Genomic DNA, 72,089 nt, shown 5'->3' with positions numbered 1-72,089 from the left:
ATACTACAAGTACTTATGTCTGTGTGTATATAGTATATATTACATATTATAAAGAAATACATATTTCATTACTCTCAAATAAATCTTATTCTGTCAGCTTCCTTTATTTACCCTTCCCTACTTCTTGCTTGATTTCCCTAGAGAGTCTCTTCTGCAGAAGTCCTCAGTAGTCAGGTTTTTCTTCATCTTGGCTGTCTCGGTGAGGAGTTCCTTCTGATCTAGCCATCACTACTCCAGTTCCTCCACAGAAATGTGCCTTGGTGTGTGCAAGCAGTTTGCTGTTGGCAATCTTATACATGTTTGTGATGAATTTTATTTGTCTTAATTTCCAATTATCCTCTTTCATCCCATTCTGTCTGTCTCCAAACCCCTTACTATTCCAAGAAGTTCCCTTCTACCTTTGTCTATTTTTTTGTGTGACTCGTGAGTTTAATTGTGGTTGCTTATATGAGCATAAATGGGAGTTATTAATTGGAGCAGAGAAAATTAATCACCACAAAAAATGGCATTGCTCCTTAAGAAACTATTAATTGCCAATAGTCCTTGATAGGGCCATCTTGACACCTCCTCCATCCACAATAAAATAGCTACAGGCCCAATCTTGGGCTGGTCTTATGTGGATAGCTACAACTGCGGTGAATTCATGTGTGTTACATCCCTTACATTCTCCTATGATGGCCTGTGATGTCCCACTTGAGCTATAGCTGTCCCATTTTCACTCTTCTTGGCATGCTGACTAGTTATGAGTACATTAACTGTTGCCTGCTGCAATAAAAAGCCCCTCTGACAAGGCAAATCACAGTGCTAACAGAAGGAAGTAAACATGAGTATTTAGGAGGCAACTTGAAAATATAACCATTTAGCAAAATAGTAACAGTAGGTTTCCCTAAGGCCTATGACTTTCCAAGCTAAGGCTCTTGATCAGGTTTTAAATACTAGGCATGATTTCCTTCCTTTGAATAGGGCTCAAATCCAGTCAGAAAGCAGTGAGTTACCTAATAGTCATGCTACTACTGCTCCAGTGGGCACATGTGAAGGATATTTCTAGGCAACAGTCCTGTAGAAGTCAGTATGCTGTAAATTCTTCTTTAATTATTTAATTTATGTGTGCCTGCATGAGTTTATATGCACATGCAGTGCCCATGGAGGCCAGACGGCACCAAATTTCCTGGGACCGGAGTTACAGCTGGTTGTGAAATGCCCTGATGTGAGTGCTAGGAACCTCCATGGTAAGCCTTAACTTCTAGATTAGGCATGGTAAGAGATTAACAATCACAAATAATAATAAACATTAAGTGTTGGGGAAATGGCTCAGCAAGTAAAGGTGCTTGCCACCAAGCCTGATGACCTGAGTTCAATTCCCAGGATCCCAAGATAGAATCAACTACTGAAAGTTGTCCTTGGACCATCACACATGCACTATGGCACACACACACACACACACACACACACACACACACTGTAATAAACAATCTAAAAGGAATAGCTATAATAATGTATGATAACAAAAATTATAAATTTCTGACTTGTTTCTGGAATTTATTATTTAATGTTTTTTACTGCAATTGTCCATTGATAACCGAAATATAGTAGAAATAGTGTGTCTATGTTTGTAATACACTGGACTAATGTCAAACACTGGAAACCTTTTCATGTTTTTAAGATGACTTGTGAAATATTTTATCATTAGTTAAGATATTTGAACAGCTACAAAGTCTGCCAATTCTACTACTTACAAATATTGACATTTTCAATTAAAACTTACATAACAACCTTCAAATACACAGCAATAAAATCTTGATTTCAAAATGACTTTACACCCATCAACAGCCAACAAATGTTGTGAACAAGCTCTTCTTTAGAAGCTGAGGGCTTCCTGTTGCTCCTTTCTCCTCCAGAAAGCACATTTCCACTCACTTCTATAGAAATTAACTTTAATACAATATATTTTCATTTGTATTTTGATTATCATCCAAAACATCTGCACCAAAGCATGAAACTTACATTTTCATTGCATCTGACCATACTATTACAAATTATTAAAGATTAAAATTTCTAGATTGTAATAAAACATTAATATACATTTGAAAAAACAGCATATTGTCTCACACCCAATAAGTGATCAAAACAATATTGATATGTATAGTTTTAAATAAGTTTCAGTGTGAAAGACAAAACTTATTTTGAATGACTTGGCTGAGATTTGAGAGGCTTACCTTAAAAGCAGCTTAGCTATTCCCTAGAGACCCCATCTCTCAGTAAGGATCCAGCTTAGCTCTTCCCCTAAGGATACTCCCAGCTTTCCCTGCTAGGCATCTCTATTTATTTGTACCAGTGATGCTTAGAAATAGTTCCTGCCAGGGACCTCCAGTGACCACACCAGGCCATGACTCAAGTAACCAGTTTTCAATATCCTTCCTGTCCGCCATTACAATCTCTTCAGTTTAATCCACAGCCCTGTAACAAACTGCTTAAGGTGCCTCTCCTCTTACCTCAACTCAATTAGCTAGAACCTTCAACTCTTAACTAGTCAGGGTACAGATTCAGGGTTCCCTTAGTATTTTCATCCCTCACCAGAACCCAGTAACCCTATTACAATAGGCTCTGAGAAAAACAATATGGTTGTAGCACAAGACAAGGATTTCAAAATACCATTTTTGTATATGGTCAATGACCTCAAAGAAGTTTTAAATAACCCCCACCCCTGCATGATGATAGTAAAATCACAAGGAAACTGTTTAATGAAAACAACTCAAGACTCTATCTCCCTCACTATTTTGAGACTCCATTAGGCTCACCTTCATATATTTTAAGAAGTTTCTACTGCACTAGGTTTCCATGACTCCCCTCAAAAATGCTTCTCAGTTCTGTCTCTCTTCGCATTTCCTCCTTCAACCTTTATTTCTCTCCCTCTCCCAATCCTATCCTCTCATTCCAGTCCCCCTGCTCCCTAGTGCCCCATAAAAATCTATTCTATTTCACCATCCCAGGAAAATCCCACTAGTCCCTTCCTCTCTGAATCCACAGATCGTAGCTTAGTTATTATTTAATGACTAATGTCCACATATAAGTAAATACATACCCTATTTATCATTCTGGGTTGCTTCACTCAGGATGACTATATTCTAGTTCCATCCATCTGCCTGCAAATTTTATGATGTTATCTTTAACAGCTGAGTAATACTCCATTGTGTAAATGTACCACATTCTTCTGTTGAGGGACCTCCAGGTTGTTTCCAGTTTATGGTTATAATAAATAGAGCAACAATGAACATGGTTGAGTAAGCATCCTTGTGGTAGGATGGTGTGTGTGTGTCCTTTAGGTATATGCCCAGGAGAGGTTGGATTTTGAGGTAGAGCAATTCCCAACTTTTGATGAACTACCAGACTGATTTTCCTAATGGCTGTACAAGTTTGCACTCCCACTAGCAATGGAGGAGTGTTCCCCCTGATCCACATCCTCACTAACATGAGATGTCAACTTATGGTATTGACCTCACCCATTCTGAGAGGTGTAAGATAGAATCTCAAATAGTTTTGATTTGTATTTCCCTGAGGCTATGCATTTAAACATTTCTTTAAGTGTTTCTCAGCTGTTTGAATTTCCTCTATTGAGAGTTGTTTAGATCTATGCCCCATTTTTAATTAAATTATTTGTTTTTAATATCAATTTTTTTAGTTCTTTATTTTATATATTTTGGATATTTGTCCTCTAGTGGATGTGGAGTTGGTAAATCTTTTCCAATTGTGTAGGCTGCCACCTTGTCCAAATGATGGTGTCCTTTTCTGTGTAGAAGCATCTCAGTGTAGGTCTCATTTATCAGCTGTTAACCTTAGCATCTGTGTTAACTAACAGTATTCGGCTCAGAAAGTCTTCTTTTGTACCAGCACATTCAAGACTATTCCACGCTTTCTCCTCTATCAGGTTCAGTGTGGTTTTGATACATTTGGAGTTCAGTTTTCATAAAAGAATTTTAAAAGAAATAGAATTACTAAAAAAAACCAAACTGAAATAAAACTAGAAATGAAAACTTTAAGGCCAGATAGAGTGGTGCATGCCTTTAATTCCAGTCTTCAGGAGACAGAAACAGGCAGATCTCTGTGAGTTCAAGGCCAGCCTGGTCAATATATTGAGTTCCAGGATAGCTAAGGCTGTGCTGACAGATGGTTTCAAAAAAGAAAAGAAAGAGAAGAAAAGCAAAGAAGAGAGCAGGGGAGGGAGGAGGGAAGGAAAGAAGGAAGGAAGGAAAACCTTTAGGAAGTCAAACAAAAACCTCAGAGGTAAACTTAGCAGAACACAAAACTTGTACCTGTAGAACACAAGGTGAAAGAAATGGATACCTCTGCCAAAGAAAATGTTGAATCTCAAAGAATTCAAGCACAAAGCATGCAAGAAATCTGGGACAGTATGAAAAGAGTAAATCTATGAATAATTGGGATCAAGGAAGGAGAAGAAACCCAAGTCAAAGGCACAGGCAATATTTTTAACAGTTGTGGAAGAAAATTTCCCCAACCTAAAGGAAGAGGTTCCTATCAAACTACAAGAAGCACATAGAACACCAAATAGAAAAATAAATTCCCATGATACATAAAAATCAAAATAATAAACATGCAAAGCAAGGGGCACTGATATCTTCAAAAGGGAAAAATGACCAAGTAACATAAGGCAGACCCAACAGAATAGCATCTGAGTTTTTAAAATAAATTTGTTTATTTTACATCCCAGTGACAGTTTCCCCTTCCTCCTCTCCTCTCAGTCCTTCCCCCATGCACCCATGCCCTCAATTCCCACCCCCAATCCACTCCTCTGTTTCTGTTCAGGGAAGGGCAGGCCTCCCATGGATATCAATAAAACATATCAAGTCAGACCTCCCCATGTATTAAGGCTGGGCCAGGTGACCCAGTATAAGGAGTAGGGTCCCAAAAGTCCATAAAAGAGTCAGAGACAGACATCCCTCTTGCTGTTAGGAGTCCCAAAAGAGAACTAAGCTACACAACTGTAACATATACGCGGGAACATATGTCAGTCCCATGCCAGCTCCCTGTTTGTTGGTTCAGTCTCTGTGAGCCCCTATGCGTTCAGGCTAGTTGATTCTGTGAGTTTTCTTGTGGTATCCTTGACCCCTGGGACTTACACTACTTTCTCCTCTTCTGCAGGATTCTCCAAACTCTGCTAGTGTTTGGCTGTGGATATGTGTCTGTTTCCATTAGTTGCTTGATAACAACACCTCTTTTGTGACAGTTGGGCTAGGCATCAATCTGATCACAGGAGATGGCCAGTTCAGGCTATATAGAGAGAGTCTATTCTGGGGTCTTCCTTGTAGATTCTTGGGAGATATCTTGTGCCAGGTTTTTACTTGACCACAAAATGCTACCCCCTTTCCATTAGTCTCTTTCAGTTTCCAGGTTCTGGCTATTGCATATAAAGCTACTATGAACCAAGTTGAACAAATAAGTGTCCTTATGGTATGACTGAGCATCCTTTGTGCCCAAGAACCAAGTTAGGCCCAGGAACCAAGAATGGTATAGCTGGGTCTTGTAGTAGGTTGATTCCCTGGTTTCTGAGAAACTGCCATACTTATTTCCAAAGTTGCTGTAAAAGTTTGCATTCCCACCAGCAATGGAGAAGTGTTCCCTTGCTACACATCCTCACCAGCATGGGCTGTTGCTTGTGTTTTAGATCTTAGCCATTCTGACAGGTGTAAAATGGAATCTCAGAGCCATTTTGATTTGCATTTCCCTGATGGCTAAGGATGTTGAACATCGCCTTAAGTGTTTCTCAGCAACCAACATTGAACTGAACCAAGTCCTCTGAATGTGGGTGCCAGTTAGGAGGCCTGGGTAGTCTATGGGACCTCTGACAGCAAAACCAGTGTTTATCCCTAGTGCACAAATAGACTTTGAGAGCCCATTCCCCAAGGAGGGATATTCTCTCCACCCAGATACACCAAGGAGGCCTAGGTCCTCCCCCAAATGATGTGACAAATTTTGATGATCCCCCATAGAAGGCCTCACCCTCCTTGGGGATTGGATGGGGAGTGGGATGGGGGTGGTTGGTGAAGGGAATGTGAGGATGGGAGGGAGAAGGAACTGGGATTGATATGTAAAATATGATTGTTTCTAAACTAAATAATAAAGATTCTTCTGTTGATAATTCTGTTTAGATCTGTACCCATTTTTAAATTGGATTATTTGGTTTTGTTGATGTCTAGTTTCTTACGTTCTTTATGTATTTTGGAAATCAACCATCTGTCAGATGTGGGGTTGATGAAGATCTTTTCCCATTCTGTATGCTGCCGTTTTGTCCTATTGGTGTCCTTTGCCTTACATAGAGAGGCTTCTCAATTTCATGAGGTTTTATTTATTAACTGTCAGTCTTAGTGCCTGTGCTATTGGTGTTTTGTTCAGGAAGTTGTCTCCTGTGCCAATACATTTGAGATTATGTCTCACTTTTTCTTCTATCAGGTTCAATGTACTTGCATTTATGTTGAGGTCTTTGATCCACGTGGACTTGAATTTTGTGCATGGTGAAGGGTATGGATCTATTTGGGTTCTTCTACATGCCAACATCCAGTTAGACTAGCACCATTGGCTAAAGATACTTTCTTTTTTCCATTGCATAATTCTGGCTTCTTCATCAAGTGATAAACAGGCCGAAAAAGGAAACAGGGAACCCACACCCTTTACAATAGCCTCAAAAATATATCTTGGTGTAACTGTAACAAAGCAAATGAAAGACCTGTATGACAAGAATTTCATGTCTTTGAAGAAGCGTTCACCCAGTAACTTATGGAACCAGATGCAGAGATCAACAGCCAAGCATCAGGCCAAACTCCAGAAATCCAGTCAAAGAGAGGGAGGAAGAAATACATAAGCAAGGGAGGTCAAGATCATGATGGAGAAATCCACAGAGACAACTGAACCAAGCTAATGAAAACTCATGAACTCCAGATCCCAGCAGTAGAGCCTCCATGGGACTGAACTAGGCTCTCCATGTGTGGGAAACAGTTGTGAAGCTTGGGCTATCTGAGGGGGCCCTGGCAGTAGGACCAGATGCATGGACTCACTTATTGGAACTCATTCCCTATGAGGGGAAGTCATGCTCAGATTTAACACGGGGGGGTGGGGTGGGGGGGGGGTTGTTCCTGCCCCAACCTAATGTACCAGACTACTCATGGGAGTACTTATCTGTTGGGAAGAATGGATGAGGGAATGGGCTGGGGGAGGCAGTTGGGGTCAGGAGGAGGGATGGGAGGGAAAACTTTATTTGGAATGTAAAATGAAATTTTAAAAAATAAAATAATTATCTATATTTTAGTTATGTTCCATGCCCACCAGTAGACAGCAAACACAAAATGAACTCAATGTTATTTTTGTAGACTCTGTCTCATTTTGCTTTATTTGTTTGTTTGGTTTTTTTGTTTTGTTTAAGGTTGGTTTGTGTGACATCTTTTTGTTTGTTTTGTTTTGTTTATCTTACTGGTCTTTTGCTGGTGTATTATGGTTTCCACGATAGGGGGAGTTGGCTTCCCTGCATCTTTCAAATAGAAGGCACTTTTCTAAGTTATCCCTTTTATACAATCTGGACAAAGGCAACTGGGAAATGACAACAAAGAAGTGAAAACTATAATCAAGCTTTTAGGCCATTTTGAAGAAAGGTTACATAGGAAAGTGCAAGGTCTGGATGCATTCCCTTGAAATATACATGCTTCAACCAGCAGAAAGACCACTATTTGAACTACACTAAACATTATAGGTAAATTCTCAGCCAGTTTTCATGAAGTGATATTTGAGAAAGTTAATAGGATATTAACAAAAGAAAACTTGTTTCAATAAACCTAATAAATTTCCTGAAGCCTGCTTGACATTTCTGACTTGGACAAAGAGTTTCAAAACTATAGAAGACTGAGTTCTTGCATGGCACAAAGGCATTTGAACATCTGTCTCTCTTTAGGAAGGGCAGTGTGAAATGACATGGTCATTTACTAATAGCGCTGTGAAAGAAAGCATTATCTAGTCTGGGAAGAAAGAAAAGAGCTAATGTGACTATCTTTGTGGGAGGGGCATGCCGGGAGCACAGGAGCGCTTTTTTTTTCAAATGAGCGCTATCAGGTGACACTCCTGAGAAATGCACTTGTTTGTCGCGGCTTGCTTACTTAGCAATCTGTTACTGAAGGAAAGGTTCTATGAGCTGGAAGTTAACCTGTAAAACAGAAAGAAAAGCTAACCCCAGACTGTAATGTGAACTGTCTTAGTTGCTGTTTGATTGCGGTGAGCGTGATCAAGGCAACTCACAAAAGAAAGCAATTAGGGGCTTGCTTTCTGAGTCAGTCCATGAGCACATGGCAGGGAGCATGGCATCAGGCAGGCAGGCAGGGCACTGGAACAGTGGCTGAGAACTCACGTCTCCTCAGCAAGTTGAGGGCAGAGAAAGCAAGACTGGATCTGGTATGAGCTTTTAGACCTCAAAGCCCGCCCCCAGTTGGCACACCTCCTCCAACAAGACCACACCTCCTAGTCCTTCCCAAACAGTTCCAACTGGGGACCAAGCATTCAAATATGTGAGCCTCCGCAGGCCATCTTCATCCACACCACCATGTGGACACAAACATACATTAATTTGCAGTCAACTCATTTACCTGCTTTTTCCTGTAAATCCTTGTAGAATCGGTATTCATTATTACTAGTTTTCTCAGTAAGGACTTTAATAAAACTTGGGCACAGCATTACTCCAAATTTCTGTGAAAAAATATTACCTCTAGGGGTAATATGCCTAACTTGGTACCTAGTATGGTAAAAATGCCACATTTAGGGGTGTTCTAGCATTGATTTGGATGATCAATTTCTTTATAAAATCCTTATTTCATATCCAACTGATTTGGACAGAAAGGTAGGTGGCCATTATTTATTTAATTTTATCACCCTAGCATTCAAATATTCTGTTAGAAGAACTCTAATGAAACACGTGCTTCAGAACATTCTTAATTACTTTTTAATAGTCTGAATTTGGCCATGAAGAAAAGAGAAAGTTGATTAATTTACGTCAAAAGCTTCAAATTCTGTGAAGTATGTTAGACCTTTCTTTATAGCCATCTGGCACATTCTGGCTTTGAATAGCAACTTCACAGAAACATTATCTGCAAGCAAAGAAATCTTCATGAGCAAATTCTATTCTATACCTTGTGGAAGGGTTTCATATTTCTGTGGCTATGACAAGAGCCTAAATATGTCAGCACGAACTTGCATCCTACTTGAAATGATTTTACTAAATTCATCCTTGTATCCTAGATACAAAAGCCTACTCTGACTACTTAGGGGCTACCAGAGAATTCAAGTGTCAATTCAATACAGTTACAGGAGTGTCCCCTTTTTACTTTCCACCAGCTCCTACTTTCTCTCTCCATTGAAGGCTACAGCACCTTCTCTAGCAGTTTCTTGAGTTCTGGGGTTCCTAACCCCTTTTCAAGGTTACATACAAGTTCTGGAGAATACACAAGTACCACCTAACTTCTCAGATGAGTGTGATAAGTGTGCATCTTGGATGAGAGCCCTTCATCACAGACTCATCAGCACTTCAAGCTGAAGGCACTCAAAGTAAGTCCATCAGCACATTGACAGTCTTTGGGTCCTTGGGTCCTTGTGCTTGGGGTTCAAGTTTTACATCAACTTGACATGAGCTAAAGTCATCTGAGAAGGGAACCCTTAGTTAAGAAAATGCCTCCATAAGATTGGGCTGCAGGCAAGCCTGTAAGGCATTTTCTTAATGATTGATGGAAGAGGGCCCACTCTATTGTGGTGGCCCTGGGTTCTGTAAGAAAGTAGGCTGAGCAAGCCACAGGGAGCAAAGCAGTAAGCAGCATACTTCAAGGCGTTTGCATCACTGCCTGCCTCCAAGTTCCTGCCCTGTTTGAGCTCCTATCCTGACTTCCTTCAATGATGAACAGTGATATGGAAGTGTAAGCCAAATAAACCCTTTCCTCCTCTACTTGCTTTTTGGCCATGGTGCTTCATGAAAGCAATAGAAATCCTAAGTCAGTCCTCCTCCAGTGTACCACCTTAGTGAAGGAAATCCTCATCCCCTCTGAGACATTTTTCCTTGGACAAGGGAGCTCCAGTGGCCCTGAAGTGGGAAAGGCAGGTTCTTGTATCCAGAATACCAAAGAACACTTACAATGTTCATCCTCTACTCTGCGTTGTCACGAAAAAATACAAGTGTGAGGTGCAAATGACTAAACTCATTAATGTTTGCTTTCAGAAACCCAGGACAAGCAGCTAACTGAGGTGCCTATTAATATATCAAAGGATACACTGGCTAGCTCTCCCAGAATCACTGTTATCTACCTGTGGCCCCTCCAGTTCTCCCAGCATCACTCAGTACCTGTGGCTTTTCACCCCAGCTCCCACCCTGACTTAAACCTCGCACTCTCGGGGACTGGACTTCTGTTTCCCTTCCCCCAGCCTGATCCTTATGTAACTCAGCCAGTTTGGCTACACTGGTCTCTTCCACTCTTGGCCTTTTGGCCTGGACCACCTCTCGGCCGATCGCTCCTCTTACTCTCCCTCCCACTCTCTCTTCTCAGGGTCTGGTTTGGTCTGCCTGCCATATTCAGCCTGGACTCTCCCCTCTCCTGCTTTCTCCCTTATATCTTCAATTAAAGTTTTCTCTATACTTTATGAGCAGTCATGCCGTCCTCCTATTATGTCTTTTCTCATTCAGTTAAGGCATAAACAAAACAAAAAGCCAAAAAACTAGAAGTGGGACTTGGGGCGAAGAAGTGGCTATAGGAATGGGGAGCAAATAAGAGAGGGTAGGGTGAAAGCAATCAGAATGTGTTACGTGTGTGTATGAAATTTTCAAAGAACAAAGTTAATAAGAGAAGAAAACTATAAGTAGAATCAATTTTATGTAAATCCAGAATCATTACCACGGCTCAAAGCCTTACGTGCTCGAGCCTCACCTGGCTTTTTTCTTTGACTTAGACTCCCATGACTCCATCACCCGTACTGAACTGTGTACCTGCTATCTCCAAGTCTCTCTTTAAGCTACTCTGACTTCCAACCATGGTGGACTTTTGTGATTGAGCAATGAGCCACAATAAACCCCTTCTTCCAGAAGTTGCTTTTGTCAGAGTATTTTTGTCCCAGTAACAGGAAAAGGAGCAAAGACAGCACACTGCTCAGTATCTCCAACAGACCCTGACTCCTCATAAACGTGACTCTGCCTGACTTTGAAAGTCCTCCAGCTTGCTGACCCATCCTGATTCTAACGGGAGATTTTCCATCCTATGTTTTCTGGCCCACCATTCTTCAGACTTTCTCAAAAGCATTTCCCTCTCCCCTGTGTCTTCCTGTGCTTTCTGAAATGACCTTCAACCTCCTCTCTACCCTACTGTTACATAGTCTCCATGTTTCAGTTCATCCAGAGAAACCACACTGAACTGCTACAGCCATTCATAATCCCTCCTTTTGTGAATACTCACCGCCTGCTCCTGAAACTTATAAACCAATGCTATGCTGCCTTGCACCATCACTGTTTGGTTTGTGGGTAATGCTAAACTTTCTAGCTCACAGCTTCATCAAGATCCAGATTAGATATTTTGAAATTACTTAATTTTATCTTCCATTCTTAACCTGATATTTGATGTGTGCATAGTAGGTGATGCTTTTGATTTCTACTGCCTTTCATTTTCTCAAGTGGTTTTAAGTTGGGAGTGGGGAATTAGTTCTAGGTGTCTTATCTGCTATAGTGTTCATGTGGGAGATTGCATTTCTGTGTGACCTTTCTTGAGACAGTAGAGAATTGAATTTAGGATTTAAAATGTAGAAAAATTATTTGTAGGAAACTATCTAATATTGACTGCAATGAGAACGACAGAAAAATCCTGCCTGTCCCCATATTCCCAAATCCTAAAAAACATCGATAGATACACACAGAAAGCATTGGGTGTTAGCCCAAAAGTGGGTAGAGGATGTTGAATTCAATCTGTCACTACCAAGCTGTGTGGGCTTAAGCATTTGTGCAACTCTGATGGCCCCAGCTCCTCTTCTGCAAAGTTAGATGCTCTGATGATACAACAGGATTCTGCCTTCATTTGACAGAATGCTTAGTCTGCAGTAGAACTAAATGCACATCGGTGGCTTTGATCTTATTTTTCTCTTTCTCCCACATTCTTGTGTAAGAGTTGAAAAAGTGAAGGAAGTGAAGACTCTGGCAATCAGCATGAAACGGAGAAGTTATGCCCCCTGGGCAGTGTCACTCATAATTTAACACAGTTCATCAGCAGCAACCACTTGTGTTTAAGGAAATCTTCAAGAAATGCCCTTCCAGGCCTTCACAGAGTGGACATCTATTTTTTTCCAAGTCAAGGCTTGTAACTCAGCGGAGCATGACTAAAGGGGTTCAGTTCTGATCTGAAGAAAGGATAAATTCTAAGAACGTGGTATGGATGTGATGAACTTTATTACAGAATGTTAAAATTTGAAACTAGGAAGAGGAAGCTTGAGTGTTTCTTTGGTGACTATACTGTGAGACAAACCCCATCCAAGAAATATTTGCAGCCATGTCCCCTGCATTGTGGCAGCATCCAGAGTGAAAGAAGCTGAAACAGAGAGAAAGAGGAAAAGGGGGTGCACTTGCAAAACTCAGTTCCCTCACACCCCAGATGCCTGAAGCCCAGATACACTTTTCTGATTTATCAGTCAGTGTGTATCTCTTATTTGCTTAAGTTTATTCAACTGATGCAGTTGGGGGGGGGGGAAATCCTTATAGAATCCGTGAGATTTTTTAAAAAAATAATAATTTTCTAAGACAAAATGTAAACACCTCTGTTTTGGAAGTGCTTCTCAGTAATCTAAGTACCCTGAAGAGGGCACTGTTTGCATTCACATCTCTCTCTCTCTCTCTCTCTCTCTCTCTCTCTCTCTCTCTCTCTCTCTCTCTCTCTCTCTCTCTCTCTCTCTCTCTCTCTCTCTGTCCCCCTCTCTCTCCTTTCCTCTTTTCTCCTCTCCTTGTCCCCTCCCCCTTCCTTTCTGAGTGAACTGCAAAAGAAAAAAAACTACTGTATTTGGAGAGTCATAAACCTGAGCGTTCAGTGAGCTAGCACAGGGAAAAAGGAAAATGAAGACACCACTAGCTGTGATTCTGTGGCTGCAGCTAGACTGTGAGTTAACTCTTCATTGTTAAGGGAGCTCTAACAGGAGAGGAATTATCTGTATATTGTGCAGTGATCAGCAACAAGGTTCGGGCTGCCTCACCTGGATTCCTTGAAGAAGAACTAGGTGATGGAGTAACCAGTGACCCCATCCTTCCAGAATGTTCTCTTTGCACAGGGTTAAGCGGAGAGATGACAATACAGCAAAGCCCTCTGCTCCTGCGCACCTTGGAAGGAAGGAACAGTACTATCCACTACAATTATTCAAGCACTGCTGCAGACAGACTGATCTGATACAGACAGGATCTGGGGGAAAGCCTGGGGCTTCTGTTTGTGCTGCTGTCAAGTGGAGCAGTGAAGAGAGATAGAAGGCTAACGGCCTCACTTGGTGCCAAAGCCCGTGTCACCACTCTGAACTTCCCACGACTCCAGCACAGCCACTCTGCCACCTACTTCTGTGCCATGAGCACACAGTGCTCTCCTGACGTTGTTGGCCTATGCCCAAACCTGCATTTGGCACTCCAGGCTTCCTTAAAACTCGGTGGTTGTGTGGCTTAGCTCTGCATGTTTCTGCAAGAAAAATCCTGAAACAACTGGGAAAAGATAGTGTTTAACATTTATTTCCTTAAAAGGAGAGTACATTTAAGAAGGAAAACCCTGAACATGTTTTCCCTGAAACTATAGTGTCTTATTCTCTATGGCCTCACATTCAGCATTCATCAGCCTTTCATCCCAAAATGAGTTTACCTTTATTATTGTTTGTGATGTAGCCTCACAAATAATTTCTATAAAATATGGAGTTGTTGCTTGTCTTATATGTGAATGTAACATATAATGCTTAGCAGTGGGGAAAAAAGGAGTACATAATTTATGAGACTATTCTATGAGCAGCTCCTTGCCTAGTATTCCTCAATAAAACAGGGAGCACAGTAGTCAAGTAAATCATGTGATACAGGCATCTGTTGGCCACAATATTTGGGGAGATTTTTGTGGGTAATAAATGGGTTAACTGAAAAGCCCTGCACATGAACTGGTGAGTGAAATCACTACTTCTGCCTTATAACCCTGAGATACAAATTCTCTTTTGTCTCTTTAATTTTTCCAATTAATGTTAGAAAAACTAACTGCCAAATATGCAGAGACCTCATTATCTCTCTCTCGAGACCTCCCCTACTACTGCCTGAATCATTTGAGACTACAGGAGACATAAGCCATTGAAGGAAGTTGCTCCATACCCATAGCCAACCACTGGCCTTGTTTCTTACTGACATTCAGTTTTCCCTACAGTCTAAGAGGAAATGTTAGATAACTGCTAACGCAGCCCCTGAAGTATGACCCTACACTGTGGGTCACAGCTTGGCCAACCTCACCTCCTTCCTGGATTCCCAAGCGTGAAGAATTTGTCAGTACCCTTTGCACAGATACATGACCACTTTCTGCCCTGGTAACCATGGAATGCTAGGTTTAGATGGGTTCTGATAATTATGTCATGCCCCAACCCCAGTCCTGTAAGTATTATAGCTTGAATGGAAAGGAATTCTGCAGTAGGGAGACAAGGAATACCATGAAGTCATAAGAAAACTTTCACAAGAGAGTCATTGGGGGAATCTCAGGAAGATGGCTGCCTCTGCTCAGCAGAGAACTGAGCACAAGACAGGGTTCATATAGCTTTTCTTGGGGGATGGAGCTTTCTGGGGCAGATCTTTCCAAGGTAGGGATTGGTAGGATTGCAAGTCCGGAACTTGAAGTAAACTTAGGGGTTTGTGAGATCTTGGCTTGGGCTTTTCAACTCTGTAGCAAAGTTAGAGTGCTCTGTGGGTGAAACCTGGTGGTTGAAGGTCCTCAGAGGAGGGACCAGTAACTCATACTCCTCTGGGGGCTTACACCTCCAAAAGTAGCTCCTTTTCCATTTTCTGCACTCTCTACTTAAGTGACAAGGTATTTTGTTTTCCAGACTATCTGCTTCCCTGTCTCTAGGGTAACAGCAGTAAGGGTGTGTACCAACTCAATTAAGTAAAGGCATTCTTAGTAACCTATGACAAACTGTGGGCCTGTGTTAACCAAGGATTCCTTCAATGACCACTGATGACTTAAAGTCCCAGATAAGACTCTATAGAGGGACAAATCCCAGTTTTCTATGAAGAATGCCTCAGAATGATCACACAGAAGCAACCTAATGAACACTGTCCTCAGTGAGTCTGTATGCGTTTCCCAAGGCTGCCTTCCTGAATAAGACTGAGAAGTGTGTAAGTGAATTCAATATAATTTAATTAAAAGAATTAAAAGTATGCATTAAGTTCAAATCTCCTTTCTGAAGCATTGAGGAAAATACTGCTTAAAGAATTGTTTGTTCCTAGGTCCTGCTGTATCTCTGTGTGTCTGTAAATTTTTTTCCAAAACCTTTACAGTGGGCAGTAACTGTATAAGAAACCTTCAAGAAATCCAAGTGTGTTCTTGATTTTTTTTAATTCACTGTTATGTACTGAATGTTTGTGCCCCTGAAATTTATATGCCATAGTCCCACCCCTAGTATAGTGGTATGCATAGGGGTGGATTGGTGCTCTCATAAAAGTCAGAAGCTAAAATGCCTGCCATTCTCTGGCTTCACCATGAGAGAGATGGCAGTCTATAGTTCTGAAGAGGACTCTCCCTAGAACTCTACCATGCCGGCACCTGATCTTTGGTTCCCTCCCTACAGACATGGAAGAGAGAAATATCTGTTGCTGATGTCAGTCAGTTTATAACTTTAGAATATTGGCCCAAACTAAGAAACATACACATCTTCTCAGTTCTTTTTTTTTAAGATTGGTTGATTATGTATACAGTGTTTCATCTGCATGTTTGCCTGCACACCAGAAGAGAGCACCAGATCTCATTACAGATGGCTATGTGCCACCATGTGGTTGCTGGGAATTGAACTCAGGACCTCTGGAAGACAGTCAATGCTCTTAACCTCTGAGACTTCTCTCCAACCCCATTTTCTCAGTTCTTAAAGAGGACATGATTTTCATCTTCAGGCCACATAGTTGATAAGCACAGTGTGATAGATCAGGCTTATCATTTAGTAAATAGAAAATAAACAAGAGAGATTTTTTTCTAAAAGTTCTGCTTTTCATTCCAAATTCATAAATGTAGAAGCCCCTGAAATCACGCTGTGGCTTCAAATGGGCTATAAGCTGCAGAGATATGGAAGTTGATCACATTCTGCCATGTGTCCATAAGTAGTATAAAAACAAAGCCAGAGTGAGGTTCACAGTGTTCAACTCGTTTCCTCTGTGGTCATCACAGAAGAGTGAGCACGTGACTGGAAAGAAAACACAATTACCAAAGCAGTATTGCCAACAGAATCCAATGGAACACAGTCAAAACAGAGCCCTAGCAGCTGGCTTGGTGTTTTTTAAAAGAAAGGATAGAATAGAAGATCCATAACTTCTCTGCCAGTGTTGGCACAAAACTTCTGATCACCAAGTGGATTACACTCAAATAGCCCCAAATAGCTCAGGCCATATTTATTTATACTTAAATATAGTTTTTTCTTTCTTACCAGGGTTACATGAACAGCTTTATTACTGACTTCTATTTTTGACTTTAAAAAATGCATCACAATTTAAGGAATATATCGTGATCATTAGGAAAGCCCCCATTGTTCCCCTTTATGCTTCCCCAATACACCTTCCCACTCCCTGCATAACCTTATTCTAGACACAGAGTTCGGCATTTTTGCAAGCCTTAACTAAATATCAAGCCAGACACATGCTACTCTTGCAAGCACTTATGTCAGCTAGCAGCTACACGCTGTTACAAAGTTAAAAGTAATAGACATAAGCACAATGCTTTAAGGACAACAAGATTCAAACCCAGATAATTATTTATTTCGTGTCTGCAAAATATGTGTTTATGCAGTTCCCTTTTCTGCAAGCGGGTCCTGTGTCTCAGCCTCGCTGTAAAAGGCAGACTTTGATGAGGCGTTCTTTTCCCATCTCACAGTACCATATTTTTTCCACCAATATAAGTTCCTATACATGGGAAAGATGACTATTCATTGTACATTGTACATTGCATTATTTCCATCAGAATATACTAGATCTTATCATTGATTCTATGCTCAGTCCCCAGGAAACTTACTCTTAACAGTTGGCACTGTATGTATTCCTGAAGCCTTTTCCCTATTCTGTGTAGGCATGCCTTACTCCATTCCAGAATTGTGAGACATGGTTAATGTTCCAAGTGTTGTTTTCTCATATGTACCTAACTACCTCTTCCAGAGTTAGTAGTTGTAGTTAGCAATTCCAGATAAGAGATTTGAGAAGCATTATCCCCCCCATTGAATCTTAGGGGAAAATATTTGAAAAGGAACAGATTTTCCATGGAAAATTACAGCTGTTGCATGTGTGACTGACAAAATAAAACTAAAAACTGCCCCCCAAAAACACCAATATAATGAGAGAAAAGAGTGCAAGCTGCACAATCTTTGCAAATTCATACACTGTCCTGTGGACTACTGGTCCTTGCCAAGTGAGAATCTGTTTCCACAGGTGCCTTGCCCCAAGGAAACCTGTTGGCCTGGTGGCTGATCCAATACTAGGCTGCATGGCCTAGAAGTACATTTTTCCCTTTTTAATTTTAGAAAAAGAAAGAAAGCAAATGTACATTTAAAAATCCCTGAGTATAGTGGTATATTCTCCTATGCTGTTAAAGCTGCAGAAGAGGGGGAAGTTATTAATAAATAGTAATAGTAGCTGACCATCTCTGAGCAGGAAATTTATTGTATTTCTCCTCCCATCATCTCTCCACCCATAGATAGGTGTCAAGGCACAGCATTCTCATTCCCAGAAAGATTTACATAATTGAGATGCTCTTTGAAGCCAATCAACAAGACTGTACCAAAAATACTCCAGGGCTCAGTGGAAAAGCACATACCTTACATGTTCAAAGCCCTGGATCCAATCCCCAGCGCTGAAAAAGAGGCTAATTCTTGCACACTAATCACACGGCTATTTTCACACATCATCTCAAACACTCTATGTACAACCCAAGGAGTTTCAAAGAAAAGCTTCAAGGAGGATTTTGGGAGGAAATTTATCTCCTGTCTTATCCCCAGATTTATCTCAAGTAAATGAGAAGAACTGCCTATCAGAAGACTATCTTCTTTTCCTATATTTGTTGCCCCTTTTCTCTCCTTTTATTTTTTTTATAATTTTTATACTTGTAGCTTTATTTTTGTTAAATTGTGACATTTATTTACATTTTTCATCTTTTCAGGCTAATGGCAAACAAATTTCACATTCAGAAAATGTCCAAGCAAAATATTCTCCAAAACAGTAATTGAAACAAGCTTTCCTCATATATCCATGAGATGAACAAGTCTGAGTCAGCACCCTCGGATACCGATTTCCTCGGATGTTTTCATTCCAAACTTCTAAGAAAATGATAATCTTCATTCACTCAGGCTCAGAATATGTTCCAGATGATACAATTATCATGTAAAAATGAACAATATTCATTTCAACATGTCCTAAGCAGAAGCATAGCCATTAAAGGTAAATAATGATAACGGTACATCTTCTCTGGTGGCCCCAGCGTCTGGATGGGCCAATCAGCTTCCACAGTAGGTGGGAGAGGTCAGCAAAAACACCTGAGGGAGCAAAGGCTCCTGTCACCAGGCAGCTTTCAGCCCTGGCAATAACAACTTCCATATTGTGACAAAATGAAATTTGACATGAAAAACTAACTCAATTCCATGGGGTCTTGCAAGGAACACACGAGGCAGACAGAACTCTGACCTTGCATTTGTCAGTACATACAAGGTGTCATAAATTTCAACTCTCCTGAACTGCTAGAAAGCAAGGTTATTTGCTCATGACTGCTCATCAGGAAATCTTTATTTTGTGAACTCAGCTTTCACATTGTTACATAATGCAATAATCAGAAACAGAGCATTGTGAGAAATTTCTGTAGATTTTACCATCTTGTATTCACATACCAATTCCCATTTTGAAACAGCACCACAAAGAAACCGGTGATGACAAGGAAAAGATATCCTCACCCAACCTAATCTGTTGAAGGTTTAATACTCAAGGTTCCTGTTCTCTCCCTTCTTGTAGAAACTCTTGGACTCTGAGGATCCTTAGATCTTCGTAAAGTCAAAAGTCAGCACACCCCTCGAGAGATGAGAATAACTAAGAATATATTTTAATTTTAAGACATTTTTAGTACCTCCCTTCCTGTCCTGTTTCCTAAGGAGTGCATAGATTTTTTAACTTAAATTATAAACAAGCTTATTTTACATGTCAATCCCTGTTCCCTCTCCCTCCCCTCATCCTGTGCCCTGCACCAGCCCCCCATTCCATCCCCTTTCTGCTCCCTAGGGAGGGTGAGGCTTTCCATGGGGAATCTTCAAAGTGTGTCATATTATCCAAAGCAAGGCCTAGGCCCACCCTCTTGTGTCTAGGCAGAGAGAATATCCCCCAGTGTGGAATGGGCTCCCAAAATTCATGCTATACTAGGGATAAATACTGATCCACTACCAGAATCCCCATATTGCCCAGGTCTCCTAACTGATACCCACATTCAGGGGGTCTGTATCAGCCTTATGCTAGTTTCCCAGATATTAGTCTGGGGTTCATGAGCTCCCCCTTGTTGAGGTCAGCTGTTTCTGTGGGGTTTTCCAGCCTGGTCTTGATCCCTTTGCTCATCACCCCTCCCTCTCTGCAACTGGATTCCAGGAGTTTGGCTCAGTGTTTAGCTGTGGGTATCTGCTTCTGCTTCCATCAGCTACTGGATGATGGCTCTAGGATGATATATAAGATAGTCATCAATCTCATTATCAGGAAAGGGCATTTAAGGTAGCCTCTCCCCCCTATTGCTTAGATTGTTACTTGGGGTCATCCTTGTAGATCTCTGGACATTTTCCTAGTGCCATAATGGCTCCCTCTATTATGATATCTCTTTTCTTGTTCTCCTCTATCCTTCCCCTCAACTCAATCTTCCTGCTCCCTCATGTCCTCCTCTCCCCTCCTCTTCTCCAATTCTCTTTCTCCTAACTCCCCTTCCTCTCCTCCCATGCTCACAATTTGTTTAGGAGATCCTGTCCCTTTTCCCTTCTCCAGGAAACCATGTATGTCTCTCTTAGGGTCCTCCTAGTTTCCTAGTTTTTCTGGTGGTGTAGATTGTAGGCTGGTAATCCTTTGCTCTATGTCTAAATTCCATATATGAGTGAGTACATACCATGTTTGTCTTTTTGTGACTGTGACCTCACTCAGGATGGTTTCCTCTAGTGCCATCCATTTGCTTTCGAATTTCAAGATTCCATTTTTTTTTTCTGCTGAGTAGTACTGAATTGTATAAATGTACCACATTTTCTTTATCCATTCTTCAGTTGAGGAGCATCTAGGTTGCTTTCAGGTTCTGGCTATTACAAATAATGCTGCTGTGAACATAGTTGAACAGATGTCCTTGTTATATGAATGCGTATCTTTTGGGTAAATACCTAAGAGTGGAATTGCTGGATCTTGGAGTCAGGTGCAATTCTGGTATCTTTGTCTTTATATGTGACTGGCCTTTTTCCTTTGCTACTCTAAATATTCTTTCTTTATTCTGTACGTTTGGTGTTTTGATTATTATGTGGCAAGAGGACTTTATTTGTGGTCTTCTCTATTTGGTGTTCTGTAAGCTTCTTGCACTTTCATTGGCATGTCTTTCTTTAGGTTGGGAAAGTTTCCTTCTGGAATTTTGTTGAATATGCTTTCTGTACCTTTGAGGTGGGTCTCTTCACCTTCTTCTATATCTATTATTCTTAGGTGGTCTTTTCATGGTGTCCCATATTTTCTGGGTATTTTGTGTTTGGGATTTGTTGAACTTAAATTTTTCTTTGGTTGATGAAACCATTTCTCTTAGTATCTTCAATGCCTGAGACTCTCTCTTCCATCTTTTGTATTCTGTTGGTTATGCTTGCATCTGTAGTTCCTGACCATTTACCCAGCTTTTCTATTTCCAGCGTTCCCTCAAACTCTGCTTTCTTATTTTCTCTATTTCAGCTTTCAACCCTTGTACTGTTTGAATTGTTTCTTGCAATTTTTGGTTTGTATTTTCCTCCATTTCTTGAATTTTTTGTTTTTTTTTCTTCCATTTCTTTATGGGATTTTCTCATTACCTCTTTGAGAGTTTGTATCATCTTTATAAAGTTGTTATAGGGTCATTCTCATCTGTGTTGGTATGGTCGGGTCCCTATACTCTGGCGGCATGATATTGATCTTTCTGTTGTTTATTGTGTTCTTATAATGTCATCCTCCCATCCCTTATTCCAGGGTATACCTGTGGGGTCTTTCCCTCTCCTGGTGAGTACCGGACTAAGGTTCTTATCAGGTGGATGCAAGCAGGTCCAATCCTCTGGTGGCTTTCCTCTTCCCATGGATGGTGGCGGGACTAGTACCTTAATGTTGGTATACTCTGGATGGGCTGTTCCTCCAGGATGGGTTCCCCAGTATGCAGGCCCCCAAGCCTCAGGAGACTATGAGCAGGACACCAGAAGGCAGGCCTGAATCAGACCCATGCTAGACTCCTCCCATGGGTGGAGGTAGGATAGATTTTTTTAATATATATATAATTTTTATTTACTTTTGAACAATTTGTACATACATAATAAATTTTGATCACTGCAGGAGAGAGATCTTAATGTATATATTCATTTATCATGATTGGAGAACATGCCTTTTTAAAAAAAACTTTCTTTGAGGCCAAGTACATTTTTGTAATTAACTTTATTTGAAGCTAAAACTATGTATATGGGCATCTATATCCTCAACATTTTTTATCATATCATTAAATTCTCCTCTGTGTTTGATTTGTTTTTACAAACTCTTTCAAAGCCTTTAAAAGGACCATTGAGATGTCTGAGAGATAGCCCACTGGGTAAGAGTACTTTGCTGTGTCAGCTGAGGACCTGAGTTTGAATCCTAGCATTCATGTGCAAATCTGGGCCACTCAATAGTTTGTGACCTTATAAGAATAGAAGAGCAAAAGTCACTGGGAGTAGGACCACTGAAACTTGCTGGCCTCCAGCCTTGCTCCAAGTTCAGTAAGACTGTCTGTCTCAAAGGAATAATGTGGAGAATGATAGCATGGGATATCTGATATTCTCCTCTAGCTTCCATAGCCAAATGCATGCATAAACACATACATCATGCTCACACACATGTGCATACACACACACACAAAACATACACATAAAATGACTATTAAAATCTTCTAATAACTTTATCAAATTGTTCTAGAAAACGAATTCACTTATTTAGCTACATTATATATACATACACATGTGGCTTGTAACATTTCTTTATATAGTCATTTTAGTGCTGTGTAATGAATGGGAAACCATCCACTTCATCTAGATTTTAGTCATGAGATAATGTATGTCATCCTGTGTGGTACTGTCTGCTATTTTCCCCACAATTCTTACCTCTTTTTTCTTCTGCTTCAGAATAAAAGCCTCTGTCTCTCAGAATTCTCTGATGCCAGGTATGATCATGAATTCAATTCTGATGAGTAAATGTAACTGTAAAACTATGTGGCTACCTGGAGGGATTTCTCTAAGCCTCAGTCTGGTCTTCAGGCTCCTTGGTGTTTCCTGATGCCTTGGCTCCTTCCTTCTCTCCTGCTGGAGTTGTTGAACCTCTGAGACTCCACCACAACCTTGGCTTAATCTCTGTACCATGAACTTTCTTCAGGAATGGCCAGTTGACAACCATGGAGCTCTCAGTCCCCTCTAAGGAAGTAAAGTATTTTCAGGTGTTTTTAAAAGATGACATTTAAAAGCATCATGCTGTCATTTATCATCTTCTGTGTCTGAAATGTGTTGGACAGATCATTTTTTTCTAAGTTCAGTTTCTCAGAGTTCAGACAGGAAGCAGGTAAGTCTTCTTGACATAGGGTAGGCAATCTAGCTTTTATCAGCAGCATTCCTAGCTTCAAGTTTTTGATTCAGGATTCATGATAAAAGATCTTGATGTGCTCATTTTTAAAAAATTACCAAATATTTTTATTTTTGAGGATATTTTCTCAGAAGGCTTTCAAAATCATTTTAATGCCAAGTCAAGAATTTTGATGGACCAGCCTGACTCCATCTTAAGGTTGGAAGTCATTTTGTTACAAGGTCAGAAAAAGTTCATTTGTGTTTACTGTAAAAGTCAAGTCTGACCGTGCTTTAACCTACTTATGGAATTTGATATGCTCCCCACTTCGAAAGTACCCTGAACTCTACCCTGATAAGATGCCAAGGAATCCTGAAATGTTCTGCCAAGATGATCTGTCAAATAATCTTATCTGCTGCCTGCTTCTGTCATTTTCTTACCAAGTTCTTACATGGCCAAATTCCTCTGAAAATCCCCCAGTTTTCACTTTTTTCCTTTTATAAAAAGGAGGCCTGAAAAATTCACCCACACTATCCTCTCAAATCCCTCTTTGGAAGGTCTGTCCTATGCACAATAAACAAAACTGGCTTAAGTGGCCTTATTTGGGTGGTAGTCTTCATTTTCACTTGGTGGGATTAACATTCTTGGAGGCCTCAGCAAAAGCAAGACCCCCACCCCAAATTCTGAAGCTGAATTTTGGGTTGGTGGTCTTAAGTCTTGTTCGGTGGGATTAATACTTTGACTCTTTGACCAGGCATTATGGCATGTGCCAGTAATCCCAACACTCAAGAAATGGAGGCAGGAAGATCGCCACAAGCCCAATGCCAGTCTGTACTACACATTTCCAGGGATGCAAGACCTCAAAAAATTTAGTCTCATTGGGATTTTTTTTCAGTCTCTTTGCCTTAGTTACTTTTCTATTTCACCTTGACAAAACACCATGACCAATGCAACTTATAAAAGAAAGCATTTAATTTTAGGGTTATGGTTCCAAAGGTAATAAAATCCCTTACCACCATGACAGTGAGGATGGCAGCAGGTGGGCCTAAAAGAGGAAGAGAATGTGTGAAAGAGAGAGAGAGCAAACTAGCTGAGAATGGTGTGGGTTTTGAAATATCAAAGGCCACACCTCCTAGTCTTTCCCAAGCAGTTCTACCAACCGAATGCTTGGGGACCAAGCATTCCAATATATGAGCCTATGAAGGTCATCCTTATTCAAGCTACCATACCCTTATTCCTGGACCATTACAATTCACATCTGGAATTTATTATAGCAGGTGGAAAATGATTTTGTTTTGAAACGAAGTTTCATGCAGTCCAACTTGACCTCAAGTTTTCTGTGTAGCTGAGGATAACCTTGAGTTCCTAATTCTCCTGCCTGTGTCTCTTAAGTGCCGAGATATCGGGCATTCACCAAGTTTTTGAAGTTCTGGAGATTGATTCGGGGCTTAATGTATGCTAGGCAAGGACTGTATCAATTGAGCAACACTCTCAATCTAGAAAATTAAAGGAAGAAAAGCACAATATCAAAATTTTGTCTCACTGTATTGAGGGCTGGAAATTCTTAGAATACAACAGAATAGCCTAAGGGTGGAAAGACAGAAAGAACTCTAGGCATGTGAAAAGGGAGAGGGGGTTACTTGGGATGGGATTAAGAACATTTCACCAGCTGAGAAGCCAGGAATCCAGTATAACTAACAACTGCTTAATGTACAAACCTGAACGTTTCTAGATACCTCCCCAAAAACCCCATTTACAGTGAAAACATGTCCTAAATCCCTCGTGCAATCCTAGTGGCTCCTGGTTCTACCTCATCAGATTATAATCATACACAGGGCACCTTCAGAGTGGCAGTATAAAATCACAACTCTTACCTCAATAGGGATAAGAGCATTTGGAGCCAAATATGAGTGACTTTGACCCAGGAACACATATGCAGGATACCCCAAATTCCTTGTTCTAACATGATAACCATTTTATGAACTTTTAACAGAACAGAACAAACAAAATCAGACATCAAGACACTGAAAATATCTAATACTTTCATTTCCTAATACAATGAAAACATCAGGTGGGCAACTACAGCAAAGTTGGGAAACCTCTGCTATCAGCCTTTGGGTTGGTGGAAGCAGGTGGTCTTCCCAGATGATAGACCAAAAGATTTGACCTGGTAGTCACAAGGATGTCAGGTCAGACACAGAGGTGGGAAAGGAATGGCTAATAAGAGGGATAATGACAGCAAAAGATAAATTATGTTTGGGCTCTTGACCTGCAGCATTCCAATATATTGCAGTCACTGAAGTTCTAGTCAGTTATCCAGAATTGTAGAATATTCCTTGTAAGGTACCCCTTCTCTTCAGGATCTTTCATCCACAGGAACCACCCTAGAATCTCATCAGAAAGAAAGAGAAGGAGGTAAAAAGTTTCTTAGCAACTTTCTGAGTTGCCATTTGTGATCTACCAAAATGGTGTATCAAACTACTATAAGACACTTAGTTGTGACTCTCCATTGAGGATCTCATATCCACATCCCAAGCATCTTTTATTCTTTAACCTTCAAGCATAAATATCTGTGTTAAAAGGTCTTTCGGTAAGTTGCCATTCTATGGGTCATGAAACAAACTCAGCAATTAGTTATAAGCACTGGCTGTTCTTGCATAGGACCAGGTTCAATTCTCAGTCACAACACAGTGGCTCACAACTGTCTTAACTCCAGTTCTAGTGGATCGGATGTCCTGTCTGGCCTCCTTGGGCACCAAGCACACAAGTGACTCACAGACAAACATGCAGGCAAGATACCCATACACAAGAATTAAAATACAAGTAATTAATAAACTGTTATTCTCTTCTAGAAAAGCCCACACTAATTCTCTTGGATGTGTTTTTGGTCTTTCCTTCAGCACTGATCTATTTATTTTATTTTTGTGTTTATTGTCTGTTTTTACGTGCACATGTCAGAGCACAGGTGTGGAGGTCAGATGACAACTTGCTGGGATCTATTCTTGTCTATCATGTGGCTTCTGAGGGTTGATCTCAGGTCATCAGGCTTGGCAGCAATCACCTCTACCCACTGAGCATTTCACTAGCTTCTATCTTCCTATTTTTAATATAACCTGAACTCTATTTCATACTGGCTAGTCCTGAAATTATTTTCTGTGTTGAAACCACAAGCCTTGTTTAGGCCTGAATGCTACTGAGGATGATAGCCTGACACTGTGTCTCTAGCCCTTCACCATTAACAACACAAGCAATGTCCTGAATGGATGTCAAAAAGAAATTCCTTGGTGTTTAAACTTCTCTATCATGAACACTGTGCTCTTAGGAAAATTTTATAGTGTATTCATACCTTACTTTTCTCATAAAAGTACTTGTAAAATATTGTAGATACTTGAAAAGGTTTATTGATATGGTATGAAAGTAGGGTCCTTGGACTTTGGAGACTTCCTAGACACAGACGGCCTTAAAAGCTCAGTTTCACAGGACTCTCCAGGTCACTGGCTCCAGGATTCTTGCCACACAGCTTTGAGGAATGAATTTCATAAACCCCAGGAAGGGTGTGCTTTAATAAAGGAGTTTATTGTGGGTTCATAAGTGAGAACTTGAGAAAAAGCAAACAGAGCCCCCAGTGCAGCAGAGAAGGGTCCCAGAGATGGGCATGAAGATGCTTATTTGGGGGTTTCTCCAAAGGCTGGGTTGAGACATAGAGACATGATAAGGTCAGTTCTTGTGGCCCACATACCAGGTGTACATGCGTCTTTCCGTCCCTGTAGCTGGACTGTGGATACCAGTACACTCCAGTGCCTCCAGACAAAACATTTCTGACTTGTTTATCTGCTGACCAGAGAAGAATTGAAACCAAGACATGAATCTGGCCAGAATATGTCTGACATTCCTAGCCAAAACCAAGAATCAGATCTGCCTGTTTTCCAGGCCCTTCCCCTGGCTGCCTGATTGGTTCCTATCTCCTTTTTCTGTCACTCTGACACTTATTTATTTATTTTTACTGAAAATAGATTCTTTTCCTGTTTATAGTTTGCCCTCACTATAATCCTCCAAGTTCCTCCCTACCTTTCTTCCTCTCCAAATGCACTCCCTTTCTGTCTCTCATTAGAAAATAACAGGCTTCTAAGAGATAACAACCAAACTTAACAAATAAAACTGAAATAAGATGAAGCAGAAAGCTTTCATATCAAAGTTGGACATGGTAACCCCACAGGAGGAAAAGAAACATAAGAGCAGGCACAAGACTCAGAGACCCACTCATTATCACAGTTGGGAGTCCCACAAAAAATACTAAACTAGTAGCTACAGTATATACACAGAGGACCTGGTGTAGACCTGTGTGGGTCCTTTTCTTGCTGCTTCAGGCTCTGTGAGCTCATATGCACCTTGCTTAGCTGAATCAGTTCTCCTGGTATTCTCCATCCCCTCTGACTCCTACAATCTTTGTGCCTCATCTTCTGAAGGATTCCTAAGCTCTGAGGGGAGGGGTTTTATGGAGACCTCCAATTCAAACTGTCTCCACATAATATCTAACTGTGGGTCTCTGCATCTGTTCCCATCTTCTGCTATCTGATGATGATGACTAGATAAGACACTGATCTATGAGTGTAGCAAAATATCATTAGGAATCATTTTATTGATTTTGCTTTATTAGACCAGTCATGTTTGGTTTTACCCTAGGCCTCTGGTCTTTGGTTCTTGACTACCCAAGCAGTGTATAGTATTGATTCCTTCTCCTGGAGTAAGCTGTAAGTCAAATCAGACATTGGTTGTCACATGTCCGGTGACACCATTGCCCTAGCACACTTTGCAAGCAGAACAGACTTATAGGCCAAAGATTTGAAGCTGGATTGGTGTCCATGGTACTCTTTCAGAAGGCAACAGAGTACCTTCTCACACCAAAGAGACTAGAACACAGGAGTGAAGGCCCCATGCAGGTGCCAGCGCAACTTGTCCAGGTTCAATGAATTGTGTGGATGTTGTCCTTGGCAATAGGGCTCCATTGTCAGTTTCAGAAAGCAACCTTCTGTCTCAGCATCAGCAACCATTCTTTGGGGGATTCCCATAGGATCCCCTTTGCCAACAACTCAATTGAATGCAACCCACTCCCTCCACTGGAATCCTTGCCTGGCTATAAGAGATGGCTGATTGAGACTCCATATCCCCCACTGCTAGGAACCCTCAATAGGATCACATTCACAGATATCATGAACTTTTCAATGCACTAGATTTCCACACCACCCACCAAGTACCTCCCAATTCCAGTCATCTTTCCCCATACTCTCTCCCTCCATCCCATCTTCCTCCTAACCTGATTCCTCCCACTCCTGTCACCAGTGCACCTGTAAAATCTATTCTATTTTACCTCCCATGGGGGATCCATTCATTCCCCACTCCTCCTAACATCTCTGTGTCTATGGATTATAGCTTAGTTATTATTAACTTAATTGCTAATATCAACTTGTACGTGAATATATACCGTATTTATCTTTATGGACCTGGGGATGTCACCCAGGATGATTTTTTTCTAATTCCATCCATTTGCCTACAAATCTCATGATGCCATTTTTTAACACTGAGTAATACTCCATTGCATAAATATAGCACACTGTCTTTATCCATTCTTCTGTTGAGGGACATCTAGGTTGCTTCCAGTTGCTGGCTATTATGAATAAAACTGCAATAAACATGGTTGAGCAAGTGTCCTTGTGGTGGGATGGAGTATCCTTTGGGTATATGGTCAAGATTGGTATGACTGGGTCTTGGGGTAGATCGATTCTCAATTTTCTGAGGAAGCACCATATTGGTTTCCACAGTGCCTATACAAGTTTGCACTCCCACCAGCAGTGAAGGAGTGTTCCCCTTGCTCCACATACTTCCCAGCTTGAGCTGTCACTTGTGCTATTGATCTTAGCCATTCTGACAGGTATAAGATGGAGTCAATGTAGTTTTAATTTGCATTTCCCTGATGGCTAAGGATGTTGGACATTTTGTTCAGTGTTTCTCAGCCATTTGAGATTGCTCTAGTGAGAATTCTCTGTGTAGATATGTATCCCATTTTTTAATTAGATTGTTTGGTTTACTTATGTCTAGTTTCTTGAGTTCTTTATATATTTTGGATACTAGAACTCTATCAGATACAGAGTTGATGAAAATTTTTTCCCATTCTGTAGACTACCATTGTGTTCTATTAGTGGTGTAATGTGGGATATCCTTCTGTCTCCTGCCAATATGTGTTGCTTTTATTGGTTAATAAATAAAGCTGATTTGGCCAATGGCCGGGGAGAATATAGATAGGCAGGAAATTCAAAGATACAGAGGAAAAAGTAGGCAGAGTCAGGGAGATGCCATGTGACTGCTGGGGGAGTAAGATGCCGGAGCATTACCTGTAAGCCACAGCCTCATGGCAATACACAGATTCATAGAAATGGGTTAATTTAAAAGAGAGAGCTATCCAGTAATATGTCTGAGACATTGGGCAATTATATTTAATATTAAGCCTCAGACAGTTATTTCATAAGTGACTGTGGAAACTAACGGGCTGGACAGAAAGAATCCAGCTACAGTGGTGTCCTTTGCCTTCCAGAGGCTTTTGGTTCCATTTATTGCTGATTTCATGCCTGCACTATTGGTGCTCTGTTCAAGAAGTTGTCTCCTGTGCCTATGCAGTCAAGGCTAGTCCCCACTTTCTCTTTTATCAGGTTCAGTGTACTTGGCTTTATGTTGAGGTCTTCGATCCACCTAAACTTGGGCTTTGTGCAGGGTGATAAAAATGGATCTACTTGCATTCTTCTACATGAAGACATCTAGTTATGCCAACCCCATTTACTGAAAATGCTATCTTTTTTCTAATGTGTTTCTGGCTTCTTTATCAAAAATCAGGTGTCCATATGTATTTGGATTTATGTCTGGATCTATAGTTTGATTCCATTGATCAATATGTCCATTGTATGCCAATGTCATGCAGTTTTTATTGTTATAGCTCTGTAGTACAACTTGAAACCAGTTGTTTTTCGATCAGGATTATTTTAGCTATCCTGGATTTTTGTTGTTGTTGCTGTCATTCTACATGAACTTGAGAATTGAATTGTCTTTCCACAGTCTGTAAAGCATTGTGTTGGAATTTTTTTTTGGAATTTGCATTGAATCTGTAGATTGTTTTTGGTAGGATGGCCATTTTTATTATGTTAATCATACTGACCCATGAGCACAAAAGCTCTTTCTATCTTCTAATATCCTCTTCAATTTATTTCCTCAAAGATTTCAAGTTTTTGCCATACAAGTCTTTCACTTGCTTGGTTAGAGTTACCCCAAGATATTTTATATTATTTGTGGCTATTGTGAAGGGTGTTGTTTCCATGATTTCTTTCTCAGTCCATTTGTCATTTGTGTATAGGAGGGCTACTGATTTTTTTTAGTTCATCTTGTATCCTGCCACTTAGCTGAAAGTGTTTATCAGCTATCATTTAAAATGAAAACAAAAATACATATGTCACACACATATAAGAGCTTTTAAAACAGTATTTACTGGATGAAATTCATAAAGACAAGAGAAAGAACAAGTATATGGCTTCTTTGGAGGCAGCATGCAGGCCCATATTCAGGGGCAACACATAGAAAATTAACAGGGCTTATGTTAGATCCTAAGAAACAGCTCACAGTCTTGAGCCATAGAAACTCTAAGAGCTTTACTCTGGTATTGAGGGCAGGTTCCAAATGATATCATTTTATCAATATAAGGGAACTAGTAGCCTCCACGCCTGCTCTGAGACCTCAGCACTTTTCCAAAGTTGATTGATTCAAGTACTAGCCAAAGCACAACTTAAGTAAATCAATTCCCTCCCCAGAAGGGCAGGCCACAGAGAAGCAACTTTAGCTGTATGTGAAATCCAATCCAAAAGCACAAATGCAGTTGGAGAAGGAATGTTTGTAGTCGTGGGGACAATGACCAGCCCATTATCATGCATTTGTCCTCAGTTCAAAAATTTACACAGTGGGAGTCTATTTAGTATCCACTGTGCGCCAGATGCTATTCTTGGGTCTATATCTATAACAAATTTGTAAAAATTCAGATTTTATAAAAATTGAATTTAATAAGCTTTAAACATAAGTAAATTACCCGTGTATTAGATGAGTGGAGAAAAAAGAATCAAAGCGGGTTAGAGGCATAATGGTTGCCATGCAAGATGACAGGAAGATAAGTCCCCTTGAAATTTTAGGTAGGATGTCAGAATAGACAAGTAACATTTGAGAAAGCCTTTGAAGAAGATGAGAGAACACCTTGAAGATATCCAGGGCAAGAGCTTCCAAGGGAGACAAAAGGGACCAGTACTCAGCCAGTAAACACCTCACATATTCAAGGGCTAGGTGAAATGGAAAGCCACGGGAAGCCTCTGAGAGGAGACCAATGTGATCTTGCTTCCATTCAGCAGCCTCATTCAAGCTGCTCTGCTGAGAATAGAGGTGGCTGAGATGAAAGGAAGAAAACTGTTGAATTAACATCAGAGCAGATGGAGGCTGGAGTTACACTGAGCGCAGAGGCTTCCTGAACAATAAAAGCCCACTCAGGAACAGCTGTTGACACTGTTCCTGCTATGGAAAGGGGATGTAGACATGGTAAGTGGCCAAGGATCTCCTGTGAGTTTAGAGGAAATAATAAGAAGGTTCATTGTCCCTCTTCCAGGAAGAATAATAGTGCTTCCTTCTTTCTGTAAGACTCTACTCAGTCAGGTGGTGTTGTGGAGAACCTTCAAAACATGTGGTGTTGACAGTACAGGGAGAATTGGAGCAGAGGGGACAGTGAATGGCTAATAAAGAAAGCTGTGCCTCATTGTTCTTCACAATGGCAGGTAATTAACAAATGAAGAGGAATGTTAACTCCTGAGCATACAGGAGCACCAACCATCAGCAGGACTGTCTATACAATTTTCAGGGTCCAATGCAAATAAAAAGAACCACTGGGCTTCTTATTCAAACTTAAGACAATGGTAGCACGGCTTTAAATAAGTTACTGTGCACATGACTTGTGCTAGCCCTGGTTTTCAGTTTTAATTACTCATAGTCAACTTATTCAGATATTGATGTTACAGATAAGAGCATAACAGGACTGACAATACTGTGATAATAGCTCACTACAGTCACATGCAGAAAAGACAGAGAGATGACATTCACTCAATTTTACACTAATGAGATACTCCATTCTGTGGGTACCAAAAATTGAATATAATCCCTTCAACCAGGTGCCAGGGGGAGATCCGTCTATAGAGGAGGGGTTATTACTCAAAACAAATAGGGGGCTGAGAAGTATTCATTATCCTTACCTTTAAGAACTGTCTAGGCAGGATTGACAGCTTTGTTCCCTTCTGATAACATCAGAAACACCTCTCCGTTATGAGAGACTTGATCAGGGATCTGTGAAAACCCATTAAAAGAAAACTATTTTCCTGGCGTGGGTGGAGACATTACATTCTAAACCTCCCAAAACATAAGAACTAATTCAGTTGAGCCAGTCAATCACCCAGCCAAATCCATGCCTCAGGAAGGTGGATTCACCTTAAGCCATGTGAGAGATTGAAGGAATAATTACCCCTTTAATGAGCTTGCCAAAGTCTGAGCTCTTTTATCCATGACACTGACAAAAGAGATGTCAAAAACATCCTTCTCTTCTAAAATTTCTGGTACCCAAAACTTCCCAAAGACCTCCCAGTGAGGATGCCCCCATTTTCCAGCAGGAAAAAGCTACAAAAATGACAACTGTGTCCCCCTTCCACCTATCTATACCAGGAATGTTAGCTGTGGACACTTCATTTTATAAAGTAGATTCACTGTGGTTGAATTTTGACAATTCTAGTCACTTCAGTAATTTTGTTTCAAATCTAAAGTAACCTGTTACTCTAGATTCTTGTCTTCCCTGCACTGTTGACTCCAAATAACAGCTAGCCAGGAAGAATGCTTATCAACTACCTGACCACCTAGGATTCTTTAACTACTTACTAGTTACCCCAGTCATTGCCAAAACAGGAAACTTATCAACCTCTTTCTTCTCCCTCCCTTTCTACCCTATAACTGGCAGAGATGCAACCCCTCCCCTTTTTGCCCTATAACTGCCCAGGTGCAAACCCTCCCCTTTCCACCCCATAACTATCCAGATGCAACCCCTCCCCTTCCTACCCTATAATTTCCCAGATGCAACCCCTCCCCTTTCTATCCTATAACTGCCCAGATGCAACCCCTCCCCTTCCTACCCTATAATTTCCCAGATGCAACCTCTCCCCTTTCTATCCTATAACTGCCCAGATGCAACCCCTCCCCTTTCTACCCAGATGCAAACAGACAGGGGCTCTGATTCTTACAGAGACCTCCCTCTGTAGGTTGTTCCCTTAAATAAAGATCTGTGCTGTCTTAGGTCCTTTCCTTGTCCGTCTTTCCTTCTCACTGATGTATCAAAGATAACACACTGTTCTTTCCTGGAAAGCCCACCCCAGATGCAGTTGCTTACACAGCCATGGGTCTGGAGATACCCTAAGCCTGATCACTTTTCTGAATGACTTGAGAAAGTCTAACTTGTTCTTTTTCTTGCTTTTATCTCTTTTTCATTCTTCTGGATACTTCCCAATGTCTGTTCATGCTTTCTCAGACACTCTGAGCTTTCTCACTTTTTTTCTCTGATGTTCACAGATGTGGCTGGGTGGCTGCTTACAAATAACATGGTTTTTCTCTCCTCTTCTTGTTCATATTCCTCCTCTGGACAGCTGTTGTGATTTGCAGCTTGCCTGCCCTGGAGTGTTTCCTTTATATATTGATAAAGTTGTCCTTCTGCTCTTTTCTGGATTCATTCTTAAACACTTTTGTTAATGAAACTAAGAATCCTGAAACAGAACACCAATCCCCTGGTAACACGTGGTGTGCCATGTGCACTCCCCAAAATTTCCAGTAGCACCTCCACAGGAGAAATTACATTATTAAAAAATCATTTAGTATTACCCATCTGGAAACGTCCATTTGGGTCCTTGTTTTCTCTTCTAAGACAAACAGTGAAGATATAAAGAATTAACAAAATAGCCATATAAGAGTGTATGCACGAGTTAAGTTCTCAGGTTCTGAAACAAAATATATTTGTTCATATTACGTAAAGCTATTTCAGTCAAGGGCAAACTATACATATAACAATGGCTCTAGAATATTATGGTGAAACTGAAATTTTTCTTTTTTATTTTACCCACTCAGAGTGGCAATCATAAGAAAAGAAATAGCCGAAAATGCTGGCAATGATGCAGAAAGAGGGAAACCCTTATATACTGCTGATAGAAATGTAAGTCAGCCTAGCCAGTGTGAAAATCAGTATGGAAGTTAAAAAGGAATCCACCATACGGCCCAGATGAACAGTCCTCAGTATATACCTGAAATACCTTAAATCAACATCACAAAAATACTTATGCATTGACAGTTGTTACCATATCATTCATAATAGCAAAACTGTGGAATCAGCCTAAGTGTCCATCAACAAAGAGTTGGAGCAGGGCATTGTGGAACAGGCCTGTGCCACAGAAGCAGTAGGATCAGGAGTTCAAGGTCATCCTTGGCTAGACAGCAGGTTTAAGTTCAGCCTTGATTACGTGAGACCCTCTTTCAAAAACATCAGAATCAAATAAACAAATGAATAAAAACCAAAGTAATGGGTGAAGAAAATATGGTATATACACAATAAAATTTTATTCAGTCATAAAGAAGAATAAAAGTGTGCTATGTGAGAAAATAGACATAACTGGGGATCATTGTGTTACGCAAGTCAAGGCAGACTTAGAAAGATAAATCTAACATTTTCTCTTATTTGTGGATCACACACAAAGAGAGGGAGAAAGAGAGAGAGACAGAGAGAGAGGAAGAAGGAAGGGAACTCACAGGAGAGAGGAAGATAAGAGAAGGGTGGAAGGGATGTGGAGAATGAGATCAAAATCTAAATACTTGCATGAAAATGCCCTGATGAAACTCAGCTCTATGTACAGTGAATATATACCAATTAAAATGATTTTCAAGTTCCCATGAGCAATACTCATGTGCTTCTGAGTAATTCAGATTAAAACAAATCTCTTTCACTGCCAGGCATAAAAGTATAATACATATAGTAGATATAACTGTGTATAGTACATAATACTCAGTGACAATAACTATATTTCCAATATATGTATGTATATTATTCTTTTTATCTGCATTTTAAAATGTATTGCTGCTTATAAACTTATAGTTGGAATCTAAAAGCAAAAATTGATGTGAAAGTATAAAATGGCTAATAGATAATAAAAAGAAATACAGAAAAGGTGTGAGTAATGGAAGAGGTAAAGTAATATGCATGTACAAAAATTTCATAATGAAGTGCACTGTGTGATATTCTGATAGCACTCTTACAGCCAAAACATCCAATATATCAATAATAAAACATTAACATCTCAGAAGAAAAGTAACCAACTCATAAAACATGTACAAATGGCCAATTTATTAAAAGTTATACAGATTTTTAACAGTCAGAGAAATGGCAACAAAAATTAAATCTCGGTACTGAGAAAGATGACGAGGTCAGGTCCTGCCTAGCTGCAGCACAGACCCAAGGTCAGATTGTGAAACAGAAAATTTTGAAAGTGCGGCCAAAACTGCAGATCGGAAGCAGCATCGGTGAAACCGGGAGTTTAGAAAGAGCAAAGCCAAGATTAAAAGTCAACAATGGAGAAAATAAAAGGTCTGCAGAACTAGGACAAGGTGGGGTCTAGTAAGAAGTGAGCCAGCACTCTCAGCCACACCAAGCTGCCCGTGCTGATCCGGGTCCCACCAGGGAAGTGCACTCAAGAACTTTGAGAACGCTGCAAGAGTCCGTTCACACTGCTGGAAACTCAAATAAGAGGCTGAACTCAGCATCCCCAGAGAAGAGAATGGTGCACAGCGAGCCACAGTTACAGCACCAGAAAAGTGCTTGAGGCTTGAAGCACTCACTGTCCGTCCTGCTCACCACTGAGGAGCAAGCAAGGGATGATGCTGGGAATGGAAGAGCAGAGGGTGTGGGCTGCACTCTGTTGCAAGCCACAGACAGCAGTGCAGCTGGGGAGATATCAGGGGCATGGAAGGGAGCCTGAAGCTGAAAACGGCTCAGTACCCCAGCCCAGCCCAGCCAGCTGTGTGGAAGAACTGACTGCGGTGAGGCGATGACCAGACAGGCAGAACCATGGTAATGGGGTGGGGGGGCTGAGCACACACACAGTACTTTCTTCATTTCAGTGTATCTTATCGTAATCTTTAATTCATTTTTAAAAGAATCTTTGTTTTATTTTTAATTATTTTTAATTGTGTGTATGTGGGTAGAATGAATAACTGGGGGAGCATCATGCTCTTGAGTGCAGGCTCTGCAGAGACTAAAGGCATCAAAGTCCCTGAAGTTGGAGTCACAGATAATAGTGAGTTATTGAATTTGTGTGCTAGGAACCAAACTCCAGTCCCCTGAGAGAGCAGTATGTGCTCTTAACTGCTCAGCCATCTCTCCAAGTCCCTGATTTACTCTTGTTTTTTTCATTTGTTTTTCTGTTTTTGTATTTATGCTTTGGTATCTTTTTTTTCATTCTGAAGATCTCAGGCAGAAATCTTTTTTTTCTTTTTATTTATTCTTCTCTCATACAATATACCCTGACCATAGCCTCCATTCCTGTCAGTCCCTTCCCCCAGCCTTTCCTTCCTCCAAGTGTTCAACTGGGTTGGAGCTTGCACATCACTGGAAAAGCTTTTTATGTCTGTCCCTCCTTTCTGTAAACCTAATATATAATATCATCTCTACTTCATTTCTTACCTTGAACATTCCTTCTTAACCCTCCTTCTCTGTTTCCCATCCCCTCCTCCTTTCACTACAAATATTGATACATTTAGCTCTAAACAAACCATAAACTGCGTTTCCCTACCATGCCCTACTGCTGCCATCTCTGAACCTCTCAGGGACATGGTGACATGCAAGAGTTCCTTCTGCACTTAGCAGCGGCGCTACTTTCAAACCATCGTGGTTGCTATTGCAGTACACATTCGCTCAACACAAATCGAGGCGATGGCAGTTGACCAGGAGGACTCATGTGAGATAAAACAAACAGGGGAAACAGTGGGAAAAACCGGGGAAGGACGAACTTAAGAACGTATCTATTGCAATAGATGTCTATCTCAATAGACGTGAAAATCACAGTAAAAGAACATAAAAAACCATGATGCAGCCCATGACACCCCAAAAGCTGACAATTCCAGATATCAGAGAAACAAAGATAATGAAATGGCTGAAATCAGAAAAGGGTTCTGAGTCTTGCTTCTATAAAGGATCAATAACCATGGAGAGGACTCAAAAACAGAAATCAATTTCAGGAACTACACAAGAAAGTTACCAAAGAGGATGAACTCATGGAAATTCAACAAGTAAGTTAAGATACTGAAAAACAACCAAATAGAAATTCTAGCCAAGAGTCAATCAACAAACAAACAAAACTCACAGAGATAAACACCAACAGCAGACAAGACCAAGCAAAAGAATGAATTCTAGAGATGGAAGACAATACAACACGCAGATACATATGAAAGGAAAGGTTAGCAGACATGACCAGAACTTGTGAAAAGTCTAGGATACACTCGAAAGATGAAACCTAAGACTCCATTGACTAAGAAGAAGGGAAACTCTTGTTATTACCTACAAAAGACAAGGCACCCAAACAGAAAAAGCATTCAGAACCAAATAGATGTGGCCAGAGAACAACTTTTCTACAGCATACGGAAGCCAAAGTGACAAAACTGTGAAACAAAGAATACTAAAAGCTATCAGGCAAAACTCACAGCCAACTCACAGACAGCAGAAACTACACCTCTTCATCAGCAACTCTGAAAGCCAGGGAATCATGGACTGATCTTTCAAATCCTGGAAGTAAGTAGCTGTAAGCGCAAATATGTGACACATATTCAGTGGCACTTACACATCATACCACATCAGAGTCTAGACATGAAAAAGGTGCGTGCGTGTGCGTGTGTGTGTGTGTGTGTCTGTGTGTGTGTGTGTGTTTGTGTCTGTTTGTGTGTTTAAACAGGTCATTCTCTGTGAGAGAAGCTTCTTTACTTGGGTAAGATGTGTACCACCACATCTTTGGCCTAAGACGGCCAAATTCCAGCCAGGTGCCTCTTAGGAATGAGCACTACAGAGAACACTGGGGTTGTCTGGAAGCAGGGGAGTGTTTTACAGTCTGATGACTTGCCCCCTCAGAGGTGCTGTTCACCAAAAAGGGTCAAAGTGCATGCTGGAGCCTTTCTGGGATTCCTTCACTGCCTCACTTCCACAGAGTCCTGCCTTAGGGCAGACTAGGACCTGTGATAAACACTGCACTCTCCAAGTCTCATCTTTATGCATGGTGAGTGATTTTAAAGAATAAATTGTATAGTCTCAAAATCTTGAAAGCTTCCTCCAAATGTGATTCTGGTCAAACCCATAAAATAAACATTTTACCTTGCAGGAGGAACTAAAGGCAATTCAGTCAAACTGATAAGCCAAATACTTGTGTCAAGAGGAACAGTTGTGACTATGGATTATAATTATACACTGAGGGGGCACCCCATTCTTTTCTGGTATGTTCTCTATCCCAACGAAGCTCCCTAGTGTCTTAAGATAGAGACCATGGAAAACAGCAAAAACTTTGAAACCAAAAACATTAAAGAAAAAAATCTCACCCACTGTGAAGTATTTAGACTGGATATCAGACTCCACCATGCAGTACTGCCTTCTGAGAGACACAGTGCCAAGGACACAGTGGGAGCTGTACAAAAACCTCAAGGGCCCAGATGAAATGTGCTTTGAAACCATGAAACCCAAGCTGAGGAACCTCATTCTGTCTAACCCAGACAGTCCTGTTGGGACATTATTACAAGATTAAAAAAAAAGAAAATTATCTACTGGTGCTCAAAGGCATGGACGGTCTCAGACTAAAGAAAGACAGGTCAAGGAAGAGCCACAAACAATGTCCCTCTTCCCAGTTGTGCTAGCTCTTGTCCTTGGGGCACCTTGCAGGATGCTTAGGAATCAGTGTCTAATGGCTTGGATGCCAGTCCTAGATCTACTACTTACTAACTGTGAAAATTTGGTCAAGTTTAATTGCTGTCTCAGAGCTTTAGTTTTTCCTTTCTTAAAGTTTGTTAGTGAGCATTTGTTGTACCAAACAGTGGGCTTCATGACAATTTTGTTCAAATATATCATGTACTTTGACAATATTCATTTCTCATTACTCTCTCCTGCCCCTCCTTCCCATAGACTGCTCTTCTAAATTGACTCTAGCTTGTGTCAAGTTGACATAAAACAGGCTAGCTGGCTTAAGAGCTCCCAGGCAATCCACTGTCTTCTCCTCCCATCTTGCCCCATGAGCACTGGGGAAATAGATATATGCTATTACATTCATCTTTTTACGTGGGTTCCAAAGATCAAAGCTCAGGTTGCCAGGCCTCTTTACCTGCTGAGCCATCTTGAGGGTTCCATGACAGTCCCCTTAGTATCGCTTTGTTATATGACTTCTCCTCCAGGGGAGCGTGAACAAGCATCTATTGACTCCAGATAAGACACTGATGACAAGCCACAGAAACTATTCTACCCATGTCTGTATCAGTGAACCGATGGGTTTACCGGGGTTCCTTACTGGAGCGTGGATGGAGGTTTATAGAGCAGAGGTGGCTGCATCGCTGAAAAGCTCACCTGGCATGGTCATAGACTAGCAAAAGGTGCACCCCTGGAGTTCCCACACACAATTTGCAGGCAGCTAGACTGGTGGGATGGACAGTCTCTTCTAACAATCGTCTCTGCTTATTTAACCTTGGGGGCAGCACTTGCTGATCTTGATAAGTTTTTGGAGTTTTTGGAGACTTGTGAGCTTTGCTTATCTGCTGCTTTGTACAAATGTCCACTAATAAACCTTTAAAAAAACTAAAGCTCTGAGACATCAATTAACTTTGCCAAATTTGCATAGTGAGTGTGAGTTTGATGAGATCTATCATGGTCTAGGGCCTTTGGGCATGCCTATGGGGGATTGATTTTTCAGGCTGGTTAGCATCTGGACATGCCTGTGATCAACAGGATTAATTAAGGTGGGGTGACAGACCATAGTACCATTCTATGGACTTGGGTTCTGGGATGAATAAATGAACAGTGGTTCTCAACCCCACAACCATAAAATTTTTGTTGCTAATTTTGCTGCCATTATGAATCATAGTGTAGATATCTGTTTTCTGATGATCTTAGGCAACCCCTGTGAATGGGTCCTTATAACCCAAAGGGGTCATGGTTGGGGTGGGGGGGTTACCACAACCTAAGGAACTGTGTTAAATGGCTGCAGCATTAGGAAGGTTGAAAAGCACTGGAAAGGTAGAAAGTGACCGGAACACCAGGATTCATCACTGTTTTCTGACTGTGCATACAGTGTAGCCAGTTGCCAGAAGCTCCTGCTGCCAAGACTTCCCACCATGATGGACTACATCCTTGAACTGTGTGCCAAAATTAGCTTTTCCTCTTGTACATTGCACTGCATTTCTTTGTATTGTATTGTATCACAGCAATAGGAAAAATAGCTGATACATTTCTTGAGTCTTAGAGTTTCCTTCCAGAAATGGATGCTTTGATTTGGAGGAAATAGCTGCAAAATATTGTTCACCTGTCAAATTTTTCAATTTCTGTCTTTTCTCTTACAGTTTGAAAGCTATGCTGTCTGGTAGAGAGTGGAAGAAGAAACGGGTGGGGTGTGAGCTGCTTTGCCTTTTCTCTTCCTCTGGAAACGTGGGTCCTTTCTGCTGAATATGCATCACCCCACACTCCTTTCCCCCAAAATTGTTCTAATTGTCCTTTATATTATAATCCACATGTTCTTTAAGATTCAGCTTTACTTTGGTTTTTAATGTTTTCTTCAGAGGCTCCTGAATACTTCCTGTTCCCCTTATTTAAAATTCTGGGTTAGAAGCTGAGTTCTCTGTTTCTCTGTTCTAACTGGAATCTAGAAGAGAAGCAGGGAGTGCAAAATGAAGCTAAAGCTGGGGGTGGAGTTGGGGGAGGGAGGGCAATTCCAGCTGGTTTTGTGTCAAGTTCTCAGAAGCTAGGGTCATTTAGGAAAAGGGAACATCACTTAAGAGAATGTTCCCACCAAATTGACATTTGTTCAAGATATGTGAGGCATTTTCTTGATTGATGATTGATGTGGGAGGGCTGTCACTTCTGGGTTGGTGGTCCTGGGTTCTATAAAAAAAAAACAAAGCAGGCTGAGAAAGTCATGGGGAGCAAGCCAGTAAGCAGCACTCCTCCATGGACTCAGCATCAGCTCCTGCATCCAGATTCCCACCTTGTCTGAGTTCCTGCTCTGACTTCTCTCAGTGATGGACTGTGCTGTGGAAATGTAAACTTAAACAAACCGTTTTTCTCCCGAGGTTTTCTTTGACTGTGGTGTTTCATCACAGCAATAGGAGTATGCAGCACAACAGAAACAAGGGAATCCTTGTCTCAAAAATGAGGTCACACACACACACACACACAAATGAACAAAGTAGAAAAATTTTTAAATATTCTAAATGCTTTACATATTAATTCAGTCTTCACAACAGTCTCATGAATACAGTGACTATCCCCACAATAAAGATAAAGAAACTGAAATACAGAGAAGTTAGCTCACTTGCCTGAGAAGGCAAGAGAAGAGAGGTGCTTCACAGATCCAAGTGGGTTAGCCCAAAGCCTTCAATCTTAACTGCTACGTTGTGTTAACTCTCAGTGCTGTCTGTGTTGTCCCATTTCAGAGGAAGACATTCAACAGTGAAGACCTAGTAAGACTGAAACTTAAGTTCACTTAGCACCAAGTTATGTTCTCTTCTCTCTTTGCCATTCAACACAAAACCATAGTTAACTGGTAAATCATCAGTTGAAAAACAGCCAAACATAAGACTAGAGTTCATGTATAGTATAAATAAGGCCTGAGGCTCAATCCAAGAACCAGAAAGACCACATTTAAAGATTTTATTTAGAACAGCCTTGTATTGTTACACCACAAGGTTTCCTCCTTCATCCTGACCCACTCATAGTCATCTGGCATAATTCATATGAATTTTCTTCATCAAGTACAAAATAGTGCATGTTTGAGAATGGTGGTCAAGATGTCTTATCATGAGTTACAGATTGAAAAGCATTTCAACAAATCCAAAAGACAGGTTAAACAGCCGTGTGTGTGTGTGTGTGTGTGTAGTGTGTGCATGCATATAAGTTTTAAAAATCAGTTCCAGCACATGGAAAAAGGACCCTGAGTTGACAGCACTTTCTATGTAGCTATGCAAACTGGCTCAAGGAAAAGAACATTTTTTCTGAAAATGAAATCTCATAAAATGTTTTTGCAAAAAATACAGCTGTGTCTCACAGAAGGAAAGAAACTATTAGCTGGCTATTCTTTCTGAACCTACTCCCTTGAATGTATACTAAGTCCTCTTGAGAAGCCAGATTTCATTTACTTATGAATCTGGTTCAGACCACAGGGTTTAATAGCTCTACTGACAGACACCAGCACAGTCTAACCACTGACTCTACAGCTCAGTCCAAATTAACGATCTTAATGTCTGCCTGGATCCAATCAACTATTACCATGGAAAAGAGGCATGTATTCTCTCTTAAAAGACACTTCTAATGAATTAGATATGGAATGGAAAAGAATCTCACAAGCAGAAAATTACTATAAGATGGAAGTAATTAACCACTGAAGCTAAACCACTGACTCATGAACTATAATCACAGTTGAGTGAAAACTACCTGATTAAAATACAGTAACTCTAACAGGAAAGTAACATTTGAAACATATTTGAAGGGATATTCATAAACTGTAAGAAGACCAAGAAAAAAGAGCTGAAATAATATGTGGAGAAATAATGATGTTAAATGAAAAAAGCAAGGAAGTCTATGTTAATAATCTTAGAAAAGAAAAGGCACATGCTCTTGGATCTTCGAGAGACATAGGGTGGAAGACAGTTGCTCTGCTTGGTGGAGCACAGCTGGCTGATGTAAAAAAAATAATTGGGCATCTATTATCCCAGCTGCCCCCACTCCTAGGAATCCTAGTTGGGCAATGCTGTCAGGTTCTGTATCTTTCTTTTTCTAGCCAAGCATTTTACCTGTTTAGTAAGTGGCTATTGAGCTTGCTGCCAGATGGTAATGTGAGTATTATATTTAAAAGATGGTGGATTCACAAGTAACCCTATTAGCTCTGTGATGATGAGTACACGTGCAATTCTGTGATCTCTGATGAGCTTGGAATGAAGTTGCAATTAAAAAGTTTATTCCAAAATTCTCTAACAGAGACATTTTCAAACTTTAGCTATGGCAATAATGGCAATGACCCAGCAAGTTTTACTGGACATTTTGTGGCTTCAACTAAGACATAAATTGAAGAATTTCTAGATATGAGAACATGATGAGTAAATGTAAATTTTCTCTTAATTCTGAGGCTGGAAGAAAGGGACCTCAGGTCCTAGTCTAGAATGCCCTCCAGAAAAAAAAATTGCATTAAAACGTATAGACATGATGCAATAAAGGTGATATTCTGCTTTTGATTGTGTCTTTGGGAACAGAGTAAGTGTCAAAGACTAAGGAACAAAGTCCTGAGGAAGGAGAATTTATACAGTTCTAGTTACCTGGTATTGGTTATGATAATCTTGCAAGAAGCATTAGTTTAGAAATGTAGAGCATACAAGTTGATGTCATGATAAACACAAAGGAAAATCAAAGTACTGTGCATATGATAGTGTTCCAGCCCAGAACACACACGTCATCATCTAATGAGTCATCAGGTGAAAATCTAGAGAAAACACAACCATAAACAAAACCTTGCCCACAGAATCAACAAGATCACTGAGAGGCAAGCTGATTGGTCTCAGCTTTCTCTGCATACTCAGGGTTTGCTGCAAGGAAAAGCCAATCACAGAATGCTGGGTATAAAGAAATGGAGGCCAGCAATGCCTTCATAGCAATCTGTTCAAGGATGGAGAGGAGGAGCCACCCTGGGCATCTAAGTGAGAAGTTGACTTAGAATTAGGAATACGATTTTATAATAAATATAACCACAAAACATTATGTGATCTGGAAGCCTACTTACAATCAAAATAGAATAGCAAGAACCAGATTTACCATTCACTTAAAAGAAATTATCTGAGACAGTTACCTAGAGTAACAGCATTCAAGATGCTGTATGCAAAGCAATGAATAGCAGTGACCAGTTGGAGATAGAAAACAATGAGGTAATCCCTAATACTCCCAGCATGTCTTAATGGAGTAGAGACGGTCCCTGGGCCACCACCATGCCCGCCTCTCCCTGCCATTGCTAGCCCTGCTGTGAGGAGAAGAGCACTGGCCTAGGTGCTGCCTTTGGGCTGCAAATATGGTGGATGCTCCCAAGGCACTGGTGGAGTGGTCCACGCTGAGGGCAAGGTCCTGCTCCAGTACATGCCGAGCAACTGCCTGATCACCGTGCTGAGCATCGACAAGATGAAGAATGGTCATTTTCTGGGTTAAATTTCCTTGGAGGACTTCTGTGATCCGTGCTGCCACCAGAAAGCATGATGATGTCCGTGATCTGTGCTGCCAGTGGAGACCATGTCGATGCCCGTGACTCACATACAGCCAGAGATCATGTTGTTGTCCATGATCTACAATGCTGCTAAAAACCAGGTTGATGCCCATGATCCTGACTCCAGCAACTAGGGGCCGGTGGGCAGGGAGGCATCTTTTAAATTAGTGTTGATGACTGCAGATCCACAACTCAGAATGAGAGATATTGAAGGCTGCTGTGCCGGCTTCTTTGACCTCCTCCTGCCCCAAAAGAAACAGTCCAGACAGGAATCTATTGAAGAGAGTCCTATGATAAAGATGCCGAAGTGTAGCTCTGCACAGTTGATGACTTCTGGCAGGTGAGGGGGCTACTCGGTTTTCTTTTGGTTTTGAGTCTAGCCTTTAATGGCTGAACCATCTCTCCGGCCCAACTCAGTTTTCTTTAAGGGGCTAGACACAGGGAGTTTGACCAGACTCCAGTGAAAATATATAGGCAACAGAAATTGGACTTGGTTTTTGTTTGGGGTATTTTGGGGGACAGGGGGTGCAAGGGTGGGAGGATGGGCCTGGTAGGAATGGGAGGTTAATGTGATTGGGGTACATTTTATGAAATTCCCAAATAATTAATAAAAGCACACTATATTGAGGGAAAAATAGAATTTCTAGATTGTAATGGGACAAGACAATGCAAAGGGTCCTCATCTTGTGTTCTAGCTGAGGACATTCCAGGTTTAACTAGAATTTGATCTCCTTGGTGGAGAATCCCAACTCTATTCTAGGACCCAAAGGTCAGGATGTCCTAGATAACTTAGCTTAGCCTTTGTTAAAACTGCATTGTTTGTACAGACCCTCCTTCAGCTAACCATTCACCTCAGCTGCCTATTTGTGTGGAACCCACTCCGGCTGGCTAACTACTTATCTTAATCTCTGTGAAAACTGCTTGCTTCAAACTGCTTACTCTGCAAAGCTCCCAGCCCCATTCCCCTGCAGCTGCTGAGCAAGATGCCTGGATGAGGTCCCCGCCCTTAAAAATCCCACCTTCTGGACACTCGGGGACACACCTGGGTCCCCGAACACTTGGGTGTGGTTCCAGGCACCTCCAAATGGCTGTATACTGTATCTGAGTGGTCATCTCTGAGGAGCTGCCTACAATAAGATCACAGCTCACAAAGCGGGAATTGAGAATCAATGGATTATCTGACTTAAGGAAACAAACTGAGAGAGGCCAATGAAGCCAAAGTTTGTAGGACTAAACGACTTAGGGTTTCTGTGCCTGTGGTGTAATACCAGAACCAAAAGCAAATTGGGGGGAGGGGGTTTATTTCCACTTACTCCTTATAGTCCACCATCCAGGGAGATCAGGACATGACATCAAGGGGAGAGCTGATGCAAGAAGGAATCATGTTTTGTGGGAGCCAGAGCGACCCAGGGCTTTCTCAAAGGCCCTGTGTCCTTGTTCAGTAATGGACTTGGCAAGGCCAGCCTAAGGCTGGAACCAGTGTTGGTCCTCACCTTTGCTTAGCTTCAGAACTAGGTTTTATGGAGTCTCCCCCTTCCCCTGCCCTTGATGACTCAGCCACAATTGCTGTACTTTTCCACCTCTGTGTGGGCATGCTCTCCCCCCTCTTCCCCCTCCCCCCGCCCCGTTCACCTCATGTGAACCACCATGCTGGCTTAACCTGCTGCTGTCTCTGGTTCCAGCTCTAATAAAACCCTTGAGAGACCTTGCGGTTGGTTCCATGTTACTCTGTGGTAACTCTCTCACTCCCGAAAAGCCTGGGTACCCCTTGAACCAGGACCTCCTCAAAGAGTCAAGGTTGCAGTTTCTAGGGACCCTACTCTTCCCCTTCGGTTATGACTAACAGTTCTTAGGCAGCTGTGTCGTCATTTTTGTCTGACTTAGCTCTCTGCTGGTCTTGCTAGTTTTTCTCCTACAAATAGTAGACATAATGCTGTACTTTTTAAGTAACCTTGTTTTGCATAAATCATCAGTGTAAGCCCCAGGAGCAACACGAGTGGTCAGGCTGCTCCCCTAGGACCTCCAACTGCCAGGTTCCACTCACAGAACACTCTTAACTGCCCTAACAGCTGAGCCCAGTCCCCTACTCCACAGAGTGAAAAGCCCTATCTCTGGGCATGAAATTCCACCAGTCTCCACCTGGAAAGCTTCACACTGAAAAGTTCCACCCCCATCCCCAAGAAACTGTGTAAGCCCTGTATCCTGTTCAGTTGTGTGCTGTTTCTCACTCGAGCAGAGGCAGCCAGCCTCCTGGTTTTTCCCCCTCTTACGTGAGGTCTGTTTTGTGGTGTGACTTTGTGGTATTCCTTGGCTCCAGTCTGCCAGGATACCTTTCTATCCAAGCTATAACTTACAATCAGCTTTTGGAAGACCTCTTGGTCCCAGCTATTACTTTTCTCTTCTTGTCTTCTGTTTCTCATTCCTGATCTTCCCACTCAACACTCTGGTCATCTGGGACCCTTATTCCTGATAGTTTGGGGCAGCTTATTGGCTTGCTCCTCGTGCCTTGCTCATCCTGCTTTCCTACAGCACTAGGATCACCATGGGGGGGGGATGGCATTACTCACAACAGACTGGGCCCTCCCACATCAGTCTCTAATTAAGAAAATACCCTACAGGTTTGCCTACAGCCCAACCTTATGGAGGCATTTTCTCATTTGAGATTCTTTCCTCTCAAATGACTTTAGCCTGTATTGAAGTAACGTAAAAACCAGACAGCACACCAAATATGGAAGAAGTATTAAATACACAGAAAAAAAAACAGAACTCTGAACAAGGTGCCCACAAACATTTAGTAGAATTCTTATTTATACATGGTGTAGAAACTATCTCCAGGGCTAGGGAAAGAGATATCCAAAAGACTAGAGGTAGCAGGGCCCCTTTAAGTATATCCAGAATTCAGGAAGGAGACTATTGCTGGACAGCTTGTGCCTTAATTCTTTAATTCATTCATTACTCCAGCTCTAGCCTCTTATCACTGTTGACCTGTTTTAAAGGGTCTTTCGTGTAGATATTTTTAAATGCCCTGTTGGATTTAGATAATGAGTGAAGATAAAAATAAATGTTGTCCCCATGGCATGGCACAGTAGCTACAGATAAGGCTTTTTTTTCATCAATAACACAACCATGTTAAAAACTTGTTTCAATCCCTGAATTCACCTTCATGTATTGTCAAGTTATGATAAGTTTAAGCATGGAAGAATATGATTTAAGTGATGAGAAGCCTACAAATGCAAATAATTACTGTTTGAATGGCCAGTTTCACTTGTACTATCTATTGTAACATTTTAAATAGTTTCATCATGTCTCTCCTCATTCTTTATCTTCCAAGACAGTCTATTCCTAAGTTTTAGAATCCACCGGATATCCCTGTACCTTCTTTGTTATTGCGTTTTTTTCTGGGCATTTCCTTTCATTTAAAAATTTAAAGAATATCACTAATGGTTTCCTAAGAGGATTCAAAAGCCATCTCCACATGGATGGTTCTATACACTGTGAGTTCTGCCTTCAGGATGCTGACCTCCCTTTTATAACCATATTTCCCAGGCAGACCTGTAACTTCCTGACTTTTGGAAGACGGGGCACATTAAATGACTGAGCAGAATTTTTGTTCCTTTTCTTGATTTGGGAGCAGTGGGGACTTCATGCTCCTGAGTTAGCAGCATTAGCAGTTTCTTGACTAAATGAGATAGAGAGAGAGAGTTCCTGTATGATGAGATACAGAGAGTTCCTATATGATGAGATAGAGAGTTCCTGTGTGATGAGATAGAGAGAGTTCCTGTATGATGAGATAGAGAGAGTTCCTGTATGATGAGATAGAGAGTTCCTGTATGATGAGATAGAGAGTTCCTGTATGATGAGATAGAGAGAGTTCCTGTGTGATGAGATAGAGAGTTCCTGTATGATGAGATAGAGAGTTCCTGTATGATGAGATAGAGAGTTCCTGTATGATGAGATAGAGTTCCTGTGTGATGAGATAGAGAGTTCCTGTATGATGAGATACAGAGAGTTCCTGTATGATGAGATAGAGAGAGTTCCTGTATGATGAGATAGAGAGAGTTCCTGTATGATGAGATAGAGAGAGTTCCTGTATGATGAGATAGAGAGTTCCTGTGTGATGAGATAGAGAGTTCCTGTGTGATGAGATACAGAGAGTTCCTGTGTGATGAGATACAGAGAGTTCCTGTGTGATGAGATACAGAGAGTTCCTGTATTTTGGCCATACGTCCTGGTGGCACTCGAGAGCAGCTGTTCCTGGGAAAAGGAAGCAACCCCCTTCCTAAGCTTGCTTATGGTTAGTTCTGGCCATGGGCACTGCTGGAGGTCAGCCAAGAGTCTGCTTCTCTAACCTGTCTTATGATCTATGGCCACCTAGCACCCCTCTTTAAATCTCTGCTGCTTAGTACAGGTAAAGCAGCCTTCTTTTTTGTCACTTAGCACTTGGATGTCTCACAGGGTCTATGCTTTGAGGCCTAGCACACCTTTATTTTTGTATACTTTAAACCGAGTATCAGGCCAGTTAACTTTTCATCACTGCAGTTGGCTTACATTCCTAGCATTTCACGATGCATCCTGGATCCTTTAGCAGAAAACAGACTGCAGAGGAATAAAGCTTTGATAATAGGCCCTAGACACATGGTGGAATGAAAACACTATGGATGGCACAAGTCAGATCCACAGGCACAAAGCTTCAGAGAGAAAAGCATCTTTGGATGCTACAAGCAGAGAATAACCGAGGATGCTTTCCCAAGATGTCTTCTCACGGTGTCTGTAAACATTCCACTGTCTTTCATTCTACCTCTGAGAGCAAGTAAAGGACCTTCACTGAAAAGACCACCAAAGTTCAATTTTAGTTAAGGAGCATTTCTTTCACTTGGAAGGAGTGGAGAGGCATTCAGATACTAACCTTAGAGCTTACATCATACCATCTTAGTTCATGTTAAGTTGCTGTTTCCAGTTAATTGGACAATATTTACTCTTTAAAAAATTATTTTGCATTTATTTACTTATTTAGCATAGGGGGTGTGTGTGTACGAGCTCGCCAGCATGCACCTGGTCCTCTGGCAATCAGGGCTGTGGGAAGGGCTGGTCCAGCTGGTCACTTTCCGGGCTGAGAGGGATGGTGAGTGTCTGAGTGTCAACGACCCAGACCCCCTTCCTAGTCACTGGAGAGAACCACACTGAGTCGTGGAGACCTGTTGAAGCAGAATCTCGCTTTATTGTAGCAGGCATGCACTTATCTAGGGTTGAGACAGAGGTTGGGAACTTCAGGATGGGTGAGGTGTAAAGGCCAATAACATTCTACCATGTTAGCAGTAGGCAGAGGCAGTTTTGCTGAGTCAGGCTGCCAAACTCTAGCCAAGTTCAAGAGATTCCACTAGACCTTGTGTCCCAGCCTTTTTAGGCCCAGCATGCATGCTTGCCCGCATGTGCCATGGCACAAGGTGGAGATCAGAGGACAACCTTCTAGGTGTTGGAACCCGGCATTATTCTGACTCCGCCTCCTGACACTGGGTGGGGCATGCATATCTGTATTCAGGCAGATACTTGGGCAGCTCAAAGGGCCCTGTGTTGCGTGGCCATGTCACGGCTGTGTCATGTATTATGGGGCTGTGTAGGGACTCAGTCCACATGTGCAAGCTTCCCCTTTTAAGCGAGCACCTTCCACATGTTCACTCTCTGCTTCTTTCTCTCTCTCCCCCTTCCCCCTTTTCTTCTTCCCTTTCCCTTCAATAAACCCCACGTGGGTTAGTGAGTCTCTTGGTTCGTGTTCCATGGCGCCTGTAGCTTAAACACATGAACAACACCAGGAGCTGGTTCTCTCCTTCCACCACGTGGCTAGTGGGAATCAAACTCAAATCATAGCCTTGGCTACAAGCTCATTTACCCACGAAGCAATCTCACCCACCCGTATTTACCATTTACCCTCTTTCAAATCTTGAATTAAATGTCACTTGTTTGACAAATACTTTTCTGCTCTCCAAAACAGGTTTGCTCCCGATTGCTGTTGCAAAGAACTGTTACTAAGTAACTAAGCCCAGACCAGGTATTTCCAGGTTCTTGGTTTCTTATATAAGTAATTAAAGGCAAACGGAGACTGCAATAGTTGCAAGAAAATTAACTTCACAGTGAAGTGACAGGACAGGTCAGATCCATTATCATGAGTGACAGGGGGCCAGAAGAAAGAAAGGACTCAAGGGCCCCAGGGTTTTTCCTTGGTGCTTCTAAAGGAAGGTGGGACTGTTACTAAAAGGCATAGTGGTTCTCCATTTTGATTGACAAACTTGTACTACCTAAGCCTTTGCTTGTTGTACATGTCCTTTCCATTATGCAACTAATTTTAGTTACATCTGTAACCAATTATGCATAGTCATAAAATGGTAAACAGTGTATTGTCTCTGAGAATTCACTTACAGGATACAATTTGTCCAACACCAGTTCAGGCCATATTGGTTCACCTTCTCTCATGCCCACCTATACCTAATGTATAATTGAATAGAATTACTCTAATCTAAGTTTGACTGTCATTAAGAAAGGGAGAAATTTACTCCACTGTTTGGAAAAGGTGAATGATGTGTGTAGCTTGACGCAGTAGGAGGTCCTAGATTGCTAACAGGCTGTCAATTGCGTTGTTCAGAGCCTTGTTTGTGTGCAGTATGTGCAAGTAGATGCCTCAGGCTTCCAAGTGCATTGTCTGAAGAGGGGTGAGTGCATAGCCCAAATCAAAAGGAGACCCAGGTTGTTAAACTATTCCCTGTGCTTGTCTGCCTCAACTTGTCTCTGAGAGATATTTCTCCTTAGCTCACTGGAAGTCATAGAAGGCAGCTTAGTCTTCTCAAAACAGTGTAGAGCTCAACAAGACAGAAAAAAATCTCTCCTATTCTACATTAAAGCTATTCTCTGTACTGGGGCCTCATTGAAAAGCAACTAGAAATTTCTCTGTCTTATGGTCCAGCAAGGAACAGACAATTCCCTTGGTCATGATCTCATGAGTGCCTTTCTTTGCTGCTCTTGTGTGTAGGTGCCATTGAAGGACCAGCTATAAGCAGACTTATTGGATTCTCAAAGTTACTAACTTGTGATCTCATTGGGGAAAAGTCTACAATGTAGTAAAAGCTGAACAAGTGGGGCAGAAAGGTACACTAAAATGTTCAGTGTGCCTGTCTAGTTGAGGCTTTACAAAAGACAGCTATCAAACAATACACAACAGTTAGCTGTAAGTCTTTACAAAACCACCACCAACAATAATGAAATTACGTTGAAAACTGAGCAGTTGTGCTCTCTCTATTAAGGTGTCTTTCATTGCTCTTCCGCTGCGTCTTATCCCCACTGACCATCTTGGTCCCTCATGTTCTCGTCTCCCCCTTTCCCTTGCTACCCCCGCCCCCAGTTTACACAGTAGATCTCATCTAATTTCCCTTCCCAAGGCAATCCATGTGTCCCTGTCAGGGTCCTCCTTGTTACCTAGCTTCTCTGGAGCTGGGGATTATAGTCTAGTTATCCTCTGTTTGACATCTAATATCCACTTATGAGTGAGTACATACTATGTTTATCTTTCTGAGTCTGGGTTACCTCACTCAGGATGGTTTCTTTCAAGTTCCATTCATTTGCCTGCAAATTTCATGAGGTCATCATTTTTTACAGCTCAGTAGTACCCCACTGTGTGCATGTACCACATTTTCCTTATCCATTCTTTGGTTGAGGGGCATCTAGGTTGTTTCCAGGTTCTGGCTATTATGAATAATGCTGCTATGAACATTGTTGAGCAAGAGTCCTTGTGGTATGATTGAGCATCCTTTGAGTATATGCCCAAGAGTGGTATTGCTGGGTTTTTGTTACAAGAAGCTTTTTCCTTGAGAAGAGCCTTCCCACCCGCCTAGTTCCAGAGCGGCATCAGTCCCAAATAAACACACAGGAGGCTATATTAATTATGAAGCTGTTGGCCTTGTTTGTCTCTTACTGGCTAGCTATGACTTAAGTAATTACCCCATAATTGTTAATCTAAGTATGTCTCTTACCGGAGAAGTTTCCGGGCTCCTACCCGGCGTTACATGTCGACTCTCTTGTGTTTCTCCTACCCAGAATCCTCCTGGATTCCTAGCCCCTCCTATCTAGGTTTTCTATTGGCCAGACAGTACTTTATTGACAAATGCACAGGCAAATAACAGGACTTCCCCAACATCTCCTCTTTTCTGTATAAACAAAAGAAAGGTCTTAATTTTAACATAGTCAAATTGTATATGACAGAACAGTTATCAAGTAAGAACATAGTTACAATATTTTAGCAAGATTTAAAGAAAATATCATCCATCTCATCCTTGTGAGTCCAAAGTTCTATATGTAGTTTATCTCTTATCATAACTAAGGAAAACTATAATTATAACTATCTGTCTTCAACTCCATCAAAGACCACAGAAGGATAATATATAAACACTAGGATTGACAGAGACATCTTACTGCCTGGACAGTCACCCGAAGTTCCTCTGTAATGTTGGGGCATCCATCTTCAGCCCATAGGCCACAATGTGTCTGGAACACTTCTCAGCAAAGCAGGAAATTTCAAACTGTCCATCTGCATTGGCAGTCTGTCAGTCATTTGTCTTTGTCCTGCAGAACGTCTCCTAGACTCTTTCATGAAGCAGGAACCCTGTAAGACTGAGTTCAGCAGTCACTTTTCTGTGGGTCCTGCATGTCCAGTTTATACAACAACAGTCAGTCTAGGCAAGAGCAGTTTCTTGCCCAAATGGCTAATCTTGCCATGTTGAAAGCAAACTCCATAACGAGTTTCTTCGATGCCCATCTTCCTCTCAGACATAATTGGTGCTGCCAGGAGCAGACATTTCTCATTGTCAAGAAAACCCTAAACCATTTTAAATGCCATTTTTCTGAAGGTCTTTGAGAGGTTTGAAGACTATCTATCTGTCTCAAATACATTTCTATATATCTAGAAAACCTGACTTACCTAACTATAAATTCTGACTATTATAAGTAACTATCTATTGTCTGTATTTAATTATGCATTACATTTTAAAAGAACAGTATAAGTACAATACTTAGTCAAGAGGAGAAATATACTTATCACAAAATTGACTTTGAATTTGTATCAATAAATGAAAAACAATACCCATAACATAATTCCCTTTTTTACCATTAAAAAAAGATTGGCTGTGATCACTAGCCGATTATAAACAATCCCATTTAAATGAAAACAAAGATTTATAAACAAGATGGGAATTGGGACGTCGCTCATTCCAAACTGCTTCCTGCTGGAAGGGGGCGCTGTTCATACCATGGGGATCATGACAAAACTCAGAAACCTGTATAAGTCCGTATTTTCGGGGTCTGTAAAGCTGCATCATCTTAGCTGTCTCAATAGTTGGAACACCTGGTCCACTGCTTCCGGGGGTCTTGGTTCGTCAAACCACAGAAGTCTGGAAGAAATCCTCAGCTTTTTATGTTCTGTGGAAACATAAATTAAAACTCCTTTTCCGAGTAACATATCCTTATACTTAAATTTTGAAGTCAAGGCATTTTTAAAAGATATAAGTTGAATTAATTCAGCAGCATTTATAATCAAGTGTACTTCAGTAGCTGTTCCTTCCTTAGCAATGAAAAAACTGAAAAACATAATAGCGTACAGTATCCAGACTCTCTGTCTATTTTCCATCTTTACGTGGCTTATATATTTATCTATTATTACTTTATTTATTTTACTTTTATTTATTTTTCTTTGAGACAGGGTTTTTCTTTGGAAATCCGCCTGCCTCTGCCTCTGGAGTAAGTCCTACCAGCGTGCGCCACCACAACGCCGGCTTTTGTATTTATATCCACTTTGTCGTTTCATTTTCTCTCTCAATCTCACGTATATTTTTAAACACACTGTAAACCTTTAGAGGTTTTTCTTTATCCAAGTCTGACTTTACTGTAAATCTTTATGTTTTTCTGGCCACGTGTCTTATCTGTAAAACCGCGGCTGTTTTAAACTGCCGTTTCAAGATGGCGGGCGTAAGCATGATTCCAGCTTACCGCCTCAGTCCATGGTGACATCCAGCAAAAGCTGCCACTTCCAGCTGTACGCACACACCTTTCAATCATTAGCAGAGTCTCTTAAAAGAACCTTGCTGTTTTTTTTTCTTTTTTCTTTTTATGCCGAGTCAGGAAGACTCCGGTAAGCGAGCCACGTGAATCTCGGCTTGTGGCTAGCAAAACAGAGCACACCTGAGAAAAATGCTGCTACCAAAAATCTGTGCTTCTCTCCGTTCTCTGTTTCTAAAATTCCTTTAAAGCTTTTGTTATTTTGCGTGGAAATTCATGATCCCACTCCTGATCACCATTTTGTTAAGAGAAGCTTTCCTTGAGAGGAGCCTTCCCGCCCGCCTGGTTCCAGATCCGCATCAGTCCCAAATAAACACACAGGAGGCTATATTAATTATGAAGCTGTTGGCCTTGTTTGTCTCTTACTGGCTAGCTATGACTTAAGTAATTACCCCATAATTGTTAATCTAAGTATGTCTCTTACCGGAGAAGTTTCCGGGCTCCTACCCGGCGTTACATGTCTACTCTCTTGTGTTTCTCCTACCCAGAATCCTCCTGGATTCCTAGCCCCTCCTATCTAGGTTTTCTATTGGCCAGACAGTACTTTATTGACAAATGCACAGGCAAATAACAGGACTTCCCCAACAGGTTTTGAGGTAGATTGAGTCCCAATTTCCTTAGAAACCACCATACTGATTTCCAAAATGCCTGTACAAGTTTGCAGTCCCACCAGCATTGGCGGAGTGTTCTCCTGACTCCACATCCTCTCCAACATAAGCTGTCCTCAGTATTTTTTAATCTTAGCCATTCTGACAGGTGTAACATGGTGTCTCAGAGTGGTTTTGATTTGTATTTCCCTGATGATTAATGATGTTGAGCACTTTCTTAAATATCTCTAGGCCATTTGAGATCCTTCTGGTGAGAATTCTCTGTTTAACTCTGTATCCCATTTTTTAATTAGGTTATTTTATATTTTGATGTTTAATTTCTTGCATTTTTTATATATTTTAGAAATCATCCCTCTGCCAAATGTGAGGTTGGTGAATATCTTTTCCCATTCTGTAGGCTGCCTATCGGGGGCCAACAGAGACCAGCTCTATTGACTCCCTGCCAAGGTTCAGGTTCGTTGCCTCAGCGCAGCAAAAGGACTTAGAAAATTTCTAATCTAAGAATTATGAGATTAACTCACATGCATGTTGTTGGATCATGCTCTCTATTCTTCTCCTCCCATGTTATAAGGTTTTCAGCTGTGTACACATGCATAAACAAAGACAATTCTCTGAACTTAAATTCTCAGGGCCAAAAGCAGGTAAGAGCAGATCCTTAGTGACACACTGCCAGCATCTTGTAGCCCCAGGGATGCATGGCTAGAAGGATGCCCAGGAAGCACTGAGGGGCAAAAAGGCTAATTTCGTAGGCCTTAAATTCTAAGAAGGGAGAGATGGAGTTGCTGCATGATATTACATTCTTAGGTTAAAATCCTGAGTCGACAAACTGAGGTGAGGGTAGATGTAGGGAATTAATAGCTTTATTAGGGTAGAACAGAGGTTAACTGAGGTTAGCACTTTTGGGGGTAGGGGAATTTAGGGCACCCAATCTCCTTATCAGGAAAGACTAAGAATCAAAGAAGCTAGGATGTGCCACCCCTGTCTTGAAGATCCAGAACATGATCCATATGAAGGACTCTTCTCCTGACCAAATGCCCTTCCAAATAGAAGATAATTTCAGGAAGCTGGCTTCTAAGTCTATCTCAGGGAATGAAGTGGAGATTGAACTGTGGGAACCAAAACTATTGACCAAGGGACTAAATTTCTCACTGGAGGTCCACATAGTAGGGGGAAGTGACCCAATATACCAGTACATGAGATTATACACTACCATGAAAGAATTGGGGAGATATCAAGCTACTTCAGCAAAAGTGAGCAACAGTTTTCAGAGTCCATGGTCCTGCAGACCTTGTCTGGATAGAATTTATCCTCCATCAGATAACTATGCCCCTGGTGTGTTGACATGAATATTAGTTGTGACCTCCTGTAATTCTCATGGTCCCTGACAGCTGTCATTATGTCTTACTGACTGTGCCCTTTGCCTTACAGAAGCTTTTCAGTTTCAGGAGGTCCCATTTATTGATTGTTGCTTTCAGTGTCTATGCTGCTGGTGCTATATTTAAAAAGTAGTCTCCTGTGCCAATGCGTTCAAGGCTACTTTCCACTTTCTCTTCTATCAGATTCAGTGTAGCTGGATTTACATTGAGGTTCTTAATCCATTTGGATTTGAGTTTTGTGCATAGTGATAGATACAGATCTATTTGCAGTCTCCTACATGTTGACATCCTGTTATGCTAGCATGATTTGTTAAAGATGTTTTCCTTTTTCCATTGTACCATTTTGGCTTCTTTGTTAAAAATCAAGTGTTCATAGGTATGTAGATTGATGTTAGGCTAAGGTAATTCCCAAGAATCCACAAGGCTAACCCCAGCTAAGACTCCTATCACTAGTGGATAGGGTGGATTGTTATCAGATTGGTGACTACCCCAACTATCATCATAGAGCCTTCATCCAGCAATTGATGGAACCAGATACAGAGATCCACAACCAAGAACCAGGCCAAGTTCCAGGAATCCAGTCAAAGAGACAGAGGAGGGAATATATGAGCAACAGAGGTCAAGATCATAATGGAGAAATCTACAGACAGCTGAACCAAGCTTGTGGAAATTCATTAATTGTAGACCAGTAGTGGTAGAGACTCCAGGGGACCTAACTAGGCCCTCTATATGTGGGAGACAGCTGTGAAGCTTGGACTACCAGAGGTGTCTATTGCATGGGAATCAAGATTCACTAGACTCAGTAGAGGTTAAATGAAGTTTATTTGGGGGAAATTACACTTATACAAGAGGAGTGTAGATGCCACAGTTTTCATCTCCAAAGATCCTCCCAGACTGTTCCCTGTGACCTGCCAGCAGCAAGAGCAAGCTCTGGGGTCTGTGACCCTAGATCTAGTCCTCTCTTCTGTCATGTCCTCACCTGTGACCATGCCTGTGGTCAGTGCTACAAGTGTGGGTGGGGTGGATATCTTACTACAATTCCCCTTTTAGTCATCAGTGCCCAACATTTTTTTCAGGATGGCTCGGTGCTGTCAATGGAGTACTAATATTAAAACATTTAGCTCTCTGGGATCTCCTAGCCTGGGGACTGCAGACAGGTTGACCGACCCCCGGAGGACCAAGCAACCAGGAGCCTGTTGAGAGTGACAGTCTACTCCTGCCCCCACTCAGGGCAGAAGTGAGCTCTGGCCCCCTTTGGTCCTGACTTCCTTCCACTTGCCCTCTCTAAGATCTCCTGGACTAAGGACTGCAGACAGGTCGACTTGTCCCCAGCTTACCTGTGCCTCAGACCCACCTGCACCCACCTTGAGACCCGTCACAGTATTGGACCTGCTTGCATCCACCAGAAGAGAACCTTGGAGCCATACCCAACAGAAAAGGAAGAGACCCAACCTGTACCCACTGGAAGAAGAGATGGGAAGATAACAATATAAGAACACATTCAACAACAGAAAAACAAAAATGACACCACCAGAGTCTAGGGAATGTACACCAGCAACACCTGAACATCCCAACACAGATGAAGCAGAAGAGAAAGACCTTAAAAACAACTTCATGATGATGACAGAGACCCTAAAAGAGGAAATGAGAAAATCCCTTAAAGAAATGGAAGAAAAGACAAACCAAAAATTACAAGAAACAATTCAAACAGAGAAACAAAAAAACAAATCTGAAGGAATGATGGAATTAGAGAAGGTGAGTAAGCAATCAGGAACTATAGATGCAAGCATAACCAACAGAATACAAGAGTTGGAAGAGATAATCTCAGGCATTGGAGATTCACTGGGAGAAATAGATTCATCAACCAAAGAAAATCTTAAGTCCAACAAATCCTTAACACAAAATATCCAGGAAATATGGGACACCATGAAAAGACCAAATCTAAGAATAACAGGGATATAATAAGGTGAATAAAACCAAATCAAAGGTGCAGAAAACATATTCAACAAAATCATAGAAGAAAACTTTCCCAACTTAAAGAAAGGCATGCCAATGAAAGTGCAAGAAACCTACAGAACACCAAATAGAGTGGACCACAAGAAAGTTCCCTTGCCACATAATAATCAAAACCCTAAATATACAGAATAAATAAAAAATATTAAGAGCAGCAAAGGAAAAATACCAAGTTACATATAAAGACAAACCTATCAGAATCACACCTAACTTCTTTGTGGAAACTCTGAAAGCCAGAAGGTCCTGGATAGATATTCTACCAACACTAAGATACCATGGATGCCAGCCCAGACTACTATACCCACCAAAGCTTTCAATCACTATAGATTGAGAAAACAAGATATTCCACGACAAAAAACATATTTAAACAATACATATCCACTAATCCAGCCCTACAGAAAGTACTGGAAGGAAAACTTCAACCTAAGGAAGATAACTGCACTCACAAAAACATAGGCAATAGATAATCCAACTTTACCAAAAGTCAAAAGAAAAAGTGGGGTGAATCCACAAACAATAACACCACCACCAACAAATAAAAAACAAACAAGAAATAACAGTCAATGGTCCTTAATCTCCCTAGATACTAATGATCTTAATTTGCCTATAAAAAGATACAGGCTAACAGAATGGATACAAAGACAGAATCCATCCTTCTGCTGCATACAAGAAACACACCTCAACTTCAAAGACAGACATTACCTCAGAGTAAAGGGTTGAGATAAGATTTTCCAATCAAATGGACCCAAGAAACAAGTTGCTGTAGCTATCCTAGTATCAAACAAATTAGACTTCAAACTAAAATCAGTAAAAAGAGATGAAGAAGGTTATTTCATATTCACCACAGGAAAAATCCATCAGGAAGAAGTCTCAATTCTGAACATCTATGCCCCAAATACAAAGGCATCCACATCGGTAAAAGAAACATTACTAAAGCTCAAATCATACATAAGGCTTCACAGATAATGGGCCATCTTGGAGGTCAAGATTTTTGAGATATAATAGTTGTGCCTGTTCCTGTGTCTACCAAGCCCATTCACATAATGTTATTTATTTGTACTCTTAATTTAGGTCATTGATCATTTGTAGAAGTTTGCCAAAATACACATGTTTTGATTCCATCCAGAGTGGTACGATTTTTTACATTAGGCACTGGATTTTCTAATCATCCTGAGGAGGATTGTCCTCCACAGTGACTAGGAATGACTGAACCACTTCCAACATGGAGGCCTTTGAGAGGCCCCTCTAGGAATTTCCCCATTGTAAAGGGTTTCCTTGCTTGTCCCTGGTCGATCTACATTCATTGGTCCAGTGCCAGCCTTTGCCACATCTTCTACATAATCCAGAAGGCTAAGGCCTTCTGTTTGATTCATTCCTAGAAGAAGCATTATTTCTTAAGCATATACCAAAAGATGCACATTCATACAACAAGGATGTCTGTTTCACTATGTTCATAGCATTATTTGTAATAGCCAGAACCTAGAAGCAACCTAGATGCCCCTCAACTGAAGAATGGATAGAGAAAATGTGGTTCATTTACACAATGGAGTATTGAAATTTGCAGCCAAATGGACAGCACTAGAAGAAACCATCCTGAGCGAGGTAATCCAATCACAAAAAGACAAGCATGGTATGTACTCACTCATATATGGATTTTAGACATGGATTAGGGGAGTGCCAGCATACAATCCCACTGCCAAAGAATCTGGGAAACAGAATCTTCATCCAGCAACTGATGGAAGCAGAGGCAGACACCCACAACTAAACACTGAACTGAACTCCTGGAATCCAGTAACAGAAGGGGAGAACTGATGAGCAAAGGAGTTAAGACTGGGCTGGTTTAACCCACAGAAACAGCTGACCTGAACAACGGGGAGCTCTTGGACACCAGACTGATGGTTGGGTGGACATCACAGAACTGAACCCAGACCCCCTGAATGTGGGTGTCAGTGAAGAGGCCTAGGTAATCTATGTGGCCTTGGGTAGCTTTTATTCCTGGCATGCAAATAGACTTTGGCTGCGCATTCCACAATGAGGGATGCTCTCTCAGCCTGAACTCTTGGGGGAGGGCCTAGGCCCTGCCCTGGATGAAATGACAGTCACTGGAGATCCCCCATGGAAGGCCTCACCCTCTCTGAGGATCGGAGTGGAGATTGGATGGGGACCTGGGGGGACTGGTGGAAGAGGGGAGGGAGGGGGAGCTGGGATTGACTGTGAAACAAGCTTGTTTCTAACTTAAATTAATAAAAGGAAGAAAGGAAAAAAAAGAAGGGGCATTATTTCTAGGAATGCCTCGCCTACAATTTCTTCTTAGATGTCCTATTCTACCACAGTTAAAGCATTGGTATCTTGATGTCTTTTTAAATCTCTGGAGATTGCTTCTCCTACCCAAGCTTCAGTATCATAATCATTATATTTAATGTTGACTGTACACAGGACTCATTCATCCAATGGTGCTGATCTGATATTTAAGGGCCAAAGCACCTTTTTGCATTGTGGATTCGCATTCTCATAAGCTAGAGTTTCTATGAGTATTCACCGAGAATCTGAATCTGCCACCCGTAATTCTACTTCTCTGAACAATCTTTGTAAAAATTCACTATATCACTCCCTTGGTTCCTGCATCATCTTAGTATAGGGTTCTATTCTCTCCCCTGGTTGGTGAACCTTATCCCAAGCATTCAAAGCTGCTGTACAGCACAGAGACAAGATGTGTTCGTCATATGCAGCTTGAGTCTCTGAATCAGCATAAAGACTCTCAACAAGAATTTTATCCCAAAGAGCTTTTTAACCTTTCTTTAAGCCCTCCATTCTATTTAATTGGCCCCAATCCTTAGGGGTCACTACACTCTATTACTCTTTGCCCATGATTCTACTAATTGCCTCATATATAGTAAGTGCATGCCATGAGACAACTACTTTAACATTTTATCTTTCATCTGTATTGTTTCCCACTGATATGCAACAAAGCCATTCAGGTGTTTTTTGTTGCAGGTTTTTCAGTAACAGCCACTGGGAATGCCATAGGAGAAGGCATAATGATCTTCCCGGTGTCTGAAAGGTGTAAGTAATATTAAATCTCCTTCTGGCCCTATTACATGTGCCTCTGCTTCTGGTGTATTAGATTTAAGGTTTTCTATGGCCTGGAATCTATTCAGCATTGTTTCTCTGAGTGTTTGAACTTCCTGGACCAATAAGTTTCTAAAGATTTCATTGAATCAGTCATTTTATTGTTCTCCTCATTTATATATGATTCTAAACATTTTAATATTCTCACCCTTAGATATTATCTGAATGACAAGTAAACTGCCTTCCAGACACAATGTTCTATCTGCTAGCTTGTCATTAGTCTCAGACATGGAACAAATTCTTTCCATTAGTATTCCAATCTTATGTTCCAGTCTTTATATTTTATTAGTCAAATCACCAGATATGGAACAGGTTTTTTGTTTAGATATTTCAATATTATGTTCTACTTTTTCTATTCTGTATGTTGAATCAGTAGATATGGAACACATTTTTCCTGGAAGTAATTCAATGTTATGTTGCGTATTTTGCATTCTATTTGTCAGATCTCCAGTTTCATTTTCAATATTCTGAATCTTTTTTATCAAATTCTCCTTACCAGACTGTAAAGAATTTTCTATTGTCTGAATCCTTCTTACCAAGCTCTCCTTATCAGGCTGTGAAGTGTCTTCTATTGCCTGAATCTTTCGCACTAAGTTTTCATAACCAGTCTGTGATGACCGTATGCTTTGTATAAGTTCCTCATTTTTCCCTATTGTCAAACCATTTCTTTAATGATATTATACGGATTACCAAACTGATGTCCACTACAGCAGATAGAAAGTGTATTCCAGGGAGGTCCTCAACCTCTTCTAATTTCTCATCCATACAAGAAACAAAAAGATTCCTAACATCCCGCATTGTAAGATTATCCACCATAGGTATAGAATAGTTACTCTTATTTATTATTATTAGTTTAAAATACAAAGAAGGCAGTACTTACTTTCAGTAGAAACCTGGTGTTCTTTAATTTCGTTAGTTTTGCTTGTAGTAGTTGTTTGGTCAGCAGGTGGTGTGGGTGTGTCCAACAGCAAGATGCTCTCCATCTGGTTGTTTCTGGTTTGTTAAGATTCTGTAAATTCTAAACAAAACTTTCAGCAAATCCAAATCAAGTTAAATTTTTTCAGAAAAGGAGAAAGACGAGGTTCTCGGGAATCATGGGGACCCACAGGCCCCAGAAACTGCGTGAACAAATAAGTAGCGTCAGCATGCATGGGCATGCATGCAGCAACAGGAGCCAGGCAGCTTGGAGCCTGCAGTACAGCAGCCGCTACAGTGGGGCCAGGAGCATCTGGGCAGGGAGTCAGCGAGCAGCGCGGAGAAGCTCAGAGGCATCAGACTCCCAGGGAAGGGCGACATCACAGTTGATCAGATCAAACCTCAAACCGCTGTGGTAGCCTCCGAACTAGCCCTCATGAGCCGACATGCCAGTGGGGAGCAGGAAACCAGCAGTGGGGACCAGGGCTACCCAAGTGACCCTGACCATGCTCGGCTGGTACGATGGGGACAGCAGCGCACAGGCACAACTAACTCATTATCAGAGCTGGGGCAGGACAGAAGCCAGGAGATAGGAGCTGCAGTAGCTAGTGCTCAAGATGGTCACTGTCAAGTTACAGCAGTGTCAGGCGAATAACCTACTCCCCTCACATGCATGGCCTAACCACCCCGTGTGTGGCCACTGTAGGACTGGTGAATTTGCCCACGGGGCGCAAATCATCCCACTTCTGACACCAGATATCGAGCGGGAATCAAGATTCACTAGACTCAGTACAGGTTAAATGAAGTTTATTCAGGTGGATTATACTTAACACAAGGGGCAGGTGGCTGCCAGAGGTTCCAGCTCCAAGGATCCTCCCAGGCTGTTCTCTGTGACCTGACCAGCCATAAGAGTGAGCTCTGGTAAGGCACCCCAGCAGCCTAACCTCTGGCTCTACCCACGGGACTAAGCCGGGTGCCTGTGCTTGGAGTCTACCACTGTGGCTTCCATCCCAGTGTTGGGAAACACAGAACGCTAGTCTCCTGCTCTACCCACAGGACCAGGTAAACCAGGTCCCATTTCCAGACTGCCTGCCTAGACCTGGGCTCTGCCACTGAGGCTTCCATCCTGGAGGTGATGTCAGGAGCCAAGGTACCGTAGTTTCCTGCTCCACCCACGGAACTAGGACTAGACCGGCTGAAGGTGCTTGGGGACTGCCACTTTAGCTTCCATCCCAGAGGCAGGAGCAAACTCACCCCAGCACCCTAGTCTCCTGCTTCACCCACATGACTAAAACTATCAGGGCCTGTCTCCAGGCCACACTCCTGTGTGGGGTATACCACTGGGCTCCAATCCATCCCAGTGGGATCCAAAGCACCCCAGCATCCTAGACCATTTCTCCACCCACAACACCAGAAAGTAGAGAGCTATCACAACAGTAAACTTGCCTACACCCACCAGAAGGGAACCCTGGTCCCACACCCACCAGGAGAAGAAGAGGCACCCTGTGAAGCCCACTGCAAGAACGGATAGGAAGGAGACAATATAAGAACACAAGGAGCAATAGAAAACCCAATATGGCACCGCCAGAGTCCAGAGACCCTACACCAACAAGACTGGAATACCCCAACACAAATGAACCAGAAGAGAATGACATAAAAACAATTTCATGGAAATGATAGAGGCCCTCAAAGAGGATATGAGAAAATCCATTTAAAGATTTGGAAGGAAAAACAATCCAAAAAATTTCAAAAAAATGGAGCAAAAAACAAAGCAAAAATTGCAAGAAACAATTCAAACAATGCAAGGGCTGAAATCTGAAATAGAAACAATAAAAAAGCACAGTCTGAAGGAATGCTGGAAATAGAAAAACTGGGAAAACAGTCAGGAACTACAGATGCAAGCATAACCAACAGAATACAAGAGATGGAAGAAAGAATCTCAGGTGTTGAAGATACACTAGCATTAGATACATTGACCAAAGAAAACTTTAAGTCCAACAAATCCCTAACACAAAATATCCAGGAAATGTGGAACACCATGAAAAGACCAAACCTAAGAATAATAGGTATTAGACGAAGGTGAAGAAACCTACCTCAAAGGGCCAGAAAACATATTCAACAAAATAATAGAAGAAAACTTTCCCAACCTAAAGAAAGACATGCCAATGAATGTGCAAGAAGCTTACAGAACACCAAATAGAGTGGACCCAAAAAAAAAATCCCCTCGACACATAATAATCAAGACCAAAAACATACAGAATAAAGAAAAAATATTAAGAGCAGCTAGGGGAAAAGGCCAAGTTACATATAAAGGCAAACCTATCAGAATTACACCTGACTTCTCCATGGAAACTCTGAAAGCCAGAGTTTCCTGGAAAGATATTCTACCAACATTAAGAAACCATGGATGCCAGCCAACTCTGCTATACCCAACAAATCTTTCAATTAATATAGATGGAGAAAACAAGATATTTCATGAGAAAAATATTTAAACAATATATATCCACTAACCCAGACCGACAGAAAATTCTGGAAGGAAAACTCCAACCCAAGGAAGCTAACTACAACCAGAAAATCATAGGCAATAGATAATCCCACTTTACCAGCAGGCAAAAGAAAAAGTGGTGGATATCCACATACAATTCCAACAACAACAACCATTATAAAACAAACAAGAATGAACAATCAATGGTCATTAATTTCCCTCAATATTTATGGTCTTGCCGGGCGGTGGTGGCGCACGCCTTTAATCCCAGCACTTGGGAGGCAGAGGCAGGCGGATCTCTGTGAGTTCGAGGCTGGGCTGGACCGACAGCCTCCAAAACAATACAGAGAAACCCTGTCTCATAAAAACAAAACAAAAATATTAATGGTCTTAACTCTCCCATAAAAAGACACAGGTTAACAGAATGGATTCGAAGACAGAATCCATCCTTCTGCTGCATACAGGAAACACACCTCACCTTCAAAGACAGATATTATTTCAGAGTTAAGGGTTGTTAAAAGATTTTCCAATCAAATGGGCCTAAGAAACAAATGGGGGTAGCAATCATAATATCTAACAAATTAGACTTTAAACTAAAAATCAATCAAAAGAGAAGAAGGAGGCCACATCATACTCATCACAGGAGAAATCAACCAAGATGAAGTGTCAATTCTGAACATCTATGCCCCCAAATACAAGGCCATCCATGTTCATAAAAGAAACATTACTAAAACTCAAAGCACATATAAAACCTCATACACTTGTAGTGGGAGACTTCAACATCTCACTCTCACCACTAGACAGGACCACAAGACAGAAACTTAACAAGGATATGAAGGACCTGATAAATGTTATGACCCAATTGAGTTTAACAAACATCTATAGAAAACTCTATCCAAACACAAAAGAATATACATTCTCCTCAACTCCACACAGAAGCTTCTCAAAAATCGACCACGTACTTGGCAACATAGCAAACCTCAACAGGTACAAAAAAAATTGGAATAACTTCATGTATCTTATCAGACCATCATGCCTTAATGTTGGAATACAACAATAACACAAATCGCAGAAACCCTGCAAACTCGTGGAAGTTGAATAATACACAATTGTACCACCCCTGGGTCAAAGAAGAAATAAAAAAAGAAATTAAAGACTTCCTAGAATTCAATGAGAATGAAGACACAACATACCCAAACTTATGGGACACTTTGAAAGCAGTGATGAGAGGAAAATTCATACCACTAAGTGCCCACGTGAAGAAACTGGAGAATAGCCACACTAGAGAATTAACAGCACAACTGAAATCTCTAGAACAAAAGGAAGTAAACCCACCCCAGAGGAGTAGACACCAAGAAATAATTAAATTGAGGGCTGAAATCAATAAAATAGAAACAAGGAAAATGATACAAAGAATCAATATAACAAAGAGTTGGCTCTTTGAGAAAATCAACAAGATAGACAAATCTTTATCCAAACTTACCAAATGGCAGAGTATGAACATGCAAATTAACAAAATAAGAAATGAAAAGGGAGACATAACAACGGACAGTGAGGAAATCCAGAGAATCATCAGGTCATATTTTGAAAAGCTGTACTCCACAAAATTTGAAAACTTAAAGGAAATGGACAATTTTCTGGATAAATATCATTTACCAAAATTAAATCAAAACAGATAAGCCATCTAAACAGTCCTATAACACCTAAGGAAATAGAAGCAGTAATCAAAAGTCTCCCAACCAAAAAAAGCCCAGGCCCAGATGGCTTCAGTGCATACTTTTACCAGAAATTCAAAGAACAGGTTATACCAATTCTCCTCAAAAATATTCCATGCAATAAAAGCAGAAGGGTCTTTGCCAAATTCTTTCTATGAGGCTTCAATAACATTGATACCCAAGCTACACAAAGACACAACTAAGAAAGAGAACTTCAGACCAATATCCCTCATGAACATTGATGCAAAAATACTCAATAAAATACTGTCAAATCGGATCCAAGAACACATCAGAAAATTCATCCACCATGATCAAGTAGGCTTCATTCCAGGGATGCAGGGATAGTTCAACATACAAAAATCCATCAATGTAAACCACCATATAAACAAACTGAGAAATAAAAATCACATGAATATCTCACTAGATGCTGAAAAAGCCTTTGATAAAATCTAACACCCATTCATGATAAAGGTCTTGGAGAGATCCGGGATTACAGGAACATACCTAAACATCATAAAAGCTATATAGAGCAAACCAACAGCCAACATCAAACTGAATGGAGAGAAACTCAAGGCAGTTCCTCTAAGATCTGAAACAAGGCAAGGCTGTCCTCTCTCCCCATACCTCTTCAATATTGTACTGGAAGTTCTAGCTAGGGCAATAAGACAACAAAAGGAGATCAAGGGGATACAAATTAGAAAGGAAGAAGCAAAACTTTCACTATTTGCAGATGATATAATAGTTTACATAAGTGACCCAAAAAAACTCTACCAAGGAACTCCTACAGCTGATCAAAACCTTCAGCAAAGTGGCAGGATACAAAATCAACTCAAGAAAATCAGTAGCCCTACTACATACAGACGATAAAAGGGCTGAGAAAGAAATCAGAGAAACATCACTCTTTACAATTGCCACAAACAACATAAAATACCTGTGGGTAATGCTAACCAAATAAGTGAAAAACCTGTATCGAAAGAACTTTGAGTCTTTAAAGAAAGTAAAGAAGACACCAGGAAATGGAAAGGTCTCCCATGCTCTTGGATAGGTAGGATCAGTGTAGTAAAAATGGCAATCCTCCTAAAAGCAATCTACAGGCTCAATGCAATCCCGAGCAAAGTCCCAGCACAATTCTTCACAGACCTTGAAAGAACAATTCTCAACTTTATATGGAAAAACAAACAAAAAAAACCAGAATAGCCAAGACAACCCTGCTCAACAAATCAATGTCAAGAGGCATCACCATCCCTGATTTCCAGCTCTATTATAGAGCTATAGTCCTGAAAACAGCTTGGTATTGGCACAAAAATAGACAGGTAGACCAATGGAATCGAATTGAAAGCCCTGAGATTAATCCACGAACACCTGGTTTTCGACAAAGAAGCTAAAACTATACAATGGAAAAAAGATAGCATCTTCAACAAATGGTGCTGGCATAACTGGATATTGGCATGTAGAAGACTGCAGATATGCAGATAGATCCATGTCTATCGCCATGCACAGAATTTAAGTCTAAATGGATGAAGGACCTCAACATAAATCCAGCCACACGGAACCTGTTAGAAGAGAAAGTGGGAGGTGCCCTTGAACGAACTGGTGCAGGAGACTGCTTCCTGAACATAACACCAGTAGCACAAACACTAAGATCAAAAATTAATACGTGGGACCTCCTGAAACTGAGAAGCTTCTGTAAGGCAAAGGACACAGTCAGCAAGACAAAAAGACAGTCCACAGAAAGGGAAAAATATTCACTAACCCCACATCTGACAGAGGGCTGATCTCCAAAATTTGCAAAGAACTCAATAAGCAAGTCTCCAAAACACCAAAGTGGGGGACTGAACTAAATAAAGAATTCTCAATAGAGGAGAATAAAATGGCAGAGGGACACTTGAGAAAGTGTTCAACATCGTTAGCTATTAGAGAAATGCAAATCAAAGCAACTCTGAGATATCATCTTACTCCTGTCAGAATGGCTAAAACCAAAAATGCTGGAGAAGATGTGGAGAAAGGGGAACACTCCTCCACTGCTGGTGGGAGTTCCAACTCATATAGCCACTATGGAAATCAGTATGGAGATTCCTCAGGAAAATGGAAGTCTACCACAAGACCCAGCAATTCCACTCTTATGCATATTCCCAAAAGGCTGAGAGAGCATCCCTCCATGTGGAATGGGCTCCTAAAATTCATTGGTATGCCATGGTAAACACTGATCTACTACCCAAGGCCCCATAGATTGCAAAGGCTTCCTCACTGACACCACATTCATGGAGTTTGGATCAGTCCCCTGTTGGCCTCTCAAGCATCAGTCTGGGATTCAAGAACTCCCCATTATCTGGTCAGCTGTCTTTGTGGGTTTCACCATCATGGTCTTGACTCCTTTGCTCTTTCCTCCTCCATTTCTGTCACTAGGTTCCAGGAGTTAAGCTCAGTGTTTAGCTGTGGGTATCTGCCTCTGCTTCCATCAGTCACTGGATGAAGGTTCTAGGATGTCTTATAAGGTAGCCATCAACATTATCATCAGGAACAGGCTATTAATGTAGTCTCTCCACTATTGCTTAGTTTGCCAGTTGGTGTTATCCTTGTAGATCTCTGGAAATCTCACTAGTGTCAGCTCTCTCCTCAAAGCTATAATGACTCAATCTATTATGGTATCTCTCATCCTGCTCTCCTCTATTCTTACCCCAACTCAACCTTCCTGCTCCCCCATGTCTTCTTCTCCCCTCCTTTGATCCCCCTCTCTTTTTCCTGCTTCCCTCTCCCTTCCCCCCATATTCCCAATCTGCTCAGGAGAGCTTGCCTCATTCCACTTCTCTGGGGTATCATGCATCTTTCTTGGGAACCTCCCTGTTTCCCAGACTCACTGGCACTGGGATTGTAGGCTGAGACTCCCCTGATCCGTATACATCTAAAATCCATATATGAGTGAGTACATACCATGTTTGTCTTTTTGTGTGTGGGTTGCCTCACACAGGATGATTTCTCCTAGTACCGTCCATTTGCCTGCAAATTTCAAGATTCCATTGTTTTTTTTTTCCACTTAGTAGTACTCCATTGTGTAATTGTACCCCATTTTCTCTATCCACTCTTCAGTTGTGGGGCATCTAGGTTGCTTCCAGGATCTAGCTATTACAAATAATGCTACTATGAACATAGTGGAGCAGACATCCTTGTTGTATGAATGGGCATCTTTTGGGTATATGCCTAAGAGTGGAATTGCTGGGTCTCGTGGTAGACTGGTTTCCATTTTTCTGAGGAATCTCCATATTGATTTCCAAAGTAGCTGTACAAGTTCGCACTCCCACCAGCAGAGGAGAAGTGTTCCCCTTTCTCCACATCCTCTCCAGCATAAGCTGTCATTGGCGTTTTTGATTTTAGCCAATCTGATAGGAGGATCGTTTTGATTTGCATTTCTCTAATGGCTAAAGATGTTGAGCACTTTCTTAAGTGTCTCTCAGCAGAATGTCAATCTTTTGAATGCCCTTTTTGAGTTAGTAAGACGTGAACAATCAGCACCATATCACACATGTAATGAAACTTTTTTACAGAGAATGGATGGGTCCCCGAAGGCCCATCATTATCCATTTAATCAGGTACCAGTTGGTTTCAGGAGCCAGCAGCTACAGAAACTAAAGAAAAAAACTAAGTGATGCAGAGCTGTGTGGATGGGAAGAGTCTCCTTGATAGTTCTCCATAACCCACGGTCTCCATGAGTTGGTTCTGTTTCTCATCCAGGTGCTGCTGTGGACAGTCTTACATCTTCTTATCCTCAGTGGAGTTAACTTGGCCTATTCATCCTGGCCCATGGTCAAAAGGAAGTAGGGGGCCTGTTCTAGCCTGCTGTCCTCATTGCTCAAGCTGGCTATGGCTAACTGCAGCCTCTACTATTGTCTCTTCTTCAGTCACCTGGATGCCGCACAGGCATTGTGCCACAGCACTTGTTCGTTGTTTGCATGATATATGATGTTCTGATACACCACTACACATGTTTCTAGTAAGGCATTAAAGGCAATAATTCCACCATTGACTTGGAAACTAAGCTGTTCTCACCTGGTACTCTGACTTTTGGAGACTGACTTCCTTTCTTCAGTATGTTAATAGGGATGCAAGATTTTTCTTAGGCCTGAGAAAAATTCCAGGGCCCTCAGAGTAAATCTCCACTCTTCAAGGAACTTTCACTACTGGAGAACCAAGATCTCACCTGAACATGGAGAACCAAGAACTCACCTAAACATGGGATTTTTCCCCCACTGATTTTCCCCCATAAAAACACCCAAGATGGCCTCCCACTTTGAAAATGGTGGCTGCATATGGTTTCTAACCCATTTTCTCAAGCCAGGACTCTCATCCACCAATACTCTCTTCCAATTTGTTTTGGTAGGAGTCGCAGGTAGTAGGACACACAGGCACCAATAACAAGTCTACTTTGGTTCCCTCCTACCTAGCCCCATCCAAAACAGCAAAAGGGGAGACACCATGATCACGTAGGTAGTTTTCCCAGGGTGAGGCCCACCCATTGCACTTGGGGTGTGCTGACTCAACTGCATAACTTATGGTAGTGGGGAACTGTGTTCATGCTCACCCCTGTTGAAAGAAAGAAGGAAGGAAAGAAAGAAAGAAAGAAAGAAAGGAAACAAAACATAAAAAAAACATAAATGTTCCTTAACTTACTTTTGAGCCTGGCTTTCAAATGCCCACATCAGCCTGGGAAAGGGAATACGAACAACATATGTAGATACTAAAATATATTAGTGACAACAGTAATGTCTCTTAGTAAAAATTATATATTTATATATCAAAGTAAAAACTATCTCCTCCCAACATTGCCAAATCATGTACTTTTTAAATGAACTAAAGCAAAAGTACTTCTATATTCAGATCAATCCTGAAATTAATCTTTTAATTCACTTTAAGTTTGTCTAGCAAAAGCACTTCAGATTTCTTTTTTTCAACACTTAATAAAAATATTTTTAGCTATCTTCAGATTTCCTTTCCTAAATTTTGTAGACAGATTATTTTCTCAACCAGAGTTCCCATTTAAAAGTACCAGACCCAAGCCAGGCATTGATGGCCT

At 41.2% G+C, this 72,089-nt stretch overlaps 2 long non-coding RNA genes and 1 pseudogene across 2 annotated transcripts; 1 reads left to right on the top strand and 2 right to left on the bottom strand.

The window, feature by feature from the left end:
* Positions 1–12,441: 12,441 nt before the first annotated feature.
* LOC121137824 lies at positions 12,442–14,601 on the bottom strand. Its single transcript, XR_005875097.1, has 3 exons — positions 14,522–14,601; positions 13,255–13,378; positions 12,442–12,599 (listed from the first exon to the last, which is right to left on the bottom strand). It is a non-coding gene; the product is annotated as an uncharacterized LOC121137824 (long non-coding RNA).
* Positions 14,602–25,136: 10,535 nt separating this feature from the next.
* Positions 25,137–46,247, bottom strand: LOC121137826. The gene is made up of 3 exons (XR_005875101.1): positions 45,999–46,247; positions 32,383–32,473; positions 25,137–25,450 (listed from the first exon to the last, which is right to left on the bottom strand). It is a non-coding gene; the product is annotated as an uncharacterized LOC121137826 (long non-coding RNA).
* Positions 46,248–71,469: 25,222 nt separating this feature from the next.
* Positions 71,470–71,602, top strand: LOC121137888 (annotated as a pseudogene).
* The last annotated feature ends 487 nt before the right edge of the window (positions 71,603–72,089 follow it).

This window comes from Mesocricetus auratus, unplaced genomic scaffold (genome assembly GCF_017639785.1).
Source record: "Mesocricetus auratus isolate SY011 unplaced genomic scaffold, BCM_Maur_2.0 Super-Scaffold_100707, whole genome shotgun sequence".
Classification (NCBI taxonomy): domain Eukaryota; kingdom Metazoa; phylum Chordata; class Mammalia; order Rodentia; family Cricetidae; genus Mesocricetus; species Mesocricetus auratus.
The sequence above is the reverse complement of the archived record's forward strand: the minus strand, read 5'-3'. Positions and strand labels throughout refer to the sequence as shown.